This window comes from Tursiops truncatus, chromosome 15 (genome assembly GCF_011762595.2).
Source record: "Tursiops truncatus isolate mTurTru1 chromosome 15, mTurTru1.mat.Y, whole genome shotgun sequence".
In the NCBI taxonomy this organism is placed as follows: domain Eukaryota; kingdom Metazoa; phylum Chordata; class Mammalia; order Artiodactyla; family Delphinidae; genus Tursiops; species Tursiops truncatus.
Genome location: NC_047048.1, coordinates 58,235,641 through 58,296,588, shown reverse-complemented (window position 1 = coordinate 58,296,588; position 60,948 = coordinate 58,235,641). Strand labels below are relative to the sequence as shown.

Here is a 60,948-nt window from a genome sequence, read left to right as displayed (position 1 = left end):
AGAATGAATAACCAGAAGGGTCAACAGCAGGATGCCAGCTTACAGGGCTGTTTGTGAATGAAGGGGCCCAGGACCCAGTATGTGATAATGATGTAGTGCATATTGCAGAGTTTTTAAAAGTCTACTTTTAGCAGACAAGGGGATGGAGTTTATCAGATTATTTTCACCGTTCATGGACACATAGGTGCCTGGACCAGATATATGGACATGTCAGGATGCCCTTTCATTAACTTCACACAGTATAGGTGCCACCATCCCATGTGACACATCACTGATGCAGATGGAATCAATCTGTTTGGTTGGTCATTATGCTTTCCATTTAGAATACTTTGGGGAATTGTCTTCCACTGAAACCATAGATTACTTATCGTCTGGCCCAGTCCCATTGAACCACTAGACAGGCGCTCTGAAGAAGACATTTTGCAGCCCCGGTTTACAGTACCTCCAGCTTTGACTGACACTGAACTCTCAGGTTGTTTTACCGGAACTCTTCACCTGAAGTTCCTGTAAGAAATGTCAAATCGTTGTTCATGTTCCTTGCCTTGGCCCAAGATGTTCTGAGGTTCTGGTATAGATCAAGATGAGGTCTCATTACACATCCTTTCAGCCATGTGTACTGGCACCAAAGTATAAAAATTATAAATATGGTTGCCTTATGGGTGAGAAGGAGACTAATGCACAGAAAGGAGGATGGCACCTTCCTTGGGCATCAGGATATGAGGATGGCCTGCAGAATAGCAGGCACTTAAATAAACATATTTACCATGAGGACAAATGCATTTCTATTAAATGAGAAATGTCAAATAGAATTTGTGTCAGATTTTTCTTTATGTTCTGGGATCAGAGACAAGGCCTCAAGCTAAGGACAAGGTGTTCATAACCAACATACTGTGTTCAGAGAGTGACCTGGAGAAAGAGCCATCTCCCATTTTCTGCAAGCTCTTTCATGATGCAAAAGCCCACTCATCCAAAATAAACGTTGAGACTTGCATTCTCCATGAAATTGATATTTTTCCTAATGGGTGAAAATTGGTTCTTAGAGTGTGAAAAAATCTTAACTATCACAATGTTTCATGTTAATGCTCAACCCTATCCAACAAAATCTTATTCCTCAGTATTTAATTGCTCTTGGTATGTGTTCTTGGGGATCACACAAGCAGCATTATCATTGAGTTCATGGAAGATACACAGAGTGTATGCAAGATGAATTCTACAAAACTATTGAGGACTTTCTCTTGATGGATTTCTCAAATATAATGCATTTGATTTTTATTGCTGAATAACTTATTACCAAAAACATAGTGGCTTAAAAAAAAACCAAGTCTATTGTTTCATAGTTTGTGTGAATCAGGAGTTCAGGCACAGCTTAACTTAGCTGTCATTCACAGAAAGAAGATGAGGTGGAGACACAGGGAAATGCCATCTACAATCCAAGGAATATCTGGGGTTAGCAGGGGCTGGGAGAGAGGCCTGGAAAAGATTCTCCCTGAAGTTCATAGTAGCTTTATTCATACTTGCAAAAACTTGAAAACAACCAAGATGACCTCCAGTAGGTGAACTGGTAAAGAAATTAGTAAATCCAGATAATCAAACATTATTCAGAACTAAAATTATATGCGCTCTCAAGCCCTGAAAAGCTGTGGAGGAATCTTAAATGCTTATTAATAACTGAAAGGAAAAATCTATATGCTGCATGATTCCAACTATGCGACATTCTGGGAAAGGGCTCCACCCCATGACTTAATTCATTCCCAAAGACCCACTTCCAAATACCATCACTTCAGGGGTTAGACTTGAACATATGAATTTCGGGGGGGGGGATACAAACATTCGGTCCATAACAGACTTCCTTAAGTTTTACATAAAGTCCTTGTCTGTGGCAAGGTCCCATGCAGAATACCACACATTTACTTGTGTCTCCTTAGGCTCCTCTCAGCTGTGACACCTTCTCTGACTGTCCTTGTTTTTGATGATTTCTACAGATTTGATGAATACTGCTCAAATTTATTGTAGGATGCCTCTCTGTTACATTTTGTCTGATGCTTTTCTTATAATTAATCTAGGGTTATGGGTTTTGGGGAAGGTTCCAGAAGAAACGTGCCATTTTCATCAAATCTACATGATTTATGCCTATTGATATTGATTTATTGTTGGTGAGCTCTTGATGACCTGGCTAACTTGTATTATTCAGGTTTCCCCACTGTAAAGTAACCCTTTTTCCTCCTTCCATTCATCCCCTTTGGAAGGGAGTCACCATGTGCAGCCCATACTTCAGGGGTAGTGAATTGGTTTTCCCCTTATTTAGAGTGAAGTGTCTTCATAATTTGAGAGTTTCCTGCAAAGAAGATTTTTTTTAATTCTCCATTTATTTATTAAATTATTTATTTACATCTATATGGACTCATAGATATTTATTATATTTTGGTTTATAATCTGTCTTAGTCTATTTGGGTGCTATAACAAAATATCACAGACTGGATGGCTTACAACAGAAATTTATTGCTCACAGTTCTGGAAGCTCTAATTCCACTATCAGCTTGGCAGTTTGATTGGGTGAGCGCCCTCTTTTGGATTGCAGATTTCTCATTGTATCTTCACATGGAAGAAGGAACTAGGATGATCTTGGGGGTCTCTTTTAGAAGGGTACTAATCCCATTCATGACAGAGGAGCCCTTATGTACTAGTCATGTTCCAAATGCCCCAACTTCTAACATGGTCACATTGGGCATTAATATTCTAAAATGTGAATTTTGAGGGGACAAAAACATTCAGAATATGTATATATATATGTGTGTGTGTGTGTGTATATATATATATATACATATCTATATGTGTGTGTATATATATATATATATATATCTCCAATATTTCTTGCCCAAATTGTTCCAGCTTTGTCCATTGGGACCTCCTTCAGTTTGTTTCTGAGCCCCTTTGACAAACTCTAATCAATGTCAGTTTTTGCTTTTTGGTTTTGTTTTCTTTTGGTTTTTCACTTCCTTGGGTTCTGAAGAATATTGAATTTTTGATAGGATTTCTGAACACAAAGAAGAGAGATTAGCCTTTAATGAAAAAACTTTAGAACACAAGAGCCAGATGATTGAATTAGATAATTTTTATTTTGAAATCCAACATCTGGTAAAAACTAATTTATTCATTTATTAAATTAAACAATGGCCTAGTATGTGGCAGTCACTGTTCTGGCACCTGAGGATTCAGAGTCCCTTCTCATAGAACTGATGTCCTGTTTGAGGAAGAGACAACACATACATCAGTGTTCATTTTGCCTGGTGCATGAATTTCAGTTTAGTTAAATAACATCAATCCCCCAACACAGGGTTCAGATTTCAGTCACCACAGGAACTTTACTGTGAACGATACATAACGTACAACTTTGCTGCTAAGTATACTTCATTCTACAAATCATTATGTACTAACAGATGCTCATCGTGATCAGTAACCAATCATATCAATTCTTTGAAAGTCTGTAGTGATTGGTCACTGTGACTCTCTTACACAGTTTAGGCACAGAGAGCAAAATACGTCGTTGTATTTTCTCCTGTCTCCCAGTGATAAACCCACATGACATTTACAAAAGTGAATAATTATAAAAGGGAACTGGCAACAAAGATGAAAGTGCCATGGAGAGACAAAATATGATGATGCGAGAAGTTATATTCAAACAATATAAATGGATTACAGAAGAAATAGCTGACCAAGTTACCTTAATAGTGTTAGAAAGATTCTACATATGCAATCAGAAGAACTTAGTAAAGGCAAACTTACCACATAAATGAGGAAAGTCGTGGTGAGGAAAAGAGTGAAAATCTCCCAGAGGAAGTGACAACAGCAAATACTTTGAATTAAAGAAAGTTTGTAAAGATTTCACGACATTGAGAGTACAAGGCATAAAATGTCGGAAACGGATCCAAACTTCGCAAGGAGCATAATTCTCCAAGTTGTAAAAAAGATGCTCTTATATTATAAATTATGCAAGAAGAAGAAGGCAAGCATCATTCAAACACTTTGGATAAGTTTTTATAAAGAAATAAATTGCTTTAATTCTCAGTGTTTCTAATTTGTTAAACTACATATTATTAGTAGCTGACAGTAAGAGCGTTCCTAATGTTTTGAAATCAAATTTTAATGATCACAGAACAATCTTTATTTATCCCATTGATTACTGAGATCACTTTCCATGATTCAGTTTACACGGTAATTTTTATGGTCCTTCTCTACTATGCAAAGTGAGAACTGCCTATGCTTCGTATGTCAGATGGTAATAAGTGTTCAGGAAACAAGTTAATCAGGTCAAGAGGTCATGGAATGCGAGGCTGAGAGAGGAACTGATACTTTATACAGGATGGTATATGGAAGATGGCTTTGATAAAGTGATATTTGAGCAGAGGTTGAAATGAAGGAAGAGAGTGAGCCAGGCAGACATGTTGGAGGAGGAAGCAGAGGAATGATAGGATTTGACTTACATTCCCAAGGAATCACTGAGGCTGAAACAGGAAAGCCAGTCAGAGACTATAGCAATGGTGCAGGAAGAGATGATGGTGGCTGGGACCAGGGATCAGTGGTGGGGGTGAGAATGTGCAGATTATGAATGCAATTAAGAAGTGTGCTGGAGGGGATTGGACTGGCTCATGAGAGCTGATATTTACATTTTCAGGAATTTTGCAAACTAGTTGTTAAACTGTTGCTAACTTGAAATTGACCACATTGGGAGTATTTATACCAAGAACTTTTCTTTATTGTTTTTTCCTTTTGGATAGTCAATTGTTAAAGAGTTCCATCTGACCACTGGACATAAACATTTTGAAGGCAGAATTGAATATGTGATATAAAAGAAAGAGAAATCAAGGATGACTCCAGGCTTCTGGACACAGTATATTTACCATGAGCAATAGGGTTGGGAAGGATGCAAGATTATAGAAAAACTACTCTTCCCATCATGGAGAGAGGAGGGAACACTATTTTCTGGGTTTGAGAAGTTGGATATTTAGACAATGAGGAAGGAGAATGATTTTTCTTAAAACTAAGATGGGGAGTCATTTGTACTAAAAAGGCACCTCAAAAGGTGGGGAGTCAGGTGAAGGCAGGAATCCAGAGGACAGAATAACTCCTCAGCACAGGGCATTATTGTGTAGTTCATGGCCGAGTCCAAGGTGATGGATGAGAGATAACCTGATCTGTGTTGATCTGACTTATTTCTCATGTTCCAGGGAAATGTCCTGAGTCAGCTCCCAGAGCTACTTCCCATGATCCTTGCTCAGGACCATGTATGAAGACCCAGCTCTGGTGGCTTCAGGGGCATGTGGGCAGGCAAGTCTCCACGGAGGGGAGGCATTTGGAGCAGAGTCATGGAAGCTCCCAGTTGAGTCCTTCTCCTGGGCTGGGTCCCTCAGGAAGGGAAGGAGGCAGCAGACACTGAGGGTGACACCAGCAGGGAGGAAGGAAGGAGCTGTGAGAAACATGTCCATATTTAATTATCTGCTCATCATTCAGGAAACGTTCCTTGCATGCCTCCTATGTGCCCAGGTGTTCTCCTCTCGGGATGCCTGTCTTGAGAGGATGAGCAGCCCCTGGGATAGCACTCTGACCCCTCAGCCTCCTCCCCAGGTCTGATGCCCCATCCCCAGCCCTTCTATTCTGTCACATGGAGGGTCAGAGCAGAAGCCGCTCTCAGAATAGTCAATCCAGAGTTCTCAACATAACCTGAAAATGTGGATTCTTTTTGCCCCAAGGAGCCCCAGGACTCAAGTGTTTAGAAATGGTCTCCAAGGGAACCACCCACTCAGCTCCTCCTCATTCAGCACCCTCTGCCCACTTCCTCTACAGAACTGCTAAGAGACACCCTTTGAAAACCCCTGATCTAGCCCACCTCCTCCAGGACCCCACACACCTCCTGGGAGTTGGGCACCTCTTAGAGGGAAACAGGATACTCCTGAGGGTATTGAGGGAAGTGTGTCCCCTTCTCTTATCCCCACGTGGGCCCTGACCCTGTGTGACCTGTGGGCTGGCTCCCCTACTGACCTTATGTCATCTAGGACAGACCTTGTCCTGCCCTCCCTCCTACCCCAACTTACAGTCAGGCCCAATGCTTCCTGTAGACAAAGATGACAGAGACACCGACCACCAACAGCACCTTGGGGCCTAGGAGGAGAACGACCAGGAGAGGAGAAGACAGCTCTGGGCCTGGAAATCATCAAGGGACAAGAGGAGCGATTAGAGGGATCACACAGGAGCCATTCCCAGGGGCCTCGACTTACTCCATCTGAGGCCACCTGGGCCCATCAGCACTCTGAGGCTTTGACCGGCATCCTGGGCTCAAGCTTGAGGCAGAAATCAGCATACAGGAGTCCCTCATTCTCCTACTCTCTTTTCTCAGGCTGCAAGGGTGTTATTACTTGAAGAGAAAATGTCAGAAGTGAAAGTAACTGTGAGACAAGAGAAAATTCAGCAAATCCTAATAGTCTCTCACTAGGCTGCCATCCCATCTTCAACCAGCCACCAGGAAAATTATGGAGAAATAGACAAGGCAGCTAGAGTTATTTGGAAATACCACCACCAATATAAATTTGTCTAAACTTTGAAAATATTGGAAAAGTGTCCTAAAGGAGCACAGATCATAGAAAGGGGTTTAAAAGTATGTGTGATTTAAAAGGGTTGGAACAGAATCCCCAGAACCTGTGCATATGTTACCTTACATGTCAAAAGGGATTAGCAGTAGTGATTTGTTAAGGATCTTGAGATGGGCACATTTTCCTAGTGGAGGCCATGTAAGCACAAAGATTCTTATAAGTAAAAGATTGAGGCAGAACAGTTGGAGGAGATGTGATGTCAGAAGCAGAGGTCAGACTGATGTGAGGCCCTTTGCCAAGGACTGTGGACACCTCTGGGAGTTGGAAAAGGCAAGGAAATGGATTCTTCTCTAGAGTCCAGCCACCCATTGTAGACTTCTGACCTCTACAACTGTATGATAATGCATTTGTCTTGTATTAAATCACTAAATGTGGTAATTACTTACACTGACTATAGGAACCTAATTCAAGGAGAACAGATATGAATAAATGGATATGCATGAGTTAAAGTGCATAACTTCTGGGTAGAAAAATTGGAAAGAAGGAAGATGTGCTGATGGCAATTGAGAGGTAAAGGGAAAAAGTAAAAAGCAGGGGGATAGGATTTAGGTTCCTGAAAGACAAAAGAGAACCAAAGAATTAGAGGACTCAGAACATTTCTCCCACTATCAAAACCAACCAACCGGGCTTCCCTGGTGGCGCAGTGGTTGAGAGTCCGCCTGCCAATGCAGGGGACACGGGTTCGTGCCCCGGTCTGGGAGGATCCCACATGCCGCGGAGCAACTAGGCCCGTGAGCCATGGCTGCTGAGCCTGTGCGTTGAGCCTGTGCTCCGCAATGGGAGAGGCCACAACAGTGAGAGGCCTGCATACTGCAAAAAAACAAACAAACAAACAAAAAAAAACAAAGCAAAACAAAACAACCAATGAACCAACCAAAAACTCCGTTAACATCTTGACTTATGCTGTACTAGTGAAGAGAGCTCCATTAGGCTAGAAATATTGTAAAAAACCCCAATACCATAAAAACAAACAATAAGATGTGCATCCTCACACCAGACCCACTGGATGCAGCCTGCAGTGGCTGGAGCCCTCAGATGCCCGGGGTAGGCTTTGGATCCAGGGAGAAGGATCACATCAGCATCTTACACTTCTCTTCAGCCTGCCAACCTAGGTGCTCCAAAAGACATTTCCAGCTTTACTACACTAACAAGCATCATGGGTCAGGCACCCTGCAGCACCCTGAAGTACCAGCCCTGGTTGAGCCTGAGCAGAAGATGGAAGATGAAAAAGCATTTACAGGCCATACCAGACAAGATGGCATGGACTCTTCTCTCCTACTCTCCTCGTTCAGTACAACTTGAACCCTAGAAATAACACACGGGACAAGCATAGAAGGACTCTGAAGTGGAAGAGGAGGCAGACTGTCTAGGGACCTGAGGACTGGAGGAAGAACACAGCAGTCAGGAACCAAACACAAGAGGACACACAGGTGTGGCACTAGGAAAAAGAAAAAGTCTAAATCAATAATCTAAATTCCTGCCTCAAGAAATGAGAAATGAAGGAGCAAAATAAACCCAAAGCAAGCAGAAGGGAGGAAATAATAAAGAAAGAAGAAAAATCAGTGAAAATGAAAACAGATAAACAATACAGAAAATAACTGAAACAAAGAGTGGGCTCTGAGATAGCCTTATCCACCAGAAGGCAGACAGCAGAAGCAAGAAGAATTACAATCCTGCAGCCTGTGGAACAAAAACCACATTCACAGAAAGATAGACAAGATGAAAAGGCAGAGGGCTATGTAGCAGATGAAGGAACAAGAAAAACAACTAAATGAAGTGGAGATAGGCAACCTTCCAGAAAAAGAATTCAGAATAATGATAGTGAAGATGATCCAGGACATCGGCAAAAGAATGGAGGCAAAAATCGAGAAGATGCAAGAAATGGTTAACAAAGACCTAGAAGAACTGAAGGACAAACAAACAGAGATGAACAATACAATACCTGAAATGAAAACTACACTAGAAGGAATCAATAGCAGAATAACTGTGGCAGAAGAACGGATAAGTGACCTGGAAGACAGAAATGGTGGAATTCACTGCTGTGGAACAGAATAAAGAAAAAAGAATGAAAAGAAATGAAGACAGCCTAAGAGACTTCTGGGAAAACATTAAACGCAACAACATTTACATTATAGGAGTCCCAGAAGGAGAAGAGAGAGAGAAAGGATCAGAGAAAATATTTGAAGAGATTATAATCGAAAACTTGCTTAACATGGGAAAGGAAATAGCCACCCAAATCCAGGAAGCACAGAGAGTCATCAGCATAAACCCAAGGAGAAACATGCCGAGACACATAGTAATCAAACTGGTAAAAATTAAAGACAAAGAAAATTTATTGAAAACAGCAAGGGAAAAATGACAAATAATATACAAGGAAACTCCCATAAGGTTAACAGCTGATTTCTCAGCAGCAACTCTACAAGCCAGAAGGGAGTGGCATGATATACTTAAAGTGATGGAAGGGAAGAAACTACAACCAAGATTACTCTACCCAGCAAGGATCTCACTCAGATTTGATGGAGAAATCAAAAGCTTTACAGACAAGCAAAAGCTAAGAGAATTCAGCACCACGAAACCAGCTTTACAATAAATGCTAAAGGAACTTCTCTAAGGGGGAAACACAAGATAAGAGAAGGACCTACAAAAACAAACCCAAAACAATTAAGAAAATCGTCATATGAATATACGTATCTATAATTACCTTAAAAGTGAATGGATTAAATGCTCCAACCAAGACACACACTTGCTGAATGGATACAAAACAAAACACATATATATGCTCTCTACAAGAGACCGACTTCAGACCTAGGGACACATACAGACTGAAAGTGAGGGGATGGCAAAAGATATTCCATGCAAATGGAAATCAAGGGGAAGCTGGAGTAGCAATACTCATATTAGATAAAATAGACTTTAAAATAAAGAATGTTACAAGAGATGAAGAAGGACACTACATAATGATCAAAGGAACAATCCAAGAAGAAGATATAACAATTATAAATATATATGCACCCAACATAGGAGCACCTCTGTACATAAGGCAACTGCTAACATTTAAAAGAGGAGAACGACAGTAACACAATAATAATGGGAGGACTTTAACAGCTCACTTACACCAATGGACCGATCATCCTAAATGAAAATAAATAAGGAAACAGAAGCTTTAAATGACACAATTTAAAGACCAGATAGATATAATTGATATTTATAGGACATTCCAACCAAAAACAGCAGATTATACTTTTTTCTCAAGTGTGTATGTGACATTCTTCAGGAGAGATCACATCGTGGGTCACAAATCAAGCCTCAGTAAATTTAAGAAAATTAAAATCATATCAAACTTCTTTTCTGACCACAGTACTATGAGATTAGAAATGAATTACAGGGGAAAAAATGTAAAAAACACAAAAACATGGAGGCGAAACAATACCTCACTAAATAACCAAGAGATCACTGAAGAAATCAAAGAGGAAATCAAAAAATATCTAGAGACAAATGACAATGAAAACACGGTGATCCAAAACCTGTGGGATGCAGCAAAAGCAGTTCTAAGAGCGAAGTTTATAGCTATACAAGCCTACCTCAAGAAACAAGAAAAATCTCAAATAAACAATCTAACCTTACACCTAAGGGAACTAGAGAAAGAAGAACAAACAAAGCCCAAAGTTATCAAAAGGAAAGGAATTATAAATATCAGAGCAGAAAATAAATGAAATAGAAACAAAGAAAACGATAGCAAAGATCAATAAAATTAAAAGGTGGTACTTGGAGAAGATAAACAAAATTGATAAACCATTAGCCAGACTCATCAAGAAAAAGAGGGAGAAGGCTCAAATCAATAAAATTAGAAATGAAAAAGTAGAAGTTACAAGAGACACTGCAGAAATAAAAAGCATCCTAAGAGACTACTACAAGCAAGTCAATGCCAATAAAATGGACAACCTGGAAGTAAAGGACAAATTCCTAGAAAGGTATAACCTTCCAAGACTGAACCAGGATGAAATAGAAAATATGAACAGACCATCACAAGTAATGAAATTGAAACTGTGATTAAAAATCTTCCAACAAACAAAAGTCCAGGACCAGATAGCTTCACAGGTGAATAATATCAAACATTTAGAGAAGAGCTAACACCCATCCTTCTCAAACTCTTCCAAAAAATTGCAGTGGAAGGAACACTCCCAAACTCATTCTATGAGGCCGCCATCACCCTGATTCCAAAACCAGACAAAGATACTACAAAAAAAGAAAATTACAAACCAATATCACTGATGAATATAGATGCAAAAATCCTCAACGAAATACTAGCAAACAGAATCCAACAACACATTAAAAGTATCATACACCATTGGGCTTCCCTGCTGGTGCAGTTGTTCAGAGTCTGCCTGCTGATGCAGGGAACATGGGTTCGTGCCCCAGTCTGGGAATATCCCACCTGCCATTGAGCGGCTGGGCCCGTGAGCCATGGCTGCTGAGCCTGCGTGTCTGGAGGCTGTGCTCTGCAATGGGAGAGGCCACAACAGTGAGAGGCCCGCGTACCACAAAAAAAAAAAAAAAGTATCAAACACCATGATCAAGTGGGATTTATCCCTGGGATGCAAGGATTCTTCAATATATGCAAATCAGTCAATATGATACAATATATTAACAAACTTAAGAATAAAAACCATATGATCATCTCAAGAGATGCAGAGAAAGCTTTTGACAAAATTCAACACTGATTTATATAAAAACTCTCCAGAAAGTGGGCATAGAGGGAAGCTACCCCAACATAATAACGGCCATATATGACAAACGCACAGCAAACATCATTCTCAATGGTGAAAAACTGAAAGCATTTCCTCTAAGTTCAGGAACAAGACAAGGATGTCCACTCTCACCACTATTATTCAACATAGTTTTGGAAGTCGTAGCCACAACAATCAGAGAAGAAAAAGAAAAAACAGGAATATAAATTGGAAAAGAAGAAGTAAAACTGTCATTCTTTACAGATGACATGATACTATATGTAGAGAATCCTAAAGATGCTACCAGAAAACTACTAGAGCTAATCAATGAACTTGGTAAAGTTGCAGGATACAAAATTAATGCACAGAAATCTCTTGCATTCCTATACACTAATGATGAAAAATCTGAAAGAGAAATTAAGGAAACACTCCCATTTACCACTGCAACAAAAAGAATAAAATACCTAGGAATAAACCTACCTAAGGAGACAAAAGACCTGTATGCAGAAAACTATAAGACACTGATAAAAGAAATTAAAGATGATATCAACAGATGGAGAGGTATACCATGTTCTTGGATGGGAAGAATCAATATTGTGAAAATGAGTATAGTACCCAAAGCAATCTACATATTCAATGGAAACCCTATCCAATGGCATTTTTTAGGGAACTAGAACAAAAAATCTTAAATTTTGTATGGAGACACAAAAGACCCCAAATAGCCAAAGCAGTCTTCAGGGAAAAAACGGAGCTGGAGGAATCAGATTCCCTGACTTCAGACTATACTACAAAGCTACAGTAATCAAGACAATGCGGTACTGGCACCAAAACTGAGACATAGATCAATGGAACAAGATAGAAAGCCCAGAGGAAAACCCATACATCTATGGTCAACTAATCTATGACAAAGGAGGCAAGGATATACAATGGAGAAAAGACAGTCTCTTCAATAAGTGGTTCTGGGAAACCTGGACAGCTACATGTAAAAGAATGAAATTAGAACATTCCCTAACACCATACACAAAAATAAACTCAAAATGGATTAGAGACCTAAATGTAAGACCAGACACCATAAAACTCTTGGTGGAAAATATAGGAAGAACACTCTGACATAAATCACAGCAAGATATTTTTTGATCCACCTCTTAGAGTAATGGAAATAAAAACAAAAAGAAACAAATGGGATCTAATGAAACTTAAAAGCTTTTGCACAGCAAAGGAAACCATAAACAAGATGAAAAGACAACCCTCAGAATGGGAGAAAACATTTGCCAACGAATCAATGGACAAAGGATTAATCTCCAAAATATATAAACAGCACATGCAGCTCAATATTAGAAAAACAAACAACCCAATCCAAAAACGGGCAGAAGACCTAAATAGACATTTCTCTAAAGAAGACATACAGATGGCAAAGAATCACATGAAAAGCTACTCAACATCACTAATTATTAGAGAAATGCAAATCAGAACTACAATGAGGTATCACCTCACACCAGTTAGAATGGGCTTCATCAGAAAATCTACAAACAACAAATGCTGGAGAGGGTGTGGAGGAAAGGGAACCCTCTTGCACTGTTGGTGGTAATGTAAATTGATACAACCACTATGGAGATTCCTTAAAAAACTAAAAATAGAATTACCGTACAATCCAGCAATCCCAGTACTGGCCATATACCCAGAGAAAATCATAATCAAAACGACACATGTTCACTGCAGCATTATTTACAATACCCAGGTCATGGAAGCAACCTAAATGCTCATTGACAGACAAATGGATAAAGAAGATGTGGTACATATATACAATGGAATATTACTCAGCCATAAAAAGGAACAAAATTGGGTCATTTGTTGAGACGTGGATTGATCTAGAGACTGTCATACAGAGTGAAGTAAGTCAGAAAGAGAAAAACAAATATCATATTAACGCATATATGTGGGACCTAGGAAAATGGTACAGATGAACTGGTTTGCAGGGCAGAAATTGAGACACAGATGTAGAGAACAAACGTATGGACACCAAGGGGGGAAAGTGGAGGGGGTTTGGGGTGGTGGTGTGATGAACTGGGTGATTGGCATTGGCATGTATACACTGGTGTGTATAAAATTGATGACTAATAAGGAAAAAAAAGAGTGGGTTCTTTTAAAAGACCAATAAAATTGAAAAACTTCTAGTACAACTGCAAAGAAAAAATGAATGACACATTTCCAATATCAGGAATGAAACAGAGGACATCACTACAGACCCTTCAGACATCAAAAGGATAGTTAGGGAATGTTATGAAAAACTATACAGGCAGAAATTTGACAACTTAGAGACAATGGAACAAATACCTCAAAAAGCAGAACCTACCACAGCTCACACTATATTAAATGAATAATCTGAATAGTCTTAAATAATTCAAATTCTTTTTCAAATAAAAAAATAGATTCTCAAGGCCCAGATGGAGTCATGGAAAATTTTTGCCAAGAACTTATAGATGAATTAAAATTTTGGTGCACAAAAACAACAATAAAATACATTTTGGAAAATTTGAATTTATACTCCATTTTAAATGATATTAGGGGATTAATATTGATTATATATTAAGTGTGCACTGGTATTAGTTTTTGTAGAAAATCAAGGTCCTTAACCGTATGACCACACAATTGTGGACTCCACTGACAACTGGTTGTGCACACAGGAGTAAGTTAAAGTGAACACAATTATGCAACTTCTCTATATCTCTTGTTTAAGGGAAGTTGTTTGTTCTCCCCTTCCTCTCTTTATTCTTCCAGCAGGCAGGGACATGGTCACTCAGTGACCTAGCATTGACCCCGAAGTTGAGGACAACACCACGGGCATGTTGGAAGGAACGTGGGACTTTGAAAGGTCTTCTGGAGGAAAGACTCCTGGATGTGACTCGACCCTCTCTTGATGTTACATGACAGCCTATAAGACATATTTTATTCATAGAAAGGGGGACTGTCCTTGGGACGATGCCCAGCTGAGGGGGAACCTGTCTTTAATTAGCACATATCTGTTATAAAGCCTGGTGGTTCCTGTCCTCAGGGACTCAGATTCACCTTTATTAGTTTAGCCCAATCATCTGAACTAAAGACAACAAATCTTCAACAGCATCCCCCGTCCCCCGTTTCTCCCTGAGTCTCCCTCTGGGTTGTTGAAGCAGGAACAGAGATCACAGCTGAACTGAGATCTGCATTTAGAAAATGTTCAGTGAGCGACTGTGATCATTACTAGTCCATTGTCACAAATCAGGGGACAAAGGAGCCCTGTGCAGTGACCACTCATGGTCACCTGGGTGCCAGGTTCAGACTCAAACTTCATGTCCTCAAGGCTACCCTTCCAAAATTTCACAGAATATTAGGTGCAAGTGTCTACTGGGGTGGTGTTACTGATATAGATGGAAAAGTCTAGGCTGGAGAGAGACTAAGCAGAGGTTAGAAAGGACAAGGAGGAGGGAGGTGGGTGGGTGGACAGGGAATGAGGAACATAATTACTGTTAGTTGAAGAGAGCGAGAGGCAGGACTCTATGAACAGGATGATCTCCCTCCTTCCTACTTTCTTTCATGGATATTTATGTCAAGAGATCTATAAAGAATATGCCAAACTCTTACCAGTGGTCACTCTTGGGGGTGTGGGATTTAGGGGAGGGAACTTATTTTAAAATTCTATTTTACACCTATTGACTTCTAGATTGTTCTATAATAAGCATGAATTACTACCTTTAATATTAAATAAAAAAGGTAAAGAACTGGGTCAGTTGGAGTGGAGGCCTCACCAATACGTTCATCTGCATCCTGGTTCTTCTGGGGAGCAGAGGCCTCCACGACGTGGTTTTTGGTGACCGCCGGCTGTCCATCATACTCCACCTGGCAGGTGAGCAGCACAGCCTCCCTGTGGGCAGATGAGTTCACCACGAGCCAGCTCGTCCAGTTAAAGGTCCCGTCCTTGTTCTCTATGAGGGTCGAGGCCATATCTATTCGGGCCACATTTCCGTTCTCCAACCAGGTCAGCTGTAGGCGCTGGGGGTAGAACTTGTTCACCTGGCAGGTGACATTCACCTGGTTCCCCGCCATGGGGTGTTGGGTAATCGTCAAGGTAGGCGGAACTGAAACAGCATAGGCAGAAGCTCTGACCTTATGGAACCAACAGGTCACAGGAGAGGGGCTGGATAACAGCACAGCAAGGGAGTCACTAGAGGACAGTGTCAGGCATGCAGCAGGCGCTCAAACACCGAGGGTGTCTTTGCATAGAAATGAAATCATAAGCACACTGCAGGGTGCACAGTAGGTGCTCGAGGACTGGGCTCCTAGTAGGTTAATGATGTGTGTCATCTACAAGCACAGCCCCTGGCATGCAGTTGGAATATAATAACTGCAGCAAAATATACGAAATCGCCAAGCACATAGGGGCCTGGCTTATAGTAGGTGCTCAGTAGTTGGAGAAACTATTGATTAAGTAAAGGAAACTACTCAGCACAGTGCTTGGCACATGATGGGTGTCCACCTGGCAGCTGCTGTTAAAACGGTAGTTAGTGACCAGCTCATCTAGGAGCCTGGTGATGGGGCAGGACTGTCAGGAAGTAGACTCCAGGCAATTTGAGGCCTGGAGCAAAAAGCAGGGAGGAGGAAGGGGCTGGGGCCTTGAGAGCAGGTGCGGGCTTAGGCTGGCATGAGGGGCTTCTACCTCGGATGGTCTCAGACAAGTTGGCTGTCCCACGAAGAGGAGGGTCTCCCTGCAGGGTGATGTGGGTCACCTCGCAGATGACCTGGGAGCGAACATCCCCCGGGGCCAGCACCACCTTGGTTGTGCTGGAGATGCTGTAGGAAACGTTGTTTCCCTCTGGTTCCACGTCGGTCTGGGAGGCTGAGAGCTCATTGCCATTTTTGAACCATTTCAGGGAGATGTTTCTGGGGGAGAACCCGTGGGATTTGCAGGTGAAGCTCACTGTCTGCTCAGGTGTGACCCTCACTGCGGGGCCTGATACCACAGGAGGAGAGGGTTTGGCTACAAAAGGAACATTTATAAATGATGAACATGATTGTAATTATCATCACTAATGATGAAAATGTGACGCAGTTAAGAACCACCACACATAATGTGACGCAGTTAAGAACCACCACACATATTATTTTTTAAATTCTTCAAATAGTTCTGGGAGGGCAGTGTCATCATCCTCATCTGACAGAGGAGACACACAGGTTCCCAGAGGTGACTCTGAGTCAGGGGCAGGGCTGACATCGAATTCCAGGCCTGAGTTCAAAGTCCACCTTCTTACATCTGCCAGGTGATTTCCCACCAGTTTGGGCAAAGGAACAAAAGTACTGATTGGTCTCACTCTCCTATTAACTGTTCCTAGCTGGGCTCCCCCTGGAAAACTTAGGTAAGTTCGGAGAAGTGTTCACAGAAGTAAATGCAGGGGAAGCGGGGTCATAGCGGGACCACATGGAAGCTGAACCAGGCTGACCGTCCAACGAGAGCTGTGGCCATGGCACCTCCCAGCTCCTCGTCTGTGAAAGGGGACAGCAGGCATTACCCTTCCCGGGCTGCAGTGAGGGTTAAATCAGGCAGTGGGAGCATTTTTGCTATGAGTAAAACACAAGATGATTCACAAAACCAACAGACACAGATATCTCTTTAACCTGGACTGTATTTTTACCCAGAGCTGTCCCTTCAGGTGTTTATGAATTTACTGCATAGTTTTCATTCTTTCCACGAATATTTCAGTAGGATTAATGTATCAATCCCTAAATTTCAAAGGAAGGGAGCAAAGGGATGTTTTTCTGAGTCTGGGTTCTCTTGGTTCAGTTTGGGGTTGAGAAGAAAGATCACTGAGTGCTGAGAAACCAGTGGTGGTTAATTTCTTAATTGTTATTAATTCTGTGGAGACACAGGCACAGGCCTATAAAGCACCCAGAAACACACAAATGGGTAAATGAAACGTGAGGGTGCTTTCTCTCTTTAGAAGGTTCCTGTAGGGTGTTTCCCAATTGTTCATTGTTACTCAACACCTCCTGTAAAAGTCAGCAAACGTTACAAATGTTTGCACTTGTAAATACTTAACTTGCTTCTTAAAACTTATCAAACGTTTGAGGACATAGCAAGGAGTTACCTTAAAATGTCAAATTGTATAAACACCAGCATCCTGGACACCCCTAAAGGGACAAGATACTCTGATCAGTTACCACTTGTCCAGAGTTTCTTCAGAGCCTAAAGAGGGCCTGATCTCTCCATCACCCTCAGCTCTTTAATCCCCTTGCCAGCCCTGTGAGAGAGGCCCAAGAGTGACTCCATATATGGGATGAGGCTCAGGGAGGACGAAGCTGGACAAGGGCACCCAGCAAGTAAAGGTCAGAGCTCATCTCACTGCACACAGGACAGATCGATTTTAGTGTCACTGTTCGTTATCCTCGATCCTCGGTGTCTGTTTCTGGACAAAGTAGATACAAGCACCACCTGGTAAGATGAGCGAGGATATATGTAAAACACGGAGCCTGACATATAGTAGGTGCTTAATCAATAACACCCATAATTTGTAAAAAATGAACAACACCCATGATTGTTATAATAAGATCTGGCCATTCTAGTTCTAAAACAAAAGCACAACAGAAACACCAAGAGTCTCAAATCGTGCTCCATGTAGCTGTCATACAAAAATCCACAGGAAAAAACTAGTAGAAACACCAAATTATAAATCTGTTCCCATTTTTAAAAATAATTCCCTCAAGAAACAAGTTTGGGGAATTGGTTTTCAAAAAACACAAGAGATCACAGGCATTTTCCTGCAGATCAGCTCTTTACAGAAGCTGTAAGCATTTTGAAAGGAGGAAGAACAGATTTTGTCAGTGTCACTGCGGCATGTTGAGGCAGGAGGTCTCCAGGCTGAGCAGGGAGAATTTGCAGGCATTCCAGAGCCTGTTTACACACACATGTGTGTAAAGATGGGAAGGTTTCCCCAGTGATGAAGCTCGGGTCTGAACAGGGTGGTCTGAGTTGGGAGGACGCACCTCTCAGCCCAGGTGAGCTCTGTTGGAGGTGAGGTGTGTGCCTGCCAATCGACTCCGAATGACTTTCTTGGGCGTCCTAAAAGCTGTCACCGTCACGGGCTATTCTGAAGCGCTCACACCCAGGAGAGCTGTTCGTACAACACAGGCACTACGGGTGACCCACCTCTGTCCTGGAAAAACCACAGCTTTCCCTCTGACCTCAGAGAACACGTGACTCAGGGCTCCTCTGCCCTAGCAGGGCACCAGCATCCTTTGCAGGAGTGAAAAGACTCAGCTGCCCAGGCCCACGTCGGACCAATTAAATCAGAATTTCTAGGAATCTTTTACCATCTCTCAGGTGATTCTAATAAGTAGCCAAGGTCTAAAGGAGCCCAGCTCCACTCCAACTCCAGTTGTACTTAGTCCTGTAGAGAAAGCGAACCATCCGAGGTCCTCTGGCTCCAGCACAGCAGAGCTCACGTTGTTGGAACACGTACCATATGCCAGGATCTGCTCTAACCTCTAGACATGCGTCCCTCATTCAGTTCCTGCAGATACTCTGTGAGGGCAGGGCTGTCACTGACGGATGAGGATACGAAGCCCCAGTGTGGGGAGGGACTCGTCAGAGGTCCCAGAGCTGGGACGGGGCAGAGCTGGGATGGAGGCCCAGGTAGGGGAGGCTCGGCCAAGGCTCTCAACCTCTGTGCACTGAGCTCAGTGACACCCAACCCACTCCATCCAGGGCTTCCCAGATGCTCTCGAGTCATCACAGACCCCTGAAAGGCAGTGTGATTACCACCATTTTACAGATGGGGAAACTGAGGACTAGAGGGAACTGAGACTAGCTAAGATCACACAGCCTGGGAGGCCAGCACCATCTCTCCCTGAGGGGCTGTCCTGTCACCAGGTCGTTGTACCCTCAGGACGTAATGCAAAGGCTGTGTGATTATCCTCTTTCTACACGTGAGGAAATGGGACCCAGCACAGGGAACTGGGTCACAGCCTTGAAATAACACCTCGATTTGGGGGGTCCCTACTCTGTGCTGGTGATTTAGACAGAGCACCTCAAATCCTTCCAAATCTCCTGAAAGGAGACCATGATGATCACCAGTTTACAGATGAGAAAACTGAGGCTGAGAGAAATGAAGGGACTGTCTCCTCACCCTCCCCACCACTGTGCCCCAGAAGTGTTTCCTGTCACCTCCAAGCTTTCATGGCCATCAGCAGAGCAAGCACCCCACCTTCACAAGCCCCCACACTGACCACCACCCTCCCCTTTTCCCTCTGAGATTCTTGACTTCAAGCAAGTACAGGGAGGAGTGGCTTCTGAGTGCCCAGGCCTGGGGACCCTGTAGCAACAAGGGAAGACATGGGCCCCTGACACCTGAGTCTAGAATATGAACTCTTGCTCACACGGGGCCCCCAGCGCCCTCTAGGGAGCACCTCATCCTCGGCCTGCAGAGCCAGGAATGGGCGTGCATGGTGCTGCTGGGACTGCACTGGCCCCTCTCTGTGCTGTCCACACTGCACTTCCCGGAGCTGCTCCCCCATGAGGCCTAGTGAAGAAGCAAGATCGCAACAATGGAGAGAAAAACTCCTGATGCTTTTTTTTTTTCTTTTTTTTTCTTTTTTTTTTTTTTTCTGATGCTTTTAAGTGTGCTGAGCCCTGCATTTTAGGAACATTCAGCACATCATGAGACACTGTAGTATCTGTCTGATCTGTGGTAAAGCTAGACTTGCCTCCCATACAGGACTTTTTAAAATGCTTATTGCTAAAGAACAGAACAATACAAGGTTTTAAGAGGACAGGCCTGGAGTTTTCTCCACACTTGCCAGCACAGTGGGGTGTGCAGAGAGCAGGGTCGTGAGTCTAGGTACTTGGGCTCAATCTTGGCTCCCCTACCTGCTCACATATCAGGTCCTCTCTCTGAGCCCCAGTGTCCTCATATGTAAAAGGGACAACAGACAGCCCTACCCTCAGAGCACTGATTATAAGGAGTAAATGCCGTGAGGAAGATTCAGAATCTGACAGGCTGCTGCTCCCCTCCCCCTCCTTCCCTTCTCATCCAGGGAATCCTCTGGGCAGGCGGCCTGGGGAAGAGGACGAGCAGCCTCCTGGGAGGCAGCAGATCTGAGTGGTGGTGGAGCCACTTAATAGCTGTGATTGGCTGAGCAAGGGAACCACCAGCTGGGAAGTTTAGTAATAGCTGCAAAGTCAGGATAAAGGCGCCTTCCCTGCTAATGCCTGGAGCTCTGGGAAGATTCTTTTGCTACCATGACTAGGGGGGAAAGTTGGCAATATAATCACACAAATTAAAATACACATCCTCTCTGATCTAGCAATGCTACTTCCAGTGGGTATTTCCCCTTTGAGGAGAGTGACACATGGAAAGGTTATCCACTGCGGTGCTGTTTCGATAGCCCGAGGTTAGGAACACCCTAGTATCCGTCAACAGGAGACTGTAAGATGAAAATGATTGTCTCCATACCCTGAATGTTAAGCAGCTGTTGAAACAATGCGCAGCTCTAGGTGCTGGTATGGAATGAGGGACTTGGGATCATGTGGCTGAAAGTAGGGAGAAGCTTCCCGTCGCCTCAGGACTTAGGGCCTGAATGCGAGGAGCCTCCTGACCCTACGGGAAAGCAATGAAAACATCATGTTCAATGGTTAATTCAAGGAGCTTTTATTCTTTAACTTCCATGTACCAGGCTCTTCCATGAAACCAGTTCCAATGCTGGTACAGGAAAGAGCCTGGCCTGGAATCAGATTGGGTTCTGGAAGGATCCCCTCACTCACTGATAATGGGACTGTGGTCTGGGTTCCAGTCACCTCTTGGCCTCAGGCCACCATCTGTACATGGAGGGTTGGGCAGACAGTGTCAAAAGGTCTCTCCTGTGTCACAGTCCAGGATTCAGGAGTTAGGAAGAGGATCCAGGGTCTTTGTCAGAAAACTCTTAATGAGTGCCTTTGCTGCCTCAATGGGGCAGCCCCTAAGTCACCCACATGGGGAACCTCTTCCCTGGGGAGGGACATTCTGAGATGACCCAGCTCTGCTGGGAGCCTTCAGTGACTCTGTGAGTCGGTCCCTGAATCACAGGAGGGTTTTCCCAACAGACCCCCAGGAAACACTCAACCTCTGGGCATCTCTTCTAGCCCGGGCTGTCAGAGTAAACACTGAACCTATGCCTCTAGGAATTTCTTCTCAGTGTGATGTTTCTGAAGAGGAAATAAAGAAACCCTGCCCTGAATAGACTTCTCTTTGGAAGGGGAGAGAACATAAGTTCCACGGGAGAAGAGCCTTGTCTGCTTTGTTCACTGCTGCTTCCACAACATCTGGAGCAGGGCCTGGCACACAGTAGGTGCTCAATAGGTGCTGAATAAAGAGAAGACTCAGCCACATTGAGGGGAGCACTCTCTGGAGGCAGGAGGTGATACCTGGGCTGTGACGGGGCAAGTCGCTCAGACCTTCAGTTCCCTCAGCCCTGGAACCAAAGGGCTAGACGGGATGGAAAAGGCAAGGGCTGTGGAGCCAGGCAGACTGGGGCTCCAGACTTTTCCCAGCTTTACCAGTTGTGGGGCCTTTAGCAAGTAGCACAACCTCTGCAGGCCTCAGTCTCCCTGATCTGTAGAAGGGAGTGAAATCAGATCATCATATAAACACCCACTGCTGCACTTGATCCTTTTTTCTTTTTCTTTTTTCTCAAAGGGTGGAGGGCATTCTTGTTGACTTATTGTCACAGACCAGGGGGAAAAAATAGACCCAGGCCATACTCACCACTCACAGTGAGATGAGTGCCTGGTCCAGACTTAAACTCCACGTCAGGGCTTGCTTTCTTGAACTTCACACAGTAGTACATACCGGTGTCTGCTGGCGTGATGTTACTGATGCGGATGGAACAGTCCATGTTGTTTCTCCTTGTAGTATCTGCAACAGTTGTTATTCGAGGGAAGGGGGCTCCTCTGGGACTGTAGATTAACTCCCGGCCTGGCCCTGTGCCCCTGAACCACTTGAAGGGCCCCACGGGGAGCAGGGAGGTCATGTCGCAGCGCAGAGTGGCCGTCTCTCCTGCTGCAACTGAAACTGACCTGTCAGGCTGAATCACCTGCAGCTCGTCCGCACCTGCCACTCCTGGAGGGAAACACAATCCAGTTATTTATTCATCCTTAGGTGATCCAGTAGGTTTTCTCAGTTATTTATCAACAACAGTTTTCATTAACTTAGTGCACCATGAGCCAGCCTTGAACTCAGCCCATTGCGTGTATATTGCATGCAACCTGCACAATGAACCTATAACGTGAGACCCTAATACAAGAGAGGAATTGAGGCACAGAGAGGTTAAATGATGTGGCAGAGAATGTGTTTGAGTACTTGAGCCCTCATTGGAAGTGTCACACTTCACCAAATATTTCTGGCTGTTCACTTTGTGGCCTCCTGGAGTGCTGCACTTCTGGCCTTTGCATTAGGTGGGACCACATGGCTTCTTTAGACCACTGAGTTGTGAGGAGAAGTGATGGATATATTTCGTAGGTTATTCATTTAACTGCAAGAGGCTTTATGGACCAACTTCCATCTTCCCCAGAGATCCACATTCTCATGATGAGGCTGGCTCCAACAACCTGGATACTTGAGTGGCAGTGATGTGCAGAGCTCCCAACACAATGAACATTTAGTTTAAGAAGAAAGTAAAACATTGTTTCAAGTCCCTAGCATTTTTTCCCAATGACATAGTCATGTTTTATTAGTTACCTAAGGCTGCTGTAATAAATTATCAAAAATTTAGTGGCTTGAAGTGACAGTTTTATTATAATTCTGGATGTCAAAGGACCAGAAATGGTATTACTGGACTAAAATCAAGGAGTTAGTTGGGCTACATTTCTTCTGGATGCTCTGATCATTGTCTCTCCAAATTTTTGAGACTGTCTACACTCCTTTTCGCATGGTTTCCATCTTCTTATGACTCTAATGTTGCTTCCATTGTCACTTGTACTTCTCTAACTTTGGCTTTCCTGCCTCATTCTTATAAGATTATATTGGGCCCACAATGATAATCTAGGATATTCTCCCCATAGCAAGGGTCTTAACTTAATCACTTTTACAAAATCTCTTTTTCCAAGTAAAGTAAAATATTCACAGGTGAGTATAGGGCATAGATCTCTTTGGGGGGGCTACTTTTTTCTTTTTACTTGATTTATAACTTTTTTATACTGAAGTATTGTTGATTTACAGTGTTTTGGTAATTTCTGCTATACAAAAATTGACTTATTTATACATACATATATTCTTGTATATACATATATACATTCTGTTTTTAATACATTCTTTTCCATTATGGCTTATCATAGCATACTGAATATAGTTCTCTGTGCTATATAGTAGGACCTTGTTGTTTATCCATTCCATATATAATAGATTACATTACCCCTACCCTCTCCTCCTTGGCAACCACAAGTTTGTTCTCTATGTCCGTGAGTCTGTTTCTGTTTTGTAGATAGGTTCTGTTGTCTCATCTTTTTTTGGGGGGGAGGTCCATGTGGCATAGCTTGCGGGATCCTAATTCCCCAACCAGGGATCGCACCCAGGCCCCCTGAAGTGGAAACGTGGAGTCCTAACTACTGGACCACCAGAGAATTCCCTGTGTCATCTTTTAGATTCCACATATAAATATCATATGGTGTTTCTCTTTTCTCTTTCTGACTTACTTCACTCTGTATGACAGTCTCTAGATCCATCCATGTCTCTGCAAATGACCCAATTTAATTCCTTTTTATGGCTGAGTAGTACTCCATTGTATATATATACCACATCTTCTTTATCCATTCATCTGTCGATGGACTTTTAGGTTGTTCCCATGTCTTAGTTATTGTGAATAGTGCTGCTATATGAACATAGGGGTGCATGTATCTTTTTGGATAAAAGTTTGTCTGGATATATGCCCATGAGTGGGATCACTGGATCATATGGTAATTCTATTTTTATTTTTCTGAGAACCTCCATATTGTTTTCCATAGTGGCTGTACCAAATTACATTCCTGCCAACAGTATAGGAGAGTTCTCTTTTCTCCGCATCCTCTCCAGCATTTGTTATTTGTAGAGCTTTTAAGGGTGACCATTCTGACTGATGTGAGGTGGTACCTAAATTTTAGTTTTGATTTGCATTTCTCTAATAATTAGTAAGCATCTTTTCATGTGCCTATTGGCCATTTGTATTTATTCTTTGGACAAATATTGTTGAGTTGTATGAGCTGTTTGTATATTTTGGAAAGCAAGCCCTTGTTGGTCAAATCCTTTGTGAATATTTTCTCCCATTCAGTAGGTTGTTTTTTTGTTTTGTTTATGGTTTCTTTTGCTATGCAAAAGCTTGTAAGTTTGATTAGGTCCCATTGTTTGTTTTTGTTTCTACTGCCTTGGGAGACGGACCTAAGAAAACTTTGGTATAATTTATGTCAAAAAATGTTTTGCCTATGATCTCTTCTAGGAGTTTTATGGTGTCATGACTTATGTTTAAGTCTTTAAGTCATTTTGAGTTTATTTGTTTGTATTGTGAAAGGATATGTTCTAATTTCATTGATTTACATGCAGCTGTCCAACTTTCCCAACACCACTTGCTGAAGAAACTGTCTTTTTCCCATTATGTATTCTTGTTTCTTTTGTCAAAGATTAATTGACCGTAAGTATGTGGGTTTATTTATGTGCTCTCTATTCTGTTCCATTGATCCATATGTCTGTTTTTGTGCCAATACCATGTTGTTTTGAGTACTGTAGCTTTGTAGTATTGTCTGAAGTTTGGGAGGGTTATGCTTCATGCTTTGTTCTTTTTATTCAGGATTGCTTTGGCAATTCTGAGTCTTTTGTGGTTCCATATAAATTTTAGGAGTATTTGTTCTAGTTCTGGGGAAAATTTCATGGGTAATTTGATAGGGATTGAGTTAAATCTGTAGATTGCTTTGGGTAGTATGGCCATTTTAACAATATTAATTCTTCCAATCCAAAAGCATGGGATATCTTTCCTTTTCTTTGAATAATCTTCAGTTTCCTTTATTAATGTTTTATAGTTCTCAGTGTATAAGTCTTTCACCTCCTTAGTCAGGATTATTCCTAAGTATTTTATTTTGGGGGGTGTGAGTTTTAAAGGTATTGTTTTTTTTTACATTCCCTTCCTGATATTACATTGTGAGTGTAAAGAAATGCAACCAATTTCTCTATATTAATCTTGTATCCTGCTACCTTGTGGCATTTGTTGATCAGTTCTAGTAGTTTTTGTGTGGAGTCTTTAGGATTTTCTATATATAGTATCATGTCATCTTCATATAATGACAATTTTACCTCTTTCCTTCCAATTTAGATACATTTTATTTCTTTTTCTTGTCTGATTTCTGTAGCTGGGACTTCCAATACTATGTTGAATAGAAGAAGTGAGAGTGGGCATCCTTGTCTTTTTCCATTTTTTAGTGGAAAGTCTTTCAGATTTTACCATTGATTATTATTTTAGCTGCGTGTTTGTCATAAATAGTTTTGTTCCCTGTATACCCACTTTAGCAAGAGTTTTTTGTCATGAATTGATGTTGAATTTTGTGAAACGTTTTTTTCTGCATCTATTGAGATGATCATGTGGTATTGTTTGTGGGGTGTATCATATTGATTTATTTCTGTATGTCAAAACATTCTTGTGAACTTGGGATGAATCCAACTTGTCCGTGATGTATGATATTGTTTATGTGTTGTTGGATTTGGTTTGCTAATGTTTTGTTGAGAATTTTTGCATCTGTATTCATCAAAGATATTGGCTTGTAATTTTCTTTTTTGGTGGTGTCTTTGTGTGGTTGTGATATCAGGGTAATGGTGGCTTCATAGAATGTCTTTGGGAGTGTTCCCTCCTCTTCAACTTTTTGGAGGAGTTTGAGAAGGATCAGTATAAATTCTTCTATTTGTTTTATGTATGTTTGGTATAGTTCACTTGTGAAGCCATCTGGTCCTGGACTTTTATTTGTAGGACGTTTTTTATTACAGATTCTACTTCACCTCTCATGATCAGTCTGTTCAAATTATCTATTTCTTCTTGATTCATTATTGGTGGGCTGTATGTTTCTAGAAACTTGTCCATGTCTTCTATGTTGTCGAATTTGTTGGCATATAATTATTCATAGTATTCCCTTATGTTTTTTTTTATATTTCTGCAGTATCAAATGTAATGTCTCCTTTTTCATTTCTTATTTTGTTTATCCAGGATCTCTCTCTTTTCTTCTTGGTGAGCCTGGCCAAAGGTTTGTCAATCTTGTTACCCTTTCAAAGAATCAATTCTTGGTTTTATTGATTTTTTTTCTACTGTTTTTTAATCTCTATTTTATTTCCTCTCTGATATTTATTATTTCCTCCCTTCTGCTGGCTTTACATTTTGTTTGTTCTTTTTTTCTAATTCTTTTAAGTGGTAAGCTATGTTGTTTATTTGAGAATTTTCTTGTTTCTTTGATGAAGGCTATGAACTGTATTGCTATGAACTTCCCTCTAAGGACTGCATTTGTTGCATCCCATAGGTTTTGTATTGTTGTGTTTTCATTGTCATTTGTCTCAAGGTATTTTTAAAATTTCCTCTTTTATTTCATCCTCGACCCATTGTTTTTTTAGTAGCATTTTACTTGGTCTCCATGTAATCTTTTTCCTCATTTCTTTTTCTGCGGTTGATTTTAGTTGAATGCTGTTGTGTTCGGAAAAGATGTTTGAGATAATTTCTATACTCTTAAATTCATTGAGGTCTGTTTTGTGTCCCAATATGTGATCATTCCTAAAGAATGTTTCATGTGCACTTGAAAAGAATGTGTAGTCTGGGTTTTTTTTTAATGTAAAGTCTTGAAAATATCAATGAAGTCCAACTGTTCTATTGTATCATTTAGGACATTCTGTCTAGAAGATCTGTCCATTGATGTGAGTGGGGTGTTAAAATCTAATTATTGTATTCCTGTCAATTTCTCCCTTTATTTCTGTTAGTATTTGTTTTATGTATTTGGCTGCTCCTATATTATGTGCATATATGTTGACTAGTGTAAAATCCTCTTTTTGTGTTGAGCCTTTTATCATTATATAGTGTCCTTCTTTATCTTTAGGGCCTTTGTTTTAAAGTCTATTTTGTTTGATATGAGTATTGTGACCCCCACTTTCTTCCCATTTCTTTTTGCATGAAATATCTTTTTCCATCCCCTTACTTTCAATCTATGTGTGTCTTTTGCCCTAAACTGGGTCTCCTGTAGGCAGCATATTGTAGGCTCTTGTTTTTTTATCCAATCTGCCAATCTGCACCTTTTGATTGTAGCTTTCATTCCATTGATATTTAACGTAATTTTTTTTTTTTTTTTTTTTTTGCGGTATGCGGGCCTCTCACTGTTGTGGTCTCTCCTGTTGCGGAGCACAGGCTCTGGACGCGCAGGCTCAGTGGCCATGGCTCACGGGCCCAGCCGCTCTGCAGCATGTGGGATCTTCCCGGACCAGGGCACGAACCTGTGTCCCCTGCCTTGGCAGGTGGACTCTCAACCACTGTGCCACCAGGGAAGCCCCAACGTCATTATTGATAGCTATGTATTTATTGCCATTTTGAGCCTGTTTTCCCATTGATTTTGTATTTCTTCTTTGTCCCTTTCATTTTCTTTTGTGGTTTAATGATTTTCTTTTGTATTATACTTATTTCTCTTCTTTCTGGTTTTTGTGAGTCTATTGTATGTTTTTGATTCGTGGTTACCTGTTTTTCAAGTATATTAACCCCATCTATATCTACTTGCCTTAGACTGGTAGTCATAGAGGCTCAAACACATTCTATGAAATGAAAACAAATGTACATTTTCTTACTCTCCTCCCCCACATTTTATCAGTATGATTCTGATGTCCTCTTTTACATCTTTATGTTCATCCTTTTGCTGTTCATTGTGGTTATCATCACTTTCACAGATTTTTTTTGATTTTTTAAATCTGCATACTAGCTTATTTAAGTGATTTGCTTTCTAACTGTGATTTTGTCTTTCCTATATATTCTTACTTCTTTTCTAGAGAAGATCTTTCAATATTTCCTTTAGAATAGGTTTAGTATTGCTATTTTCTTTTAGCTTTGCTTGTCTGAGAAATTCTTTATCTCTCCTTCGATTCTAAATGATAATCTTGCTGTGTAGAGTATTCTAGGTTGCAGATTTTTCCTTTTCAGGGCTTTGAATATATCTTGCCACTTCCTTCTGGCTTGCAAAGTGTCTGTAGAGAAATCTGCTGATAGCCTTATAGGGGTTCCCTTGTAATTAACTCTTTGTTTTTCTCTTGCTGCCTTTAGAATCCACTCTTTATCAACTTTTGCCATTTTTTATTAGAATACATCTTAGTGTAGGTCTCTTTGGGCTTACCTTGTTTGGGACCCTCTGTGCTTCCTGTACCTGGATATCTGTTTCCTTCTTTAGGTGTGGGAAGTCTTCAGCCATAATTTCTTCAAATACATTTTTGATCCCCTTTTCTCTTTCTTTCCTTTCTGGAATCCCTATTATGTGTAGAGTGGCAAGCTTTATATTATCCCATAGGTCTCTTATATTCCTTTCATTTTTTTTTTTATTTGGTTTTCTGTCTGCTGTCCTGATTGGGTGATTTCCATTATTCTACCTTCCAGATCACTTATTTGTTCTCCTGCATTATTCATTCTGCTATTCATTGCCTTTAGTTCACTTTTCATCTCAGCAAATGAGTTTTCTATTTTTTCTTGGTTCCTCTTCATAGTTTCTAGTTCCTTTTTACAGTGTTCTGCATTTCTGTTGATACCCTTTCTTAATTCCTTCAGTATTTTCATTATCTCCTTTTTGAAATCTGTGTCTATTAGACTAAAGAGCTCTGTTTCATTGTTTATTCTTTCAGGGGAATTCTCTTGGTCTTTTAACTGGGATTGGCTCCTCTGTATCTTCATTTTACTTATATTTTTCTTATTCTGTGAGTTTAGGAGAAAAAATTATCTACTGTGGTCTTGGAAAACTATTTATATGTGGGAGTGTCCCTGTGTAGCTTGTGTGGGTTTAACATTTTTGATGTGAGGGCTGTTTTTAGTATGGATGCCTGCCAACTCTTTCCTCAGTGTGTGTTGGCCATTATCCCTTTGGTAGGGGGTATGCAGATGCAGTGGTTGGTGCCCGGTCCTGGGGTTCTTGGCAGCAGTGTTGGCTCACACGTGCCTTGGAGCATGTGATGGGAGTGGAGGCAGCTCTCAACCACTCCTGTAGCCCCAGGGGGCAGCAGTGGCACATTGTAACCTGCTCCTTGTGACTGCTCCTGAAGCAAAGCATTGGTTGTAGTGACTGACAATAGCTCCTGGAGCTTGTGTAGGCAGTGTCCTGCCACTTGAAAGCATGCCTGGGGAAAAAGGCTGCAATGGCATGTCCTGCTCCTCCCCTCACACATCCCCCAAACAATGGTGCCTGGCCTCTAAGGTGGCCCATGCTTCATCTGCATACATCCTCAGGTAGGGTTGCACCAGGCTCCAGGCCCTTCAGGCTGTTTCCACACAGACCACCCCAATCCTTTCCCAGGGTCTGATCTCTGAATCCCAAGCTTCAGCACCCAGCCACCCACTGCATGGGCAGATGAACATCTCAGGATGGGGAGTGCAGGGCTGTGGCACTGACCATCTGTGCCGGTCTCTCTCCATTCTAGCTGCTGCAAACCAGTTGTTACATTCTCTTTTGAGGCTCTGAAGCTCCCCACCTGTCCTAGCTGATCTCCCCACTGGTGAGGGGACTTGCTAGGGTGCAGAACCTTTCCTCTTTCACAGCTCCCTCCAAGAGGTACAGGTCCCATTCAGATTCCTGTCTCATTTTCATTATTTTTTCTGTTGTCCCACCCGGTTACGTGGAGAATTTCTTGCCCTTTCAGAAGTCTAAGTTCTTCTGCCAGTGTTCATTAGATATTCTGTGAGAATTATTCCACATGTAGATATATTTTTGATATATTTGTGGGAGGAGTTGAGCTTCACATCTTCCTAGTCCACCATCTTGATTACTCCTTCTATATTGAGGGGGTATTTTCTGTCTACCACACACATCTGTCCTGACAGTTACAGAAATCAGTTGCCATAAGAAAACTCTAGGACTTCTGAGAAGATGGCGGAAGAGTAAGACGTGGAGATCACCTTCCTCCCCAGAAATACATCTACAGGTGGAACAACACCTACAGAACACCTACTGAACTCTGGCAGAAGACCTCAGACCTCCCAAAAGGCAAGAAACCCCCCACATACCTGGGTAGGGAAAAAGAAAAAAGAATAAACAAAGACAAAAGGATAGGGACGGAACCTGCACCAGTGGGAGGGAGCTGTGAAGGAGGAAAGGTTTCCACACACTAGGAAGCCCCTTCGCGGGTGGAGATTGCGGGTGGCAGAGGGGGAAAGCTTCGGAGCCACGGAGGAGAGCACAGCAACAGGGGTGAGGGGGGCAAAGCGGAGAGATTCCCGCACAGAGGATAGGTGCCGACTGGCACTCCCCAGCCCGAGAGGCTTGTCTGCTCACTCGCCGGGGTGGGCGGGGCTGGGAGCTGAGGCTCGGGCTTTGGTCGGAGCACAGGGAGAGGACTGGTGTTGGTGGCATGAACACAGCCTGCAGGGGGTTAGTGGGCCACGGCTGGCCGGGAGGGAGTGCAGGGAAAAGTCTGGACCTGCTGAAGAGGCAAGAGACTTTTTCTTCCCTCTTTGTTTCCTGGTGCGTGAGAAGAGGGGATTAAGAACGCTGCTTAAAGGACCCCCAGAGACGGGCGCGAGCCGTCGCTAAAAGCGTGGACCACAGAGACAGGCATGAGACGCTAAGGCTGCTGCTGCCACCACCGAGAAGCCTGTGTGCGAGCACAGGTCACTATCCACACTCTTCTTCCAGGGAACTTGTGCAGCCCACCACTGCCAGGGTCCCGGGATCCAGGGACAACTTCCCCGGGAGAACGCATGGCACGCCTCAGTCTGGTGCCACGTCACTCCGGCCTCTGCCGCCGCAGGTTCTCCCTGCACTCCATGCCCCTCCCTCCCCCAGGCTTGAGTGAGCCAGAGCCCCCGAATCAGCGGCTCCTTTAACCGCGTCCTGTTTGAGTGAAGAACAGACGCCCTCCAGCGACCTACACGCAGAGGCGGGGCCAAATCCAAAGCTGATCCCTTGGGAGCTGTGAGAACTAAGAAGAGAAAGGGAAATCTCTCCCAGCAGCCTCAGAAGCAGCGGATTAAAGCTCAACAATCAATTTGATGTACCTTGCATCTGTGGAATACCTGAATAGACAACGAATCATCTCAAATTGAGGAGGTGGATTTTGAGAGCAAGATTTATGATTTTTTCCTCTTTTTGTGAGTGTGTATATGTATGCTTCTGTGTGAGATTTTGTCTGTATAGCTTTGCTTCCACCATTTGTCCCAGGGTTCTATCCGTCTGTGTTTTTGTTTTTTTCTCTTAATAATTATTTTTTATTTTAATAACTTTATTATATTTTATCTTACTTTATTTTATTTTACTTTATCTTCTTTCTTTTTTTCCTTCCTTCCCTCCTTCCTTCCTTCTTCCCTCCCTCCCTCCCTCCCTCCCTCCCTCCTTTCTTTCTTTCTACTTCTACTAATTCTTTCTTTCTACTTGTTCTCCATTTTCTTCTGAGCCGTGTGGATGAAAGGCTCTTGGTTCTCCAGCCAGGAGTTAGTGTTGTGCCTCTGAGGTGTCAGAGCCAACTTAAGGACACTGGTCCACAAGAGACCTCCCAGCTCCACATAATATCAAATGGCAAAAATCTCCCAGAGATCTCCATCTCAACACCAGCACCCAGCTTCACTTAACGACCAGCAAGCTACAATGCTGGACATCCTATGCCAAACAACTAGCAAGACAGGAACACAACCCAACCCATTAGGACAGAGGTTGTCCAAGATCATAATAAGTCCACAGACACCCTGAAACACACCACCAGACGTGGACCTGCCCACCAGAAAGACAAGATCCAGTCTCATCCACCAGAACACAGGCACTAGTTCCCTCCACCAGGAAGCCTACACAACCCACTGAACCAACCTTAGCCACTGGGGACAGAAACCAAAAACAACGGGAACTACGAACCTGCAGCCGGCAAAAAGGAGACCCCAAACACAGTAAGATAAGCAAAATGAGAAGACAGAAAAACACAGCAGATGAAGGAGCAAGATAAAAACCCACCAGACCTAAAAAATGAAGAGGAAATAGGCAGTCTACCTGAAAGAATTCAGAATAATGATAGTAAAGATGATCCAAAATCTTGGAAATAGAATAGACAAAATGCAAGAAACATTTAACAAGGACCTAGAAGAACTAAAGATGAAACAAACAATGATGAACAACACAATAAATGAAATGAAAAATACTCTAGATGGGATCAATAGCAGAATAACTGAGGCAGAAGAACGGATAAGTGACCTGGAAGATAAAATAGTGGAAATAACTACTGCAGAGCAGAAAAAAGAAAAAAGAATGAAAAGAACTGAAGACAGTCTCAGAGACCTCTGGGACAACATTAAATGCACCAACAATCGAATTATAGAGGTTCCAGAAGAAGAAGAGAAAACGAAAGGGACTGAGAAAATATTTGAAGAGATTATAGCTGAAAACTTCCCTAATATGGGAAAGGAAATAGTTAATCAAGTCCAGGAAGCACAGAGAGTCCCATACAGGATAAATCCAAGGAGAAATACACCAAGACACATATTAATCAAACTGTCAAAAATTAAAAACAAAGAAAACATATAAAAAGCAGGAAGGGAAAAACAACAAATAACATAAAAGGGAATCCCCATATGGTTAACAGCTGATTTTCAGCAGAAACTCTGCAAGCCAGAAGGGAGTAGCAGGACATATTGAAAGTGATGAAGGAGAAAAACCTGTAATCAAGATTACTCTACCCAGCAAGGATCTCATTCAGATTTGATGGAGAAATTAAAACCTTTACAGACAAGCAAAAGCTGAGAGAGTTCAGCACCACCAAACCAGCTCTACAACAACTGCTAAAGGAAATTCTCTAGGCAAGAAACACAAGAGAAGGAAAAGATCTACAATAACGAACCCAAAACAATTAAGAAAATGAGAATAGGAACATACATATCGATAATTACCTTAAATGTAAATGGACTAAATGCTCCCACCAAAAGACACAGATTGGCTGAATGGATACAAAAACAAGACCCATATATTTGCTGTCTACAAGAGACCCACTTCAGACCTAGAGACACATACAGACAGAAAGTAGGGGGATGGAAAAAGATATTTCATGCAAATGGAAACCAGAAGAAAGCTGGAGTAGGAATTCTCATATCAGACAAAATAGACTTTAAAATAAAGACTATTAGAAGAGACAAAGAAGGACACTACATAATGATCAAGGGATTGATCCAAGAAGAAGATATAATAATTATAAATATTTATGCACCCAACATAGGAGCACCTCAGTACATAAGGCAAATACTAACAGCCATAAAAGGGGAAATTTACAGTAACACATTCATAGTAGGGGACTTTAACACCTCACTTTCACCAATGGACAGATCATCCAAAATGAAAATAAATAAGGAAACACAAGCTTTAAATGATAGATTAAACAAGAAGGAATTAGTTGATATTTATAGGACATTCCATCCAAAAACAACAGAGTACACATTTTTCTCTAGTGCTCATCGAACATTCTCCAGGATAGATCATATCTTGTGTCACAAATCAAGCCTTGGTAAATTTAAGAAAATTGAAATTGTATCAAGTATCGTTTCCGACCACAACGCTATGAGATTAGATATCAATTACAGGAAAAGATCTGTAAAAAATACACATGGAGGCTAAACAATACACTACTTAATAACGAAGTGATCACTGAAGAAATCAAAGAGGAAATAAAAAAATACCCAGAAACAAATGACAATGGAGACATGACGACCCAAAATCTATGGGATGAAGCAAAAGCAGTTCTAAGAGGGAAGTTTATAGCAATACGGTCCTACCTTAAGAAACAGGAAACATCTCGAATAAACAACCTAACCTTTCACCTAAAGCAATTAGAGAAAGAAGAACAAAAAACCCCAAAGTTAGCAGAAGGAAAGAAATCATAAACATCAGATCAGAAATAAATGAAAAAGAAATGAAGGAAATGATAGCAAAGATCAATAAAACTAAAAGCTGTTTCTTTGAGAAGATAAACAAAATAGATAAACCACTAGCCAGATTCATCAAGAAAAAAAGGGAGAAGACTCAAATCAATAGAATTAGAAATGAAAAAGGAGAAGTAACAACTGACACTGCAGAAATACAAAAGATCATGAGAGATTACTACAAGCAACTCTATGCCAATAAAATGGACAATCTGGAAGAAATGGACAAATTCTTAGAAAGGCACAACATGCCAAGACTGAATCAAGAAGAAATAGAAAATATGAACAGACCAATCACAAGCACTGAAATTGAAACTCTGATTAAAATCTTCCAACAAACAAAAGCCCAGGACCAGATGGCTTCACAGGCGAATTCTATCAAATATTTAGAGAAGAGCTAACACCTATCCTTCTCAAACTCTTCCAAAATATAGCAGAGGGAGGAACACTCCCAAATTCCTTCTACGAGGCCACCATCACCTTGATACCAAATCCAGACAAGGATTTCACAAAGAAGAAAACTACAAGCCAATATCACTGATGAACATAGATGCAAAAATCCTCAAAAAAATACTAGCAAACAGAAGCCAACAGCACATTAAAAGGATCATACACCATGATCAAGTGGGGTTTATTCCAGGAATGCAAGGATTCTTCAATATACGCAAATCTATCAATGTGATAAACCATATTAACAAATTGAAGGAAAAAAACCATATGATCATCTCAATAGATGCAGAGAAAGCTTTTGACAAAATTCAACACCCATTTATGATAAAAACCCTGCAGAAAGTAGGCATAGAGGGAACTTTCCTCAACATAATAAAGGCCATATATGACAAGCCCACAGCAAACATCATCCTTAATGGTGAAAAACTGAAAGCATTTCCACTAAGATCAGGAACAAGACAAGGTTGTCCACTCTCACCACTCTTAGTCAACATAGTTTTGGAAGTTTTGGCCACAGCAATCAGAGAAGAAAAGAAAATAAAAGGAATCCAAATCGGAAAAAAAGAAGTAAAGCTCTCACTGTTTGCAGATAACATGATACTATACATAGAGAATCCTAAAGATGCTACCAGAAAACTACTAGCGCTAATCAATGAATTAGGTAAAGTAGCAGGATACAAAATTAATGCACAGAAATCTCTGGCATTACTATATACTAATGATGAAAAATCTGAACGTGAAATCAAGAAAACACTCCCATTTACCATTGCAACAAAAGGAATAAAATATCTAGGAATAAACCTACCTAAGGAGACAAAAGACCTGTATGCAGAAAATTAAAAGACACTGATGAAAGAAATTAAAGATGATACAAATAGATGGAGATATATACCATGTTCTTGGATTGGAAGAATCAACATTGTGAAAATGACTCTACTACCCAAAGCAATCTATAGATTCAATGCAATCCCTATCAAACTACCACTGGCATTTTTCACAGAACTAGAACAAAAAATTTCGAAATTTGTATGGAAACACAAAAGACCCCAAATAGCCAAAGCAATCTTGAGAAAGAAAAATGGAGCTGGAGAAATCAGGCTCCCTGCCTTCAGACTATACTACAAAGCTACAGTAATCAAGACAGTATGGTACTGGCACAAAAACAGAAATATATATCAGTGGAACAGGATAGAAAGCCCAGAGATAAACCCACACACATATGGACACCTTATCTTTGATAAAGGTGGCAGGAATGTACAGTGGAGAAAGGACAGCCTCTTCAATAAGTGGTGCTGGGAAAACTGGACAGGTACATGTAAAACTATGAGATTAGATCACTCCCTAACACCATACACAAAAATAAGCTCAAAATGGATTAAAGACCTAAATGTATGGCCAGAAACTATCAAGCTCTTAGAGGAAAACATAGGCAGAACACTCTATGACATAATTCACAGCAAGATCCTTTCTGACCCACCTCCTAGAGTAATGGAAATAAAAACAAAAATAAACAAATGGAACCTAATGAAACTGCAAAGCTTTTGCACAGCAAAGGAAACCATAAACAAGACCAAAAGACAACCCTCATAATGGGAGAAAATATTTGCAAATGAAGCAACTGACAAAGGATTAATCTCCAAAATTTACAAGCAGCTCATGTAGCTCAATAACAAAAAAACAAACAACCCAATCCAAAAATGGGCAGAAGACCTAAATAGACATTTTTCCAAAGAAGATATACAGACTGCCAACAAACACATGAAAGAATGCTCAACATCATTAATCATTAGAGAAATGCAAATCAAAACTACAATGAGATATCATCTGACACCAGTCAGAATGGCCATCATCAAAAAATCTAGAAACAATAAACGCTGGAGAGGGTGTGGAGAAAAGGGAACACTCTTGCCCTGCTGGTGAGAATGTGAATTGGTAAAGCCACTATGGAGAACAGTATGGAGGTTCCTTAAAAACTACAAATAGAACTACCATATGACCCAGCAATCCCACTACTGGGCATATACCCTAAGAAAACCAAAATCCAAAAAGAGTCATGTACCAAAATGTTCATTGCAGCTCTATTTACAATAGCCCGGAGATGGAAACAACCTAACTGCCCATCATCGGATGAATGGATAAAGAGGATGTGGCACATATATACAATGGAATATTACTCAGCCATAAAAAGTAACGAAATTGAGCTATTTGTAATGAGGTGGATAGACCTAGAGTCTGTCCTACAGACTGAAGTAAGTCAGAAAGAGAGAGACAAATACTGTATGCTAACACATATATATGGAATTTAAGAAAAAAAATGTCATGAGGAACCTAGGGGTAAAACAGGAATAAAGACACAGACCTACTAGATAATGGACTTGAGGATATGGGGAGGGGGAAGGGTAAGCTGTGACAAAGTGAGAGAGAGGCATGGACATATATACACTACCAATCTTAAGGTAGATAGCTAGTGGGAAGCAGCCGCATAGCACAGGGAGATCAGTTCGGTGCTTTGTGACCGCCTGGAGGGGTGCGATAGGGAGGGTGGGAGAGAGGGAGACACAAGAGGGAAGAGATATGTGAACACATGTATATATATAACTGATTCATTTTGTTGTAAAGCAGAAACTAACACACCATTGTAAAGCAATTATACTCCAATAAAGATGTTAAGAAAAAAAAAAGAAAACTCTATGTATGTGTCATTGTCACAGAGGATGAATGACAAGGCAATTAGTGGAATATGAAGAAGGGCTATTCAAGCAGCGCACTGGTCAAATAGTTTGTAAAATTAAACTAGATCAATGATAGAAGAGGAAATAAAATATTCACAAATACATAGAAATCAAACAACCTTCTCTTAAAAAATCAGTAGCACAGGCCTTCCCTGGTGGCACAGTGGTTGAAAGTCCACCTGCCGATGCAGGGGAAACGGGTTCGTGCCCCAGTCCGGAAAGATCCCACATGCTGTGGAGCGGCTGGGCCCATGAACCACGGCTGCTGAGCCTGCACATCCAGAGCCTGTGCTCCGCAACGGGAGAGGCCACAACAGTGAGAGGCCCGCGCATCGCAAAAAAAAAAAAAAAAAAAAAAAAATCAGTAGGTCAATGAAAAAGTCAAAAGGGAAATTAGATGCCTAGAGAAAATTGAAAACATAACACCAAAACGTGTGAGATGCACAGAAAGCAACCCTAAAGGGAAATTTATGGCTGAAAATGCAGACATTTAAGAAAAGATCACAAAACAGTAACTTTACTATACACCATAAGAAACTAGAGAAAGAAGATTAAAGTAAACCCAAAACCCAAAGCTAGAAAGGAAAGGAAATAGTCAAGATTAGTGAAGAGAAAAATAAAATGTGAATTTAAAATAAAACAGAGAAAATCTACAAAACCAGGAGTGGTTCTTCACAAAGATTAATACAATTGACAAAATTTTAGCTAGATTGACTAAGAAAAAAAAGAACAGGGAGAAAGAGAGAGAGAAGGCCCAAATAACTAAAATCAGAAATAAAAGAACATACTAATAATTTTACAGAGATAAAAAAGATTATAAAAGAGTACTATGAATTATTAAACACCAAAAAATTGGATAACCTAGATAAAACGGACCAATTTCTAGAAATACACTACACCAAGGCTGAATTATGAAGAAATATAAAATCAGAGTAGTCCTATAACTAGCAATGAGATTCAATCAATAATCAAAAACCTCCCAAGAAAGAAAGCCCAGGACCACTTGGCTTCACTGCTGAAGTCTCCCAAACTTTTGAAGAAAACTACCATTATTCCTCCTCAAACACTTCCAAAAAAGTGAAGAGGAAGGAAGACTTCTTAATTTTTTCAGAGCCTATTAAAACTCATTCTCCACATTATTCTGACACCAAAGATGTCACCAGACAAAGGCATAAGAAGGCATAAGAAGAAAATACAGACCAATATCTTTTATGACTATTGATGCAACAATCATCAAAACAATTTTATCAAACCCAATTCAATAGCATACTAAAAGAATTATGCGCCATGACCAACTGGGATCTATTGTGAAAATGGTTCAACATATGAAAATCAAACAATTCATTTTACCACTTTAATAGAATAAAGAGGAAAAAAAGATCATCTCATCTGACGCAGAACAAGCATTTAATAAAAGTCAACATTTTCCATGATAAAAACAATCAATAAACTAGGAATAGATGGAAAATTGCCCAATAAATGAAGTCATATGTGAAAAACACACAGCTAACAGCCCAGTTGATGGTGAAATTCTGTAAGCTTTCCCCCTAAGATCAGGAATAGAACAAAGATGCCCACTTTTGCCACTTCTAGTCAACACAATAATGGAAGTTCCAACAAAAGCAATTAGGCAGGAAAAATATATAAAAGTCATTCAAATTGAAAGAAAAAAGTAAAACTCTCTTGTTTGTACATGACATGATTTTTTATGTAGCAGTTCTAAAGATTCCAACATTTAAAAGCATTAGAGTTAATAAATAAATCCAGCAAATTTTTGAGATATAAAGTCAACATACAAAAATCAGTTGCTTTTCTACACACTAGTGAGAAACAATCCAAAAAGGAAGTTAAGCTAGCAATTTCATTTGTAATAGCTACCAAAAGTGTAAAATACTTAGGAGTAAATTTCACCATGGAAATGAAAGACTTGTGCATGAAAAAGCACAAAACATTGCTGAAAGAAATTAAAGAAGACATTAATAAATGAACAAAATATCCTGTTATTATGGATTGGGAGACTTAATATTGTTAAAATGTCAATATTACCTGAAGAAACTACAACATTCTATAAAATCCCTATTAAAATCTCAAAGACTTTTTTTTGCAGAACAAGAATACCCCATTCTAAATTTCATATGAAATCTCAAGGAACCTCAATTCAGCAAACAATCTTGAAAAAAAAGCACATAATTTTTGGAGTCACATTTCCAGATTTAAAAACTTAATACAAAGCTACAATAATCAAAATAGTGTGGTACACACATTAAGAAACATATATAGACCAATGGCAATGAATAGAGAACCTAGAAGTAAACCCTCACATATATAGTCAAGGGATTTTTAACAAGGGCGTCAAGATCATTCAATGGACAAAGAACAGTGTTTTCAGTACATGAATCTGAGGAAACTTGATATTCACATGCAGAAGAATGAAGCTGATCGCTACCTTACACCATATACAAAAATGGTGTATAATCAAAGACCTAAATGTAAGAGCTAAAACTATAAAATTCTGAGAAAAACTCACAGGTGAAACATGACATTGAATTTGGCAATACTTTCTTGGATATGACACCGAAGGCAACAAAAAAATATTTTAGAAATTTTAATCTTGACTTCATCAAGATTAAAACTTTCCTACATCAGAGGATACTATCAAGAGGGTGAAAAGACAATTTACAGAATGAGAGAAAACCTTTGCAAAGCATATATCTCATAAGGGATATGTATCAAGAATACTTAAAAAAATCCTACTATTCAGCAACAAAATAACAAACAACTCAATTTAAAAATGAACAAAAGAATTGAATAGATGTTTCTCTAAAGAAGATATACAGATGATCAATAAGCATGTGAAACAATATTCAACATCACTAATAATTGGGAAAATGCAAATTAAAACCACAGTGAGATACCCCTACATATCCTGTAGGATGGCTGTTACCAAAAACAAAACAAAACAAAACAATTGAAAATAAGGGTTGGTAAAATGTTGAAAAATTGAAGCTCTTGTGCATTGCTGATAGGAGAGCAAAAATGGTGGAATCTCCGTGGAAACACTAGTGTTTTCTAAAACGTTTTTTTAACTCTTTGTTATTTTCTTAAGTTAAACGTAGAATTTACTATATGATCCAATAAATCCACTCTTAGGTGTATACCCTAAATAATTAAAAGCAGAAGTTCAAGCATACAATTGTCCATCAATGCTCATAGCATCATTATTCTCAATACCAAAAGGTAGTATAAACAACCCAAAATTTCATCAACTGATGAATGTATAAAGAAAATGTGGTGTGTGTGTGTGTGTGTGTGTGTGTGTGTGTGTGTGTGTGTATAAACGGAATACAACTCAGCTGTAAGAAAGAATGAAAATTTTCTATTTGCAGCAACATGGATGGACTTGGAAGGCATTGTGCTAAGTGACGTAAGTCAGACAAAGACAAATACTGTATGATATCACTTATATGTGGAATCTAAAGAATACAACAAACTAGTTAATATAACAAGAAAGAAACAGACTCACAGACATAGAGAAAAAACTAGCAGGGAGAGGGAAGGTGGGAGGGTTCATATAGGGGTAGGTGATTAAGAGTTACAAATTATTATATATAAAATGAGCTACAAGGATATACTGTACAACACCAGAAATGTAGTCAATATTTTATAATAACTATAAATGGAGTATAACCTTTAAAAATTGTGAATCACTATATTGTACACCTGTAACTTATGTAATATTTTACAGCACCTATATTTCAATAAAAAGGGGTAGTATAAACAACCCAAAATTCCATTAATGGATGAAAGGATAAACAAAATGTGATATATATGTATATATTTGTATATATACACATAAATATATATGAAATATGTATGAAATATATTCAATATATTTCAGCCCTAAAAAACAATGATATTCTGACACCTTCCACAGCATATATGAACATTAAAAATATGCTCAGTGAAATAAGCTAGATTCAAAAGGAAAATAGACGATTCCACTTATATGAAGTCCATAGAATAGGCAAATTCACAGAGAAAAAGTAGAATACGGGTTACCAGTGGCTGCAGGGGAGGAGAAATGGGGAGTTATAGCTTAATGGATACAGAGTTTCTGCTACAGATGTTGAAAGAGTTCTGGAAATGTATACTGGTGATGGTTTCACAACATTGTGAAGGAACATAGTGCCACTTTGTAACCTTCAAAATAGTTAAAATGGTAAATTTCATGTTATGTATATTTTAATGCAATAAAGGATGTGAACCGAAATAAGATGATTGCCCCATGCAGAGCCTTTGAATTGGACTAAATAGCTCAAAATAAAATAAAATGTGTGGTTCTAAACGCTGATACATTTGAGAAACCTACAAGTGAATGGGGAGATGGAACCGTGGAGGCAAGCAAGGAAACAGTAAACTCCAAAATCGTGTTTTGTAAAGAACTGTGGGTGGTTGACTATGTTTGGACAATGAGTTATGAGTTGAAGGGACATGAGTCACCACTGGGCCAATCATTTAACTACAGTTGCAAGTTTTCCAGGTTGATTTCACAGCCTCACTGACTACCAAGTTTCTGGAGATACAGAGAAATGTAAACACATTTCATCTTCTCTGAAATGTCCTACTAAACAGGCATGGGTCTAACTGCAGAGATATAAACCAGAGGAGCAGGCTGTTGTGGCGCCACAAGCAAATCCTCTGTTCTTTTCTATTTCTTCCCTACTCCTTAGGGAGAAAATTTGTGGTTCACCTTTGCAGAGTGTGAGCTGGTAAACCCACCCACTAAGCACTGTTTCTAACCAATCATGCCACCTAAGGAGGGCACATGCTATTACAGGGCAGGTCCTGTGATGTGTCAAGAATATCAAGTGGTTTGGGTTTTTAAGTCTGGAGAAGAAGAGTGAGGTCAGGGAAGCTGAACTGCTAAGACAAAAATGGGAAGAAATATGAAAGAATGTTGGAGGGAGAAATGAAAGGAGAGGAGGAGAAAAGAGGGATCAGAGAGTTGAGAGGAGCCAGGGGATAGCAAAAACTCTACAATCTGTGTATCAATAATTCTCCTATTACCTCTCTGGTCTAGGCCTTTTCCCTGAACTCTGGACTTGTATGTCCAACTATCCACTCGTCATCTTCTTTGGATAGAAATAAACATCCCACAGTTAACACATCTAAAACTGAACTGAACTTCCCCTAAACCCTCTATATCTCACCTGAATACCCTTTCTTCTTCCAGATGCTCAGGTCTCAAAACCTTGGAGCTTTTCTCTCCCACCACAAATCCTACACATCAAGAAATCCTGTTGCGTCCTCTTCGGCGTGCATCCAGAATCTGAACTCCTTCTCTTGTCTCTACCAGGTACTCTCCAGGTGCAACCCACTTTTATGTTTTTTTGAATGAATGTCATGACCTCAAATGCTCTAGTTGCCTCTGTCTGTGTCCTCTGCAGTCTATTCTCAACGAAATGCTAGAATAAATTAAAACTCATGTTAGATCATGTCACTTCTCCCTTCAAAACTCTGCAATAGCAACGATTTCACTCAGAGCAAAAGCCCAAATCCTTAAACACAGGAGGATGATTCTACTTTCAGGACCTTTGCACATGCTGTTTCCTGTCAGGAAGTCTCCTCCCCCAGAAAACCACATGGCTCACTCCAGAACCTTCTTTCAATCTTGGCTCACATTTCCCCTTCTAAGTGATGCCCCCCGCCCCAACAAGACTACCAGGTTTAAAATACATCCCCAGCTACAGATTCTCCAAATTCTGTCATCTGGCTACTCTTTTTTTTTTTTAACACGTATCACTTTCTAATATACTACATTATTTACTTAATTATAAGTCTATTGTTTATTGTCACTTCTTCCACTAAGATAAATACCCATGCAGGCAACTACTTTGACTTTTATTCACCAAGACACCCCATGTTCCTATAAGAGTTCCTGGCATATAGTAGTATGCAAAAAATATATGTATGTTGTGGGAATTGCCCAGTGTGACATCTCTCTGAGGCATTTAATTCTAAGTGGGTAATCTCTGTGAAAATTATGTCAGAAACTGAGTTTCTCATGTAGATGAGTTGGTGAAAAACAAAAAGGAACTTGCATAAGAGCAGAAGAGCCCAGAAAAAGGCAAACCACAAACCCTCTTCCCCACACTCCACACTTCTACACACCCATTGGTAGAAACTGAAGAAATCTCATGGGATGGAAGCAGGGCCACAGTATCAAGAAGAGCAATTGTTAAAATCAAGAGCTCTAGTATGAGATTGCTTGAGTTCAAATCATACCTCTGCCATGTACCACTGAGTGACCTTGAATTTCTCCTTGCTCAGTTTTCTTATCTGTAAGGTAGGGGTGACAAGAGTATCGAGCTTGGATATAATGATTACATGAGTTAACAGCTGTGGGGATTTCCAGCAGTGTCTGGCATACAATGAGTGTTCAAGAAAATGAATAGTTATTACTCATTAGATTTCTTGAAGCACGGAGGCTTCAACTAGCATTCAATGATATAGCTATAGATAGTTATAGATATGGATATAAATATAATTACAGATACAGATATGGATATGAATATATAGGTCATATAGGCAAGAGTCTCTGTGTCTTTGATATCCCCTTTTCTTCCTCACCCCTATCCAGCATGGAAGAGTGGACTCCAAGATAGTAATGCACAAAATTCTACTCATTTACCAGGAGAGAAGTTTTCTTGTCTTGGGTGTGGGTAAGGGGTAGATTTATAGAGAAGTAGAAAAGGAGGGATGTTGCTGAAATACAGCAAAGACTAAACATCTGATCATATCATCTCATGTACACTGAAAAATGATTTAAGGGAAAAATAAGGAAGTCTTTTTGAAATCCAATGTGTCTGGGAACAATTCCTCACACCCACTTATACACATATATACACACATGCACACATTAATACATGCATCCACAAACATGTATTAAAGTGTAACCTAGTATGCTAGTGTACTGGTTGTTTTGAGGATCAAATGAAATTAACACACATGTTTAAAGCTTAGTGAAAAAAATTTAACACATAGAAAAACCATCCAACACATCATTGACAAAAATTTGGGAGTACACATTGCAAGATTTTAACTCTGCTGTCCTCCAAGTGGCATGATGGGTGATGATAAATCTATTGTTTCCTTCTCAGAATTTTCTGATTTTTCTTCCATTAGCCTTCTCTGAGAAGCTGAGCAGCACAACATGGTTAAAAGAATCAACTCTGGAGCTGTATGGCCTGGACAAGAATCCTGTGCTCCACTGCCTTAGATAGGTGATGTCAGGCAAGTTACTGTCCCTGCCTCAGTTTCCCCATCTGCAAATCAGGGATAATACTCATAGCTACCACACTAGGATGCTGTGATTAACAAGGATTAAACAAGTTAATACACACAAAGCTGTCATTGTTGGTGTTTGAAGCATCATCTGTTTCAATGCCTCTGGTAACCAGCTGCAGGCAATGGATCCACAGAGAAAATGCTCAGATCCCTGATTTCATGCTCTTGAATAATGCCCAGTCCTTGGACTTCTGTGGACTTCTGCCCAGGTGGCACACCCATGTTTACATTTAAGACCTAAAAGTGCAGGGGCAGGGGGAGGTCCAGGGGTCAGGGAAAGGGGATTCTACCCCAAGGAATTCTTACCTGTGAGTCCCAGCAGTAGAGTCAGCAGCAGGCAAGGAGGAGGATGGTTGGACAAAGAGACAGGGATGGGCATCGTGGAAGCCTGCTCTGTCCAAATGTGTGTCCTGGGGAGAACCTGTACTTCTGTGCTCTGTGGAAAGGAAGGAAGCCCCACCTCCCAATGATGTAAGAGGAAGTGCCTATGATGGGATGAAATGGCTGTGAGATCTTAATCCGCTTCTAGGTTATAGACAGTTCCTGCTTCAGATGGTGAAATGGAAATCAGGCAGAGAAATCAGATGGAAAGTGAGGAGTTACTCATCTTATGTTTTCAGACAGATTGGACAAGCCTAACAGAAATAAACTTGCTCCCTACTTGGGGTCTCTGTTCTCTCCACTGGGCCCCTCACTCCATTCATGGTGAACCCCTATTTGGAAGCCCCAGGCAAACTCACAGATCCCAAGAAGGATCTGTGGTTGTGGGCTGTGTTCCAAAGTCCCAAGCCCAGGAGGCTAGGATGTGGCTGGCTTGTGGCCTCATTCTGGAACCTACCTCAACAAAGACGAACTCAACTGAAACAAGGAAGAGGGTTCTCCAGGGCCTCTCAAATATGGGGTGGAACTAGATCTGCTCCTGAAATGACTTTCTATTCCAACCCTTTATTGATATAACTGGTAAAACTTAGCCCAAAAGCACAGTGCAATGAGGACCTCAGAATTTGTATCACCTGCATCTAAAAAAGGAATTGTTTCCTACTTCTTTCAGGAGAGGAAGTGGGTTATAGGACCCAGAAATTATACTCCCAGGCATTTATCTAAGAGAAATGAAAACTATGTCCACACAAAACTGGTGCAGATATAGCAAATTTCTTTGTAAAGCAAAAAACTGGGAAAAAATTAAAATGTCTCACAGCAAGTGAACAGTTTAACAAACTGTGGTGCGTCCATAGCAGGAAATACTACTCAGCAATACAAAGGAATAAGCTATATATGTGTGTAACAACTGAAAGTCTCTTGAGGGCATTATGTTGAGTAAACAAAGACAATCTCATAATATCAATTCCACTGATATAACAGTCTCAAAATTATATATAAGGAGAAAACAGAATGGCATTTGCCAGAGGTTTGGTTTGCTGAGGATGTGCCACTTTAAAGGGCTAGCACATGGGAGACTTTGTGGTCATGGAATGTTCTGCATCCTGACCATGGTGGTGGTTACACAAACATACACACAAGAGGATCAACGTGAAACAAAACTGAGAATGTTACAAACTCAGCTATTATTAAGAATTTCATAGACACAATAACATAGACACTGTCTATTAAGTTATCCAAAACTATGCTTATTTTAGGATGATAAGGATATAAAATGTGTGTATGTGTCATGAGGTCAGGAGTAACAAAACATTACATACCCATCTTCCATAGTGAGATATCAATAAATAATGCCTAAGAGTGAGAAAACAAGAAGTGCTATAGAAGCATGCTGTATGACATTTGACATTAAAACCTAAAATAATCAGTTAAAAGATTTGAAAGTGGTTTCTTCTCAGAGGTGGAAAATGGCAGAAGGTTAGAGAGACTCAAGTTTTCATATGTAGAACTTGTAGAACTATTTGTCTTATAAATCATTTGGATATGAATCTTTGATAAAGACGAAACTAATTTGGATGATTGGATTAAAGTTAACAGAGTTACACACACACAAATGCCCTTACAATTAGCAATGCTGAGAGTTTTGTAAGCTTGCTGGATCAAATATTGATGATCTACCTCAATTACAACCAGTAGTCAAAACTAGTGAAAGCAGTAATAATAATTTTTAAAGATTACATAAACTACAAATTATTAAAGATAGCTGTAACTAAAGATGCATAAGACCATTAGGGGGAAAAATGTAAAACTATGAATTTAAAATTACTTTAAAAATGGAATAAATGGAATTATATCATATCCATGAATGAGAAAACTCAATATTGGAAAAGATTTCAATTTTCCCAAATTAATATATAAATTCAATGTAATCAAATAATAATTCTAAAATGGTTTTTCATGAAACTTGAAAGAGTGATTCTAAAATCATTTGGAGACTGAAACTAAGGGGATGAGAAAGAGAAATCATACAAATGGAAATGCCAAGAAAACAGGAGTATCAATGCTCATATCAGACAAAATAGACTTTAAGGAAACACTATAACAAAAGACAAAGGAGGGATTGGTTCAAGATGGCAGAGCAGAAGGACGTGTGCTCACTCCCTCTTGTAAGAGGACCAGAATCACAACTAACTGCTGAACAATCATAGACAGGAAGACACTGGAACTCAACAAAAAATATACCCCACATCCAAAGACAAAGGACAAGCAGCAATGAGATGGTAGGAGGGACGCAATCACAATAAAATGAAATCCCATAACCACTGGGTGGGTGACCCAGAAACTGGAGAAAAATTATACTACAGAAGTTCACCCACTAGAGTGAAGGTTCTGATCCCCACATCAGGCTTCCCCACCTGGGGGTCCGGCAACGGGAGAAGGAACTCCCAGAGAATCAGACTTTGAAGGCTAGTGGGATTTAATTGTAGGACTTCAACAGAACTGGGAGAAACAGAGACTCCACTCTTGGAGAGCACACACGCAAACTAGTGTGCAAATCAGCACCCAGGGGGAAGGAGCAGGGACCCCATAGGAGACTGAACCAGACATACCTGCTAATGTTGGAGGGTCTCCTACAGAGGCGGGGTGTGGCTGTGGCTCACTGCAGGGACAAGGACACTGGCAGCAGAAGTTCGGGGAAGTACTCCTTGGCATTAGACTTCCTGGAATCTGCCATTAGCTACACCAAAGAGGCTGTAGCCTCCAGTGCTAGGGCACCTCAGGCCAAACAACCACCAGGGAGGGAACTCAGCCCCACCCACCAGCAGAGAAGTGGATTAAAGTTTTACTGATCTCTGCCCACCTGAGCAACACACAGCTCTAACCCAACTCCAGTCCCTCCCATCAGGAAGCTTACACAAGCCTCTTAGATAGCCTCATCCACCAGAGGACAGAGAGCAGAAGCAAGAAGAACCACAATCTTGCAGCCTGTGGAATGAAAACCACATTCACAGAAAGATAGACAAAATGAAAAGGCAGAGGACTATGTACCAGATGAAGGAACAAGATAAAACTCCAGAAAAACAACTAAATGAAGTGCAGATAGGCAACCTTCCAGAAAAGGAATTCAGAATAATGATAGTGAGGATGATCCAGGACCTCGGAAAAAGAATGAGGCAAAGATCGAGAAGATGCAAGAAACGTTTAACAAAGACCTAGAAAAATTAAAGAACAAACACCTAGAAGAATTAAAGAACAAAGAAACAGAGATGAACAATAAAATAATTGAAATGAAAAATACACTAGAAGGAATCAATAGCAGAATAACTGAGGCAGAAGAACGGATAAGTGACCTGGAAGACAGAATGGTGGAATTCACTGCCATGGAACAGAATAAAGAAAAAAGAACAAAAAGAAATGAAGACAGTCTAAGAGGCCTATGGAACAACATTAAATGCACCAATATTCGCATTATAGGGATTGCAGATGGAGAAAAGAGAGAAAGGACCTGAGAAAATATTTGAAGAGATTATAGTCAAAAACTTCCCTAACATGGAAAAGGAAATAGCCACCCAAGTCCAGGAAGTGCAGAGTCCCAGGCAGGATAATCCCAAGGAGAAACACTCCAAGACACATAGTAATTACATTGACAAAAATTAAAGACAAAGAAAAATTATTAAAAGAAACAAGGGAAAAACAACAAGTAACATACAAGGGAACTCCCATAAGGTTAACAGCTGATTTCTCAGCAGAAACTCTACAAGCCAGAAGGGAGTGGCACAATATATTTAAAGTGATGAAAGGGAAGAACCGACAACCAAGATTACTGTAGCCGGCAAGATTCACATTCAGATTCGACAGAGAAATCAAAAGCTTTACAGACAAGCAAAAGCTAAGAGAATTAATCACAATCAAACCAGCTCTACAACAAATACTAAAGGAACTTCTCTACGTGGGAAACATAAGAGAAGAAAAGGACCTACAAAAACAAATCCAAAACAATTAAGAAAATGGTAATAGGAACATACATATTGATAATTATCTTAAATGTGAATGAATTAAATGCTCCAACCAAAAGACACAGGCTCACTGAATGGAAACAAGATCCAGGGCTTCCCTGGTGGTGCAGTGGTTGAGAGTCTGCCTGCCAATGCAGGGGACACGGGTTTGAGGTCTGGTCTTGGACGATCCCACATGCCACGGAGCAACTGGGCCCATGAGCCACAATTACTGAGCCTGCGCGTCTGGAGCCTGTGCTCCACAACAAGAGAGGCCGCGAAAGTGAGAGGCCTGCACACCACGATGAAGAGTGGCCTCTGCTTGCCACAACTAGAGAAGCCCTTGCACAGAAACAAAGACCCCACACAGCCATAAATAAATAAATAAATAAATATTTTTAAAAAACCCATAAACAAGATCCATATATATGCTGTCCACAAGAGACCCACTTAGGACCTTAGGACCCATATAAACAGAAAGTGAGGGGATGGAAAAAGATATTCCATGCAAATTGAAATCAAGGGGAAGCTGAGGCAAAGTGAGAGTAGCACTGACATATATACACTACCGAAGGTAAAATAGTTAGCTAGTGGGAATCAGCAGCATAGCACAGGGAGATCAGCTCGGTGTTTTGCAATGACCTAGAGAGGTGGGATAGGGAGAGTGGGAGGGAGGCTCAAGAGGGAGGGGATATGGGGAAATATGTATGCATATGGCGGATTCACTTTGTTGTACAACAGAAACTAACACAGTAATGTGAAACAATTATACTCCAATAAAGATTTATTTTTAAACACAGAAAAAGAAAAGAAAGCTGGATAGCAATACTCGTATCAGATAAAATAGACTTTAAAATAAAGAATGTTACAAGAGACAAGGAAGAACACTACATAATGATCAAGGGATCTATCCAAGAAGAAGATATAACAATTATAAATATATATGCACACAACATAGGAGCATCTCAATACATTAGGCAACTGCTAACAGCTCTAAAATAGGAAATCAACAGTAACACAATAATAGCGGGGGACTTTAACACTTCACTTACACCAAAGGACAGATCATCCAGACAGAAAATTAATAAGGAAACACAAGCTTTAAATGACACAATAGACCAGATAGATTGAATTGACATTTATAGGACATTCCATCCGAAAACAGCAGATTACACTTTCTTCTCAAGTGCACACAGAGCATTCTCCAGGATAGATCACATCTTGGCTCACAAATCAAGCCTCAGTAAATTTAAGAAAATTGAAATCATATCAAGCATCTTTTCTGACCACAACGTTATGAGATTAGAAATAAATTACAGGGGAAAAAACAAAAAACACAGACACATGGAGGAAAAACAATACATTACTAAATAACCAAGAGATCACTGAAGAAATCAAAGAGGAAATTAAAAAGTACCTAGAGACAAATGACAATGAAAACACAATGATTGGGCTTCCCTGGTGGTGCAGTGGTTGAGAGTCCGCCTGCCGATGCAGGGGACGCGGGTTCGTGCCCTGGTCCAGGAAGATCCCACCTGCCACAGAGCAGCTAGGCCCGTGAGCCATGGCCACTGAGCCTGCACGTCCGGAGCCTGTGCTCCACAACAGGAGAGGCTACAACAGTGAGAGGCCCACGTACGGCAAAAAAAACACAAAAAACAAAAAAACACGATGATTCAAAACCGATGGGATGCAGCAAAAGCAGTTCTAAGAGGCAAGCTTATAGCACTACAATCTTACTGCAAGAAACAAGAAAAATCTCAAATAAACAATCTAACCTTACACCTAAAGGAACTAGAGAAAGAAGAACAAACAAAACCCAAAGGTAGCAGAAGGAAAGAAATCATAAAGATCAGAGCAGAAATAAATGAAATAGAAACAAAGAAAGCAATAGCAAAGATCAATAAAACTAAACGCTGGTTCTTTGAGAAGATGAACAAATTGATAACTTTAGCCAGACTCATCAGGAAAAAGAGAGGACTCAAATCAATAAAACTAGAAATGGAAAGGGAGAAGGTACAACAGACACTGCAGAAATACAAAGCATTGGGGCTTCCCTGGTGGTGCAGTGGTTGAGAATCTGCCTGCCAATGCAGGGGACATGGGTTCAAGTCCTGGTCTGTGAAGATCCCACATGCTGCAGAGCAACTAGGCCTGTGAGCCACAACTACTGAGCCTGCACGTCTGGAGCTTCTGCTCCGCAACAAGACAGGCTGCAACAGTGAGAGGACCACACACCGCGATGAAGAGGGACCCCCCACTCGCCACAACTAGAGAAAGCCCTCGCACAGAAATGAGGACCCAACACAGCCAAATAAATAAATAAATAGCGTTCCCTTTAAAAAATAAAAAAGAAAAGAAATACAAAACATCATAAGAGACTACTACAAGCAACTCTATGCCAATGAAATAGACAACCTGGAAGAAACGGACAAATTCTTAGAAAGCTATAACCTTCCAGACTGAACCAGGAAGTAATAGAAAACATGAACAGACCATTCACAAGTAATGAAATTGAAACTGTGATTTAAAATCTTCCAACAAATAAAAATCCAGGACCAGATGACTTCACAGGTGAATTCTATCAAACATTTAGAGAAGAGCTAACATCCATCTTCTCAAACTCTTCCAAAAAATTGCAGAGGAGGGAATACTCCCAAGCTCATTCTTTGAGGCCACCATCACCCTGATACCAAAACCTGACAAAGGTGCTATAAAAAAAGAAAATTACAGACCAATATCAATGATGAATACAGATGCAAACATCATCAACAAAACACTAACAAACAGAATCCAACAACACATAAAAGTATCCTATACCATGATGAAGTGGGATTTATCCCAGGGATCCAAGGATTCTTCAATATGTGCAAATCAATCAATGTGATTCACCATATTAACAAACTGAAGGATAAAAACAATATAATCATCTCAATAGATGCAGAAAAAGCTTTTTACAAAATTCAACACCGATTTATGATAAAAAAGTGTCCAGAAAGTGGGCATAGAGAGAACCTACCTCAACATAATAAAGGCCATATATGACAAACCCACAGCAAACATCATTCTCAATGGTGAAACACTGAAAGCATTTCCTCTCAGATCAGGAACAAGACAAGAATATCCACTCTTACAACTATTATTCAACATCATTTTGGAAGTCCTAGTCACAGCAATCATAGAAGAAAAAGAAATAAAAGGAATACAAATTGGAAAAGAAGTAAAACTGTCACTGTTTGCAGATGACATGATACTATACATAGATAATCCTAAAGATGCCACCAGAGGGCTTCCCAGGAGGCACAGTGGTTAAGATTCCACCTGCCAATGCAGGGGACACAGGTTCGTGCCCTGGTTCAGGAAGATCCCACATGCCGTGGAGCAACTAAGCCTGGGCACCACAACTACTAAGCCTGCTCTCTACACCCCACAAGCCACAACTACTGAAGCCCACATGCTTAGAGCCCATGCTCTGCAACAATAGAAGCCACCGCAATAAGAAGCCCGCGTACTGCAATGAAGAGTAACTCCTGCTCACCACAACTAAAGGAAGCCAGGGTGCAGCAGCAAAGACTGAACTCAGCCAAAAATAAATAAATTAATTAATTAATTAAAAAAAAAGATATCACCAGAAAACTACTAGAACTAATCAATGAATTTGGTAAAGTGCAGGATACAAAATTAATGTACAGAAATCTCTTGCATTCCTATACACTAACAATGAAAGATCAGAAAGAGAAGTTAAGGAAACAATCCCGTTCACCATTGCAACAAAAGAATAAAATACCTAGGAATAAACCTACCTAAGGAGGTAAAAGACCTGTACTCAGAAAACTATAAGACACTGATGAAAGAAATCAAAGGTGGCACAAACAGATGGAGAGATATACCATGTTCGTGGATTGGAAGAATCAATATTGTGAAAATGACTATACTACCCAAAGCAATCTACAGATTCAATGCAATCCCTATCAAAATACCCATGACATTTTTCATACAGGTAGAACAAATAATCCTAAAATTTATATGGAACCACAAAAGATCCTGAATTCCCAAAGCAATTTTGAGAAAAAAGAACAAAGCTAGAAGTATCATGCTTTCTTACTTCAACTATACTACAAAGCTATAGTAATCAAAACAGCATGGTATTGGCACAAAACAGCCACATAGCTCAATGGAACAGAATAGAAAGCCTAGAGATAAACCCACACACTTACGGTCAGTTAATCTATGACAAAGAATGCAAGCATATACAATGGAGAAAAGACAGTCTCTTCAATAAGTGGTGCTGGGAAAACTGGATAGCAACATGTAAAAGAATGAAATTAGAACATTCCTTCACACCATACACAAAAATAAATTGTAACTGATTAAAGAACTAAATGTAACACCCGAAACCATGAAACTCCTAGGCAGAACACTCTTTGACATAAATTGTAGCAATATTTTTTGGATCTGACTCCTAAAGCAAAAGAAAGAAAAGCAAAAACAAACAAATGGGACCTAATTAAAATTAAAAGCTTTTTCACAGCAAAGGAAATCATTGACAAAACAAAAAGACAACCTACTGAATGGAAGAAAATATTTTGCAAATAATATGACCAATAAGGGGTTAATTTCCAAAATATATAAACAGATCATACAACTCAATACCAAACAACAACCTGATTAAAAAATGGACAGAAGACCTGAATAGATGTTTTTCCAAAGAAGACATACAGATGGCCAACAGGAACATGAAAAGATGCTCAACATTGCTAATCACCAGAAAATGCAAATTAAAACCACAATGAGACATCATCTTACACCTGTCAAAATGGCTATCATCAAAAATTCTACAAATAACAAATATTGGTGAGGATGTGGAAAAAAGGGAACCATAGTACACTGTTGGTGGTATTGTAAATTGATGCAGCTACTGTGTTAAACAGTATGGAGGTTCCTCAGAAAACTGAAAATAGAACTACCATATACCCAGGAATTCCACTCTATTCAAAGAAAACATAAACACTAATTTGGAAAGATACATGAACCCCAATGTTCATAGCAGCATTATTTATAATAGCTGAGGTATGGAAGCAACCTACGTGTCTATCATCAGATGAATGGATAATAAAGATGTGGTATATATATATAATATATATTATATATATTATATACATATATATAATGGAATGTTAGTCATTTTTAAAAATGAAATTTTGCCATTTGCAACAACGTGGTTGGACCTGCAGGGTATTATGCTTAGTGAACTAAGTCAGACAGAGAAGGACAAATACTGTGTTATCACTTATACATGGAATGTAAAAGATAAAAAAATGAATGAATATAACAAAACAGAAAGAGACTCACAGATATAAAGAACAAACTGGTAGTTACCAGTGGGGAGAGGGAAGGGGATTAAGATCTAAAAATTACTATGTAAAAAAAAAAAAAAAGCAACAAGGATATATTGTATAGCACAAGAAAATATAGCCATTATTTTGTAATAACTTTAAATGGAGTACAATCTATAAAAATCTTGAATCACTATGTTGTACACATAAAATTAACATAATATTGTAAATCAACTATACTTCAATTTCTGAAAAGCAGAAAATAAAGTAAAATAAAACACATGGGGGCCAAAAATAGCCATGACAGCTTTGAACAACCAGAAAAGGTGGGAAGATTTACCCAACTGAGGTACTAAAACTTATTATAAAGCTATTCTAACTAAGACAGGGTAGTTTGGTCAGAGAGATAGACAAAGAGCTCAATGGAATGAAAACCGCATTAAAAGAACCAGAAATTTATGGAAACTTGATGTACGGCAAAGGGGCAGTGTGGATCGAAATAATATCTCAATAAGATCCCCACCTGTAATACACACACGAAAAATAAAGTGAGATCAAAGGCATTAATGGAAAGAGCAAAACTTGATCGAGAAGTGAAAACCACTAGGATTGACACATATCCTTTATTGATACTATGTATAAAATAGACAAGTGATGGGAACATACTGTATAGCACAAGGAACTCTACCTAACGCACTGTGGAACCTAAATGGGAGGCAAGTCCAAAAGGGAGTGGATATCTATATGTGTATGGCTGATTCATTTTGTTGTGCAGTGGAGGCTAACACAACATTGTAAAGCAACCATACTCCAATAAAAATTATTTTAGAAAAAGAATTGAAAACCTTTTTAAAAAAATATATAACAAAATCTCCAAATGATACCAATAGTCTGCTTTGTGGATCACACCAAAGGAAGAGGGACTCTCCCATATGTGCCAAGGAAGAAAAGATAAAAATATTTGTGCAAAATTGTACTAGCAAAACATTAAAGATTTAATATCCATCACAAAAAAATCAATACATTGTAGCATACTCTTATAATAGATGCTATAGAGCCGTGGAAATTAAGAAAATGAAGCTACATATGCTAACATAAGTAAATCCCACAAACTGTGTTAAGTATAAAAATAAAACTTCAAGGATGCTGTATACAGTATAATAGCATTTATATAAAAGTTAAAACATGCAAGTAATATTATATATTGCTTCAGGATTTATACATATGTTGTAGAAGTATGAAATCATGATTGAGATTATAACTACCAAATCCAGGACAGGAATTTTAAAAGGAACAACAGATCATAATAAAATGTGAACAGTTTGCAAAGATAGCATGGTAGATAGGTCCATGGATATTTTTATATTATTCTCTATAAATTTCAGAATAGAAAAATGCTTATTCAACTTAGTGGTTTTAAATATATATGTGTTAAAATGAAATCACACTTGTGAAAGCTCTGGATGTAAGTAAGAAGTGCTCTGAAAATTAAAGGTTGTTCACGATCAGGGGCATAATGGAAACCTCTTTTCTGGATCTACTTGTTTCTCTTTTGGGTGGAGGAAGTTTGAAGCTCAAAGCATCAGGGTCAGACATTACGGATATCCATGACCTACGTCCATCCTTGACTCAGCTCCAAAGCTCAGACAGAAGAAACAGGAGGGTGTGTGGAAGGGAGCATGTGCATGGTGGAGGTGGGGACAGCAGAGTGAAGGGGGGCGGTCTTGGGTCACCTCTGGTCCTTACAGCTTCTCTCCACTTGAGCCCCTTGCACAGGGTAGGAAGCAGTGTATCGAAGAGTATGCAACAGCTATTGGGGAAAACATTCATTCATTAATTCCACAAATGTTTTTTGAGTACATACTATGTGGCAGGCACTCAGCACGGCCTGGGTTCATGGCACTGATCAGAAATGAAGTCCTTACTCACTACACCCAACACCACTTTCTAAGTTGTGAACTCTCTCCCATACCCACATTCACCTGTGTTACTAGTCAGCACATCCAAGTCCCCCAGATAGGTTCCATTAGTTGATTTTAATAATACTTTCCTTATTCATTCCTAGGATATACCATGTGATAACTGAATATACAACAGTTTATGGAAGGGCTCTTTGGAGTCTGGGTCTCCAATCTTGGACCTTTATCGCAACTCCATACCTTGGATCCTCATCTCCAGGGTCCCAACGAACATAACTGTAAAAACGTAAAATTCCAGGGTACTAAATAATGTATGAGAGTTGAAAGCCTCTGAGAATTCCAAGACACATTGGGAGGAAATAAGATTGTTCAGAACTCTTCCTTGAGGCTGGATTGCTGTGTGACTTTTGGGCTCGCCCTGGATTCCTCTTGCCAGTTCAGGAAGGCCCTGATCTCCCTCTCTAAGGATTAAGGCTGCCATCAACTCACCTGTTATAGGCTCCAGCACCTGTGGAAGTAGGTGACTATGAAACTGATTACCAGCAGAACCGTGAAGCCCAGGAGGAAAGCCACAAAGATAAGGGCAGGCATCTCTGGACCTAGGTGACAATAGGCAGAGAAGATATCAAATGGGACTCTGTGAGTTAATATCTCACTCCACTTGGAGACAGAGGTCACCCAGTTTCTCACAGGTGTAGAGGTGAGCTTACCTGGGCTCCCAGTACATTTGTATGTGCCCGGGGCACATACAATGGGTCTGTATATGCAGCGAACAGTATGAGGCTGGCCTGGATGTGAGACTGTGCCTCATGCTGCACCTTACAGGTGAGCACACGCTCAGACACCTGCACCGAGGCATTCACCAAATGCAAGCTTTCCAAGGTGTACGTCCCATCACTATTCTGCTTTGACCTGGGTTGCTCAGCTCCCTTGAACGTATGGAAGTTCTTCAACCAGGTGACATGCATACTCTGTGGATAGAATCACGGCACAAGGCAGGTAACAGCCACCAAGTCCAAGGAGGGTGAAGACTTGGAAACGGTCATGCAAGGGGAACCTGACACCGCCCAGAGAAAGCAGACAATTACTGTAGGAAGTTCACTGTGGGAACCTGGGGGCTCCTTGAGCATGGGGTCGTCTGCCCAGGGCCTGCCACTTAGAAGGAGTTAGATATTGGTTAACAGATGCATGCATAAGTAATCTCATGGTTGAAAGACAGTGGGAATGCATGAGTGAATGCATGCTTGGACGGAAGCATGGAATGATGAAGCTGTCCTAATCCTTCCTTTCTTTTCCACTGTGGCCATTAAATAGGAAAAGGTGAATCTGAATTCTATTTAAGAACTTATACATCAGTTGACTTACTCTATAACTTTATGAAGATTCCTAGCTTCTAATCTTCATGACTCCACAATACTAATATTTGGCAGAGGAAGAAACTTAGGTTTGGAGAAGTTAAATATTTACTCAAGGTCACAAGTGGCAAAGCAGGAGTTATGCCAGACACAGGGTTTAACCATTTGCTATTCTGACACCCACCCAAATTATAAGGCTATAAGCATTTATGATTGCAGGCTGCTGGAATTATTACCTAAAAACTTCTGGAATTTTTTTCAACCAGGTTTTTCAGCTATGAAGTAGAATATATGTATACTGAAGAAAATTTGGGAGATTTCTAAACTACTAAAAGCCATTAAGGGTTTCAATAGAATTCATAGGAACACACAGCATGGTGCAGTTTTCACACTAAACCAAGGGATGGGAGAACCAGATTCTGGTCCCTGCACTGAAACCACAAGCAAATGCAAGACCCTGTGCAGGTCACCTTCCCTCTGTTTCCAAGACCCTTATTATGAAATTGTCTAAGGTCAGATCAGCTTTCAGGGGTCCAGTTAAGACAGACTTCAGCTCTTGGTCTAGGGTAGAGAGAGAAACTCCTTTTATGTAGTGCAATTTGAAAAAAACTAAGCATATGTTTGTTCTCCAAATATTGTTTCTTTATACTCAACCCACCTCGACCTGTATGGTTACATCAGTGATACAGCTAATGTGTGGACAACCAAGCAAGACACCATCCCTAGAAGGTCACTATCTGTTCTCAGTCTTTCCCCGTCAGCACACAGGCAGGGATTCCTACCAAGGAAAGAGCAGAACCCTGAGAACAGATTGTGAAGGTCTGGTAACTAGGTGGTGCCTGTGGAGAACACGCCAGGGCAAGGTACCACCAAGCAAGTGCCATGGTCTCCAGAGGGTGACAAGGACCAATAAAAGGATGGAGGGTCTCAGCGAGACCACTCCAGTCACCAGTGAGCTCTCTGGGCTATAAGGGGTCCAGGACAGTGTCGGGAGGACAGAGACCCAGGCACAGCTGATGATAACTGCTCCCATGCACTGAGAGCAGTGTTTGAGTCACTGCACATGTGTTAACTTATTTATTCTTCACAACCAAATGATATAAACACATACAGCTATTTGGTATTAGAAAAGACAACAAAAAGCCAATAGAAAGACCCTACAAAATCATGTCCCAGTTTCAGTGAAATTGTCAAAGAGGAATTGATTCAAATTTGAACTTGAAAAACACTTCAATTATTAAAATAATTTTATTTAAGTTATATTTTAATTAAGCATAGAATATAATGACAACTATGCACCAACTCTTGGAAGGAACAAGTGTTGGAAGTGTAAGGAAGTTGGCAATACTTTTTTCTTAAAAACTTATACCAAGTACCATCAAACCCTTCATTTAAAATTCACACACAATCATTAAAAGGTAATTTTGAGGGAGGAGCTTCAAGATGGAAGAAGAGTAGGACGTGGAGATCACCTTCCTCTCCACAAATACATCTACATGTGGAACAACCCCTACAGAACACCTACTGAACGCTGGCAGAAGACCTCAGACCTCCCCAAAGGCAAGTAACTCCCCCATGTACCTGGGTAGGGCAAAAGAAAAAAGAAAAAACAGAGAGAAAAGAATAGGGAGGGGACCTGCACCAGTAGGAGGGAGCCGTGAAGGGGGAAAGGTTTCTACACACTAGAAGCCCCTTCGCGGGCGGAGACTGCGGGTGGCGGAGGTGGGGGGGATGCTTCGGAGCCACGGAGGAGAGCACAGCAACAGGGGTGCGGAGGGCAAAGCGGAGAGATTCCCGCACAGAGGATCGGTGCCGACCGGCACTCACCAGCCCGAGAGATTTGTCTGCTTACCCGCCAGGGCGAGTGTGGACTGGGAGCTGAGGCTCGGGCTCCGGAGGTCAGATCCCAGGGAGAGGACTGGGGTTGGCTGCGTGAACACAGCCTGAAGGGGGCTAGTGCGCCACAGCTAGACGGGAGTGTGTCCAGGAAAAGGTCTGGAGCTGTCAAAGAGGCAAGAGACTTTCTTGCCTCTTTGTTTCACAGTGCACGAGGAGAGAGGATTAAGAGCGCCACCTAAACGAACTCCAGAGACCGGCGCGAGCCGCAGCTATCAGCGCGGGCCCCACAGACAGGCGTGAGACGCTAAGGCTGCTGCTACAGTCACCAAGAAGCCTGTGTGCGAGCACAGGTCACTATCCACACTTTCCCTCCCGGGAGCCTGTGCAGCTCGCCACTGCCAGGGTCCGGGGATCCAGGGACAACTTCCCCGGGAGAACACACGGCACGCCTCAGGCTGTTGCAACATCATGAAGGCTCGCCCCGCATTCCATTCACCTCCCTCCCCCCACCCCGCCCCCCGCCGGCCTGAGTGAGCCAGAGCCCACTAATCAGCTGCTCCTTTAACCCCATCCTGTCTGAGCGAAGAACAGATGCCCTCAGGCGACATACATGCAGAGGCGGGACCAAACCCAAAGCTGAACCCCCGGAGCTGTGCGAACAAAGAATAGAAAGGGAAATCTCTCCCAGCAGCCTCAGGAGCAGCGGATTAAATCTCCACAATCAACTTGATGTACCCTGCATCTGTGGAACACCTGAATCGACAACGAATCATCCCAAATTGAGGAGGTGGACTTTGCGAGCACTGATTATATATATATTTTTCCTTTTTCTCTTTTTTCTGAGCGAGTGGATGACAGGCTCTTTGTGCTCCGGCCGGGCGTCAGACCTGTGCCTCTGAGGTGGGTGAGCCGAGTTTAGGACATTGGTCCACCAGAGACCTCCCAGCTCCACATAATATCACACAGCAATAATCTCCCAGAGAGCTCCATCTCACTGCCAAGACCCAGCTCCACCTAATGACCAGAAAGTTACAGTGCTGGACACTCTATGTCAAACAACTAGCAAGAAAGGAACACAACCCCACTCAAGAGCAGAGAGGCT

At 40.7% G+C, this 60,948-nt stretch overlaps 1 protein-coding gene across 3 annotated transcripts; it reads right to left on the bottom strand.

Moving 5' to 3' along the window:
* Positions 1–3,097: 3,097 nt before the first annotated feature.
* On the bottom strand, positions 3,098–45,449 carry SIRPB1 (signal regulatory protein beta 1). Of its 3 annotated transcripts, none has more exons than XM_033839899.2 (6): positions 45,328–45,449; positions 22,138–22,491; positions 16,062–16,382; positions 15,154–15,483; positions 6,090–6,198; positions 3,098–5,464 (listed from the first exon to the last, which is right to left on the bottom strand). In XM_033839899.2, the coding sequence occupies exons 1-5, from the start codon at positions 45,398–45,400 to the stop codon at positions 6,092–6,094; spliced, it is 1,185 nt and encodes a 394-aa protein (XP_033695790.1). In that variant the 5' UTR covers positions 45,401–45,449; the 3' UTR covers positions 3,098–5,464; positions 6,090–6,091. The 3 variants fall into 3 exon arrangements, with proteins under 3 accessions (XP_033695790.1, XP_073648906.1, XP_033695791.1); XM_073792805.1 differs by having other exon boundaries at positions 3,098–5,430; XM_033839900.2 differs by lacking the exon at positions 45,328–45,449 and adding an exon at positions 42,885–43,136.
* Between the last annotated feature and the right edge of the window lie 15,499 nt (positions 45,450–60,948).

Bases quoted from the DNA above. Each gene is read 5' to 3' on its own strand.
- SIRPB1 (XM_033839899.2), bottom strand. From the start codon at position 45,400: ATGCCCATCCCTGTCTCTTTGTCCAACCATCCTCCTCCTTGCCTGCTG. The intron at 15,484-16,061 runs GTAGAAGCCCCT...ATGCTGTTTCAG, and splicing joins CTTGTCTGAGACCATCCGAG to TTCCGCCTACCTTGACGATT. The intron at 6,199-15,153 runs GTGAGGCCTCCA...GATGATTTCCAG, and splicing joins GGATGCAGATGAACGTATTG to GCCCAGAGCTGTCTTCTCCT.